Raw genomic sequence first — 70,381 nt, forward strand, 5'->3', positions numbered from 1 at the left:
CGCTGTGATCGGAGGTGTTTCGGAGGTATTTAGAGGAAGCTGGATGCCTTTGCCATCCAGTATGCTCTGTTCTCTGACGCCATCGTCGTTGTTTTGCCTTAAGACTGCGCGGCTCTGACGGCAAACTTTTAAAACGACCCCAGCTATTTGGTTTTTGAGTATCAACTTTCATCCAAATGTTGCTATGAATTTTTTCTTGTCACTTAAAAATGTGATTTTAAATATTTGTTTTTCTAAACGGGATCGATTAGATCTAAGAATGAATGTGCTTTCCACTTATCAGACATAAGCTGTGTGCCAGGCATTGGGTAAGAGCTTCCACAGTCATTGTTTCATTTAATCCCTTACAACCACCTATGAAGGAGTTGCCAACACAGGAGGAAACTGAGGAAGGTTATGCCAGGTGCCCAAGACCACACATTTAGGGTGGGGCTCTTCCCACCCCTCCATCGAAATCCATGTAACTTTTATCAAAGTCTGTGTGTTTGGTCACCCAGAACACATCTTCTGAGAACGCAAGGTAGCGCTGTATTTGCAATCTGCGAAGCCCATATCTGACTACAGGAAGCAGCCCCCAGGTAACAGAGGCCAAACCCACCTGTGACACTGTACCCTAAGGAGCTGTCCTGGACATGGCATAGCCCTGACTTCAAGTCCCTGCTCACCCACTTACTGGACCTGAGACCACAGGAAAGTCATCTACTGGAAGAGGAGACTCCGTTTCTACATCTATCAAATGGAGATAACAGTATAGATTGAGTTCTATAAACTTGCCAACTTGAAACTATTTTTGACCTCCAACAAAGCATTTTCAGATGGCTTCACCTAAAATTTTCATTGGATCATTGTAGGAGTGCGCTTAGGAAACACTCAAAAAATGGCACTTCTTGCCCTAGCCAGCTTGGCTCAGTGGATAAAGCATCAGCCTGTGAACCCAAGGGTCCTGGGTTCGATTCTGGCCAAGGGCACATGCAAGCTTGGGTTGCGGGCTGGATCCCCAATTGGGGGCAAGCAGGATGAAGCCGATCAACGATTCTCTCTCATCATTGATGTTTCTATCTCTCTCTCCTCCCTTTCTCCCTGAAATCAATAAAGAAATACATTTTTTAAAAAATAAATAAATAAATGGCGCTTTTTAGTAGACTGCTCTTCCTGATCTCATTTTGCTCGGTCAGTCAAGTTAGTCTGTACTCTCTGCCTACACTTCATATGCAGTGTTACACAGTTGCTGGAGCTGATAATTCAGGGAGACAATAAGACTGTGTGGATAGTCAACAATTAACAATAATCTCCTGAGGCTCCGTGTGTTTTTTCCCTTAGTTTAGTCTCTTACTTACTGAATAAATACAAATGCCTTTTTTAAGAAAGTGGAAAGAGGGAGTATTGAGGAAGTTTAGCACACACTGTGTTAAAGACAAAGCAAAGGTTTTAAAATCAATTCTTGCCCCTGGAGACTGGCAGGGTGGGTCCTGCCTTTGATGTGACTCAGGGCGCCCCTTCGGCTGGTCCACCCTGCCCGACGCACGCCTGGGGAGTTCGCTTTACCTGCCGGGCGTCGTTTACTTCCCTGGAACCCTCGCTTGCATTTTCCTATTTACTCCCCCAAAACATCCGGACAAAAGGAAACTCTCCTCTTTCCCATTTCCCAAGTGAGGAAAAAGACCTAAGTTGAGTCACTCGCCCAAGGTCTGTAAGCGGCGGAGTCGCATCGAACCGGAGCGCTCCGACTCCCTCTCACTTGGAACTTCACGTTTTCCTATTTGGCACCTTTTCATCTAAGAATCCTCCAAACTTGGCCACACCCAAGAAAAAGGGACCGGCCTCGCCCACCGCGCCACTATACCGCGCTCCCCGAGTCTGGGCGCCGGTAGGAGGAGTGGCACCGCCCCCGGGGTACTTAACCCCCGTCTGGGGCCCGCCAGGCGCCGGCTGCTCCCGCTCCGAACCACTCGCGCCTCCCCTCTCTCCTCCCTTCTCTCTCCAGGCGCGCCCCACCCTCCGCCCCGCGCTCCCCTTGCGCAGGCACCGGCCGGCGGGCGCGGGGAGTGGGGAGCGGGCGGCGCTCGCCGCTGCGGAGCCACCTCCTGGCCGCGGCCGCCGCGCACAGTCCAGACCGCACCTCCCGGGCCGCCGCCTCCTGGCTGACCGCACCGACTGCGCCCCACAGCCCGAGCCGGGACGCAGGCTCCCAGCGCCCCGCAGACGGGCAGGAGGCGGTGGACGCCCAGCCGGCAGCCCGCAGCATGGATTCGGATTCTGGCGAGCAAAGTGAGGGCGAGCCCACGACCGCCGCAGGTACTGAGTGGTCGCGGCAGCCCGGCCGGGAGGGCTGGGACCGGGAGAGGAGAGGCCGGGGCAGGAAATCGCGAGTGTTTCTCGGAGCTGCCAGGCGGGAGGCCAATCCCCAGCAGCTGGGTCCCTTCCAGGCAGGGACTGGCAACTGCTCCGCGCTGGGAGTTTGCTAGGGCTTTTCTTTAGGAGGCAAAGGAGGTGCATGTGCGTGTAGCTCTCGGCGCAGCAGGGCTCCCGCAGCGCACTCGGGTCTCCGGAGCTGATGGGGGTAGGGAAGGGTTTGGGACCTGTAGTTTGCTACGGTGAGGGTTGCAGCACATCTGCCTCTGAAATAACTTTCCGAGCTCTTGGCCCCGTCCTCGAATCCGGGGCAACGCGGCCGCTGCGGAGCAGGTGACCGGGGGCGAGGATATGACTGGGGACTCGGGGAAGAAATACCCCGCGGGTGGACGGGCAGGGGTCAAACCACAGCTAGTGGCTGCGGTTTCGCTAGACCAGCCTGTGCAGAAGCGTTAGCCCAACCTCCTGTCCCGCACGCGCGCAGGAGGTCCCGCGGAGGGTCCCGGAACACAGACGCGGGGGCGCGCCGTGGCCGGGCTTCGCCTGGAAGAGGCGCCGCCTGCTTTTCACAATCGATAGTTATTGAAGCGATGGGTGGATGCTTAGGAAAAAAATGAATGTCCTCCCCCGCCTCTCCCTGATACTGAGCAACAGGAGGAAGCCACCCACAGCCTTGGGTGGACTTACTGCTGGGCTCTGCCCACCTCCACTGGCTGGCTCTGCCCGCCGCCCCGGAGACAACACCCGCGCACGTGCCCTTTCTGCCCGCTCTCTGTGTGACCCTGAAGGCCAGCCCTCCCCAGCAGACCTGTGACCTGAGTACTGGGTCCCACCTGGTATAGCCCGAGGCCCCGGTCTAGTCCCCACTCTTCCCAATGTCAGACCAGTGTCCTAAGGAAGGGGACCAAGTGACAAGAGGGCACCATCAGTCCGAGAGTGGGTGCAGGGAAGGCAGGCTCTGGAACCAGGCAGGACCGCGCCAGGCACTGTGAGAAGGACCCTACATGTATCATTCCCCTTCATCTGCACAGCACCTGGCCAGGTGACTGTCATAGCTTGCCCACATCTCACAGTCTGGGAGTAGCCACGGACAGAGTCCTTTTCCACTGGGTCGCACCCCTCAGCCTCTCACAGGACGGCTGTGGCCAACACCTTCAGGTGGGTGGGAAGAGGCTGCAGGAAGGAAAGGTGGCAGCGCCAAGATGCCTGTGTGTGAGGATTCCTGTGTGTGTGCGCCAGGGCTCCCTGCTTTGTGTATGTATAATTAATAAACATGAGCCCTTTGCCTATCTGTATGTTTCTGTGGCTGTGAAACATTAAGGTTTCATTTCACAGGTGACTTGTGGATCTTCTCATGTCATTTAAAAGATCCAGTGGGTGTTTTGTGTGTATCTAAGTATATTTTCAAAATTGAAAGGTGGGGGGCAGTGACACTGACACTACTTTCTCAAAATCCCAGGAACTAACAGGCTCTCCAGGCCCACCCCGAGATCTCCTTTGGGTTGATGGGGAGAGGAGGAGAAGTGTGAGGGTGGGAGGGCGGGGGGGGGGGGGGGGGGAGGGAGACATGCTAGAAAAGTTAGTACTTAGGTGAAAGGGGCAAGTAAGGTATTCTTAAGCATCTTGCTGCCGCTGCCTCCAGCCTTGCCCAACGCTGAGTGTCTGAATGTGCTCATGTCCGTGTCAGAAGGCCTCTGCACAGCTAACAGCAAACATCACCACTGAAGTCAGGCGGCCAGATGAAGAGCAGGGCAGCCAGCTCTTGTGAGCTGTCACCATTTGCTTGTGCCTCACTGTTTTCTACAGTTACTTCTTTCTCCATGTGCTTGGATCCCACAAGTTGAACATTTATTTGAATGCCATGAGCCACTCTGCTAAATGGTATGCTGTCTCACTCATTATTTTCAGTCTTAAAGTACTCTTTGAGACAAAGCTTCAAAGCTTGATGTTATTCACCACCTTGCTGTGGCTGCATCTTGTCAAATGGAAACTCTGTTGCAGCTTCAGATACAGGTTAAATGACAGGTATGTTAGCCACAGGGGCTGACCTTTGTCCCTCTAAGGCAGTGGTTCTCAACCTTGGCTGCACATTAGAGTCACCTGGGAATCTTTTTAAAATCCTGATTTCTGGGCCTCATCCTCCGGAAATTCTGTTTCTTTGTTATGGGGTGGGGCCACAACATTAGTAACAAAGGAACAGAATTTCCAGAGGATGAGGCCCAGAAATCAGGATTTTAAAAAGATTCCCAGGTGATTCCAATGTGCAGCCAAGGTTGAGAACCACTGGTGTAAGGAGTGTGGACCTGTACCTGCGCAAGCTGGATGGGTTTTAACTCAGATGGACAGGAAAGCAAGTGGACCTCTTGGATATCCACGTGTGCGTGTGTGTGCGCGCGCGCACACACATGCGAGCATACCTATTTCATAGGGAGTTGCCATATAAGGGCTCCTTCCTCCTCAGTGCCCTGCCCTTCCTGAACTTGTGAAAAAGCCCTGCCCTAAAATGGGCCTTATTCAGGTCAAGAGCCTGGATTGTGGAATCAGAAAGACCTAGATTTCAATCTCTACCTGATGGGCAAGTTACTTAGCCTCTCCAAACACCAGTTTCCCCCTCTGTAAAGTGGGGGTTAGCAATAGTACCAAAAGGGGCTGTGAGGATTAAATAACACACGGAAAGTATTCCTGATAGTCATTCAATAAAGTGTAGCTGCTATTTTGATTGCCGCCTGATTGGATTATGTGGCATAAGAACACTGCTAAATAATGTGCCCCAGTGTTTCTGTAAAATGTAAACCCATAGGCATTTGTAAAACAATTAATATTGTTGTCATTATTATCACATTAATGCCACTAAGGAGATTTTTTTTTAATTTTCTCTCCAAGGTGGTGTGTGTGTATGTGTGTGTGTGTGTTTGCTTGTTTGTTTTGGGTAGATTATTTTTCATTTACCTCTTTTCACCCTCATCATCTTCCAGCTCAAGGCATGAAGATGGGGATTTTAAATCTGCTTTCACCACCCTTTCCTCTAACTCTAGAGAAAGTTGTAAAAAACAGAGAACCCCTTGCCCAATCCACCTGGTAACCTGGAGATTAGCCACTTTCATGCCACTTCAAATAGAAGAAGAGGGTGTAACCTCCTCACCCCCCCCCACACACACACACACATTTTTCCCTTCAAGGTAGCAGGAGGCACAAGAAGTACTCACCTGATCTCTCTTCCGTTTTTGCCCATCTCACCAGTCATGAATTGGCAGAGGAGTGAGGACATCTCCAAGGACCACTTACTCTTTACCCCTTTCAAGAGACTTTTCCAGAGATCTCCTCAGCACCAGCAGATCTCTCATCTAGCACCACCATGCATAGGAGGGCCAAGCGGGGGTGAGATCTGTCTCAGTCTGCATTTTCTGTTTTTCAGGAAGCACAGGATGATGCGTCTGTGTCGTTCTGCTGCTTGCAGCGCCTCAGCCTTTCTCTTGTTTTATGGTTCTTTCTATGATTAGGAGAGAAGCAGAGTTTATGGAACACTGGATTCACTCCAGAGACCCAACTTGGCAGTCTGTCCTTTGAAACCCTAGAGCTTGGTCTATTAACTCCGCAGTGATTGAGAGTCTGTCCAAAGATGCAACAAGCGAGTAAACATTAGCAATGTCAGCTTTTTCCCTTTCTGGCTTGTGAGACCAAGGTAGTCTACCCAGCTAAAAGCAGACAGCTAGCTGGTCCAGGGCAGCCAAGCTGACGGGGCATCCTTGCGGCTGGGTAGGTCCTGCAGACAAGCATTTCCATGCTGTGGAGTGCAGATGTGGTAGCAGAACTTGAAGACAATAAAGGAAGTGGAAAACAGCAGGCTCCTAACAGTTCACCCCCTAGGTCCTAAGCTTGGTCCATGTGAACAAGGTAGCAAGGAGTGTGTAGGCCCGATTGGTGGCCGGGAGGAGAAAAGGTGTTTTCAAAGTCAGACACCACTTGAGCAAAGGCACAAATAAACAGGGAGGTGAGTGGAATGGAGACAATACTGGGGAGTACTGGGAAATAAAGTTAGATGAGTGTAGGAAGGGCCACTTATAAAAGGGTCTTAGTAACTTGGTCCTGATGGTGATGAAAGAATCCCCTGGGCTTACTATTGAGCAGAGATGTGACCAACTGGGGGCTGGGTTTGCAGAAGCCACATTTGACTGACATGAAGTACAGGGACCCAGGTTTGAGCCTCAGCTCCCAGGGTGTGGGCACAATATCAGAGGGGGTGGCAGTGCTAAGCGCTAAGGCGAGGCAGAAGAGGAAGGATGCAAATGCCATTTCAGAGGAACAAACTGAAGTTGGTGACAGATTGTACAAAAGCAGTGAAAGGGAGAGTGGAGGAGACTGCCGTGTTAAGAGGGGTGAGGGCAGGGAAATGCAGGAGACGCACTCCCAGCCCCTCCTCCCATCAGGAACTTTGCGATGTCTGCCTTAAAGGGACTTCCCCCCTGTAGACAGTAAATCATGATTGGGATGGTGAGGTTCTGGAGTTTGTTGATTCTCATTGTTAGGTTCCTGGAGGCGGCTGTTCAGTAACCTCTGTCAACCCACAGAAGCACGATTAATGAACGGACCAACTGAGGGCAGGGACCTCCTGGGGATGACGTACCGCTTGGCTGTTAGTCCCAGTCCCATGTTTTATTCCTGTTTGTGGACGTATTCAGGGGCCTCTGCCTTGTCCACACAGTGGGCTGTAGCTGCTCTGAGGGTCAGGACCTTGTTTTGTGCTTTCATGTTCCCGAGATTTTTATGGACATAATAAATAAATGAGATCTTGACGAGCCTCCTGAGAACTCTGCACTATAAGGCCAGATACACAGCCAGAAACCTGTCCAGTGAAGCGGAACTGCCAAAGCTTCCCTTCCATGTTTGGTTTTGCTTCATTGCTTTAAGATTTCTGGCACTGACTAGGACACTGTGTTGTAAAGTATAGGGGAGCGGAGAGAGATAAGGACACAGTCCACCCTGTCCGCCAGGGCTTGAGATCAGGTAGGAGGAGAGGACACATATACCGATTAGCACAATCTAAGCCAGTGCATGAAGACTCCTGATCTCCTTGCCTGGGATTACACTGCAGCCACTTTCCATTGTGTGCTTCATGGTTATTTTTGTATAAGTCTCATCTCTTGTCCTGAACTATTCTAAGGCCAAGGTCTGAGTCTCTTTCACCTCTCACCAACCCTACTCATGTGCCCTGAACACAGTGGTAGGTTGCTAGCTGGATGGATGCTGGATGGGTAGGTAGATGTACAGATGCTGCTGTAGGTTGGTTCCCCAGGAAGCAGGCTCGGAGATGCAAGTAAAGATGTAGTAGGTTTTGATCCCAAAAGCAGTCTCAGAGAAATAGAGAGACGCTGGCTTGTAAAGCAGACCCAACAAAACATTATGCTTTGGAGCTGGAATAGGCCTTCGAACTGTTCTACATTTGCGGTGAGGGGCCAGGCCTTTATATATAACTAGAGGTCCGGTGCATGGATTTGTGCACTGGTGGGGTCCCTCGGGGTGGCCTGCTGGCATTGGGCCCCAGCTCACGCCCCCAAGCTTGCAGCCCCAGCTCGTGCCCCCAGCCTCAAAGCCCCGCAGCCCTGCCTGGCACCCCACTGCCCCCTCACCTGCTCCACCATCCCACCTGCAGGGTGATCAATCAGGGCTGGGCCCCTCCCTCTGACCCCCAGCCCAGCTCCCTCAGTGCCTGAGAGCCGGGCGGTGGCCTCGCCCCCCGCCACCACCACTGGTCGCCATCTGCAGGGCCATCGATCAGCTGGGCAATCGGGCTTCTGCTCACACCCGCCTTGGCCTGGTGCCACCTACTCACCTGCTCCACCATCCCACCGCGGTCCCACTCTCGTCGGGGCCCATTGGGGGCGGCCGTGCCTCCACTGCCACCTGCTGCCAGCGCCGCGCCGCCCCTTGGTGGTCAGCGCACATCATAGCTAGCGGTTGAACTCCTGGTTGGACAATTTGCATATTAGGCTTTTATTATATAGGATGATACAGTGATCATGCAGGCTGTCCCAGGGTGTGACCTGGGATGAAGCTGTTCCCCTCTGCTAAGGGCCATCTGAAGGCAGCGCTCCCAGCAGTTTGTGGGGTGTTGGGGCCTTCATTCCCAAGGCACAACCTGGGCAGTACGCCTCAGCATCCACCCAGGTGGCCTCCAAAATTCTTCAGCAATGTTTCATTGGGGATGCCAGCCTTGTCATCCAGCAGTGTGTAGGGGATAGTTGTTGAGCTATAAACTTTATCTAGACCTCATAGCTTGGCACCCAAATCTTTACACAATCCAACAGATACTGGTTGAACATCTGCTTTGTGATCAGGCTGGTGCAGGGTGCTTTGGTGGCATGCAGACATGGAATTAAATGTGGCTCTGCCCTCAGGAGGCTTGCAGCCATGTTAAGGAAACAAAACACCCCCCTCCCCCGCCCCAAAACAGGATCTGCAAGGCCGGGCAGCATCAGCAATAACTAGTGCGTGATTTGGAGCATGGGGCATGGTGGTCTGGGGTTCTGGTGGAAAGGCTACATGGAAGCTTTTCTATAACTAGAGGCCCTTGAGGGTGGGGTCCCCCTGAGAGGCCACCTGGGAGAAGACGACTGTCTTCCTCAAAACATAAAACTGGGTGCCGTGGTGGTGGTTGTAGCCGACATGTAAGTTCCTAGAGATGGTGAGAGAATGTTTATGAGTATGTCAACATAAAGCTCTATTTCCTATGTTATATATCTCTTTTAAAATATAGCACCTGCTTTTTTATTTGTCAGCAAAAGCAAATTATAGTCACACTTCCCATGAGCGCGTTCTCTAACTGGTTTATTTTCCTCCAGAGTTACCTTTGGCTCCCACTTGAATTCAGATGTAAATCTCTAGAAAAAACAACAACACTATATACATAATTTTGTTGTGTTTTTCAGTCACTTGACTTCCAACCCTTTATGTAAAATGCCTGTGTAGGTGGGTGTTTGGGCTATGTTCTGTACAAGTATAGAAATAAAGAAGAGAGAAGGATTTTTTTTAAGTTTCCCCTAGCAACCTAATCCAAGAAAACATATCAGAAGAGTGACTACCCTTTGCCCCACATCTATTAAGGCATGCCAAAAATACACATTATGTTTTTATACATCAGAAATACTCTCTTTATGACACAAATTCTGAGGCTGCCTTAGAACAATCTTCACGTTCATATTGGGTTTCCTAAACATTACTGCCTGGGAATAAATTTGAGGCTGTTCATGGAAAATCTAGTGTGCAGCCTATAAAAAATGGCAGGCTTGGCGGCACAGAAAGTGCTAGACACACCCTAATAGAAACCAGTATTTTGTAACTCAGTTCTCCAGGAAAAAAAGGACACGCTTTGGCAATGTCCAAGTATTGGCTTCAACCGTTGAAAAGCCACAGGAGCAGCCACCGGCTTCTAGGTTCTCTACTCAGAAGTCAAATATGCTTTCTTCCTGTGAAACGGTTCTTGCCCTGAAAGGAAGCATTCTGGTGGTACATAGCTTTGTGACAACTCCCAGTTTCTTTTTCATAGTTGAGGCATCTGATTTTATGTGCAGGAGGGAACTCGGTGAAGGACTGTTCCGGTGAGCACGCACGGCCCACAGTCCTGATTTGGGGCCTGTGGTTATGCTGAGAAGATAAACTGATCTTTCCGTGTGAAATATGGGGGAGAGGTGATGGGGGCCATCTGCAGGGCAGGCCTCTTTCTGACCACATCGGAGTCTGGTTCCTTCGTTTCCTTGGGATAACAATGAGAAATTTATGAGAGAGACTAGGGTTGAGGTTACAGGGTAAGAGAAACTAGGGTGCAAAAAGTTGTGGTTAATATCAGACAAGATGAAAGGATAGTCTTTGCCAGCCAGAGTTCAGCCCCAGCGGGCTAGCACTGAGTATAAAATAACAGTGATGTTTTTAATTTGTACTTATTCTTTTATATTACTTAAGCATGCACAGTGTATTTGAGACTGGGTTAACTATTTATATATAACCCTTATACCGGCTTTCTGGGCCCCATTTTATAGACCGGAAAAACTAAGGCACAGAGAGGTTAAGTAACTTGCTCAGGGATGTGCAGCTTGTCAGTGGATATGAAACCAGTCTAACTCCAAAAACGGTGTTCTTGTACCAGGTGGACTATGTGGTTAGGTGAATGGATGCCACCAGGCTTCTTTGCATCTCCTACCAGCTCCCGTGAGACCCAGAACCCTGACCATTAGGTCCTTTCATTAGGTTCCTTCTGTTTGGTTAGGGCCCTATTTTAAGCTGCAGACATTACCTGCATTAACCCAGGAACACATGAGTAAGGATGGTTGGCACTGGCTCTGGAACAGGGGCTGGTGAGGGGTAGCTTGGGAGGGAAGATGGGGAGAGCAGCATAAAGCTGCTGCCAGGGAGAGAAAGTCCTGGGAGGACCCTGCAGCCACTCTTATCTCCAGAGTGAGGGGGACCTGGTGGATGGTGATTGTGGCAAACACTGAGGGGCGAGAAGGGTTGAAAAGCAGTCAAGAAAGGTGCCGAAGACAAACCAACATTCTCTTTGCCAGAGTGCACCTTAGCTGGGTCCTAAGCCGCTTTTCCCCACTCCAGCATTTAGAATCTTTTCAGATATAATATCCCCAGGGCATGGTAACCAGTTGGATTCAAGGGGGAGAAAAAAAACTCAAAGATGAGACTGCAGCACAGTGACAGGAACTTGAGATCCAGAGCTATACAACTTGGGTTTGGATTTTCAGTGCTATCTCTTAATTACTGCTTTTTAGTAACATTATTTTCTGACCAAAAGAATGCAAGCTGTTGGTAGAAAATGTGAAAACAATACAAAGAAGACAATCGGCTAGAGCCCTAAGAATAGATGTGCTTTTCCAAAGGAATGAATATAGTTCTAAAGCAGTTTTGAAAAGATGCAAGAGAGCTTTATTTTGGAAAAAAGGGGGCTTTATATGAGAATTAGAGGCCCGGTGCACGAAATTCGTGCACAGATAGGGTCCCTAGGCCTAGCCAGAGATCGGGGCCAATCTGTGGGGCGACCGTCGGGTCAATCAAGGGGTCCCGCTGGCACTTGCCTTGCCAGCCTGGGGCCTGCTGGCTGGGGGCAGCTCCTGTGTTGAGCATCTGCCCCCTGGTGGTCAGTGTGTGTCATAGCGACTGGTCGTTCTGCCCTTTGGTCAATTGCATATTAGGCTTTTATTATATAGGATTGGAGCCCCCCTTTCTGAAATGTTTACTTGGGGACACTAAAAACATCTGGCTATACCGCCAGGCAGTGTCAGAACCAGACCTGGAAGCCAGATCCTCTGGCTCCTCTATTCTTCTTCCAAAACACATGTAATTTTTTAAAAAGGAGCCAAGTTATTCTGGGTGTCAGGATAGCAAAAGGACCCCTACTCTGTTTCCTTCCAACATTTCCCTCCATGTTCTTGCTGTCCTTTCACTCTTTTTCCTCTCCTGAGGCTTCTCCCTCCTGGGCACATCTGCCCAGAGGTCGGACCACCATAGGCCCACACCAGGCCCTTCCCTTTGCCCCGCCCACACCTGTCTCTCAGTCAGAATTGCCCTACATGGAGTACTCGGAAGATTTTTACTCTTTTTTTCTTTAATACCCAAGAGATAGATGCCCAGTGACTATTAATTGCAAAGGTTAGCTTACTTTTAGTTTAATAGCTACCAGGCATCAGGAATAGGTTTATTGGCCTCTGATGCTCCAATCATATTTTATCTTTGTTTAGATTGATTTTTCATTTTTGTAAGGAAATTTGTTCATCTGTCAGCCTGTCTACCCTTAGAATTTAACTGCATAATTTAGCAATTCAGTCTCAGCCAAACAAGGCAGGCAGGACTAAATTAATACAGAGTCCACTTTTAAAGAGCCCACAGTTGTATCCAATGGGGATAAAACCTGAATTTCCTTGAAATTTTTTTCCTGTTGGCCTCTCTGTATATAATCCTGGTTTCCCTGTACCCGTCCTCAGTTGCTCCTGCGGCATCCCTCATTATTTTTCCTAAGAAAATGCTCTTGGCCTTGTTCTTGTCTGACAATACACCTTTATTTGGAAGGGATCACCCAGTCTTACAGCACAAAACTAAAGATTCCCAAAGCTGTGGCCTAGCCCGGTTCTCTCTCCAGAGCAAGAATCCTGCATTTCAGAGGCCTCTGGGCCCTCCTTACTGTCTAGGAAACCCCTCAACTCAGCATCCCCATACCCAGATCATTGTCTTTCCTTCACCTTTTCCCAGCTCTTCAGGTGGCCTCAACAGCCACCAAGTTAAACAGCTGTGAAGTCATAAGAACAATGAAATATCCTATACACATGAACTCGTAGCACACACAGGACATGGATAAAGCAGGTATTCTTATTCTGAGCTTACCGATGAAGAAACAGATTCTGAAATATTAAGTTACCAAATCTATAAGAAATGGATAAATTTCCATAAGTATATAACCTTCCAAGGCTGAGCCAGGAAGAAATACAAAAGCAAAAAGTAAGCAGTGGATTTTTACTATTTAAAACTAGCCCCCCCCCCCCTTAAAGGGGACAGAAACAAACATAAACATCCAGCCTAAACAATCTCAGTGTTCAGTGAGAGGAGGTCTAAGGTGGCCGCGGCATAGGAAACGGGAACTCTCCCCTTCCCAAGCTTCCCCCTCCCCTGAGCAAACCAAATAGAGAGCAGTTACTCCTTTGAGACACCAGGGCTGAATGAACAGCTTCTGACAACAAGCAAGGAAGAGACCCAATGGGGAAAGTGGGAGGCCCGGGGCCCTCAGGGAGCTGCGGAAGCACTGCAGCCCAGGAGCGTGCTTGTGTACTGTTCCCTCCACTTCTGTGCAGCTGCTTTGGCCTACCTGCAAAGCACCACTACCCCCAGCTACGTTGGCTGGAGCCTTTTTCCTCTGGAGCAAGCAGGCACAATGGCACTTCACTGCTAAGCCTGGCCTCAGTGCCCAGAGCTGTCCAGTCTGCAGGCCAGTGCCTCCGGGCCACGTGGGAAGCGCATGTCCTGCTCTAAGCAGCTTCCCAAACCACCTGGCACATACTGCCTACGCTCTGGTTACCTCTACACCCGACCACTTTCTGTCTAACAAACCAGGGATAGACTGTGTAGAAAAGGCTGGGAGCCACAGGAGCTCTTTCCGGACTGCGGGAACTCTTTGGGGTTGGAGGGCCCGGTCAGCGCCATTGTTTATGTCTCCCTCCACCTCATAGAGTGGGCAGGGATTCTAGCCATGTGCTCTGGCCTATCAGCAAGGTCACTGCAATGGGTTTCCAGACTCATTCCAGAGTCCATTTTGGCCCCAAACAAAGAGAGCAAGCAGGATCAATAAGGCATTGCTATATGCACCTGGCCCCTCTACCCAGAGCCACTCTGGCTCAGTAGGCCAGTGCCCCTGAGGCCTGAGGCACCCATTCGGCTCCTACCAGCCTGCCACAACCACCCAGCACACGCAGCTTTCACAGAGGCCCCTTAGACAAAAGGCCACCTTTTCAAAACTGGGAGAAATAGCTATTTTGCCTAATTGATATAAACAAACATAGGAAGTCAAACAAATTGAAGACAGAAGAATATCTCTCAAATGAAGGAACAAGAAAAATCCGGGGGTTGAGGGGGCGGGGTGGGGGGACAAACAAGGTAAATCAGGTTAACTAATTTACCTGATAAAGAATTTAAAGAAATGGTCGTAAGGATGCTGACCAAACTTGAGGGTGGAGCAAAGGAACTTGGGAGACCTTCAACAAAGAGTTGGAAAGTGTAATAAAGAACCAAGCAGATCTGAAGAATGCAATAACTGAAATGAAAAACATTAGAAAGAACCAACAGCAAACTGGAAACTCATTAGAACAGATCAGAGACTTGGAAGACAGACTAGTGGAAATCAATCAATCAGAATAGCACAAAGAAAAAAAGGGTTAAAAAAAAAAAAAAGAAACCAGAATAGTTTAAGGTACTTCTGGGAATAACATCAAGTACTCAAACATTTGCATTGCAGGGATCCCAGACGGAAAAGAAAGAGAAAAAGGAACCGGAACTTTATTTAAAGAAATAATGGCTTTAAAAAATAAATAAATAAATAATGGATGATTTGAATCTCTTGGGTGAATAGTGACTTTGAGCATGTTTTCATATGTCTCTTGGCCTTCTTTATGTCCTCTTTTGTTAAAGGTCTATTTAGGTGTTTTGCCCATTTTTTAAAAAATATATTTGTATTGGTTTCAGAGAGGAAGGGAGAGGGAGAGAGAGATAGAAACATCAATGATGAGAGAGAATCATTGATCAGCTGCCTCCTGCATCCCCCCTACTAGGGATTGAGCCCGAAACCCAGGCATGTGCCCTTGGCTGGAATCAAACCAGGGACCCTTCAGTCTGAAGGCCAATGCTCTATCTACTGAGCCAAACTAGCTAGGGATGCCCATTTTTTTATTGGATTGTTTATCTTCCTTTTGTTAAGTTGTATGACAATGAGGTCACATCTCACACCTGTCACAATGGCTATCATCAACAAATCAACAAACGACAAGCGCTGGAGAGGATGTGGAGAAAAAGGAACCCTCATGCACTGCTGGTGGGAATGCAGGCTAGTGCAGCCACTGTGGAAAACAGTATGGAGTTTCCTAAAAAACTAAAATTGGAACTCCCATTTGACCCAGTAATCCCACTTCTAGGAATTATCCTAAGAAACCAGAAACATCCCAAGAGGTGAAGAGGTGCCGACCTTGTCCCCTCCCCAGTCTGGCAGCTACTTGTTTCCTCTAGGTCGAATATTCCTGGCTCCCTCTCAGCCTCTTTTTTGTACCTGACAACAGCATTTCTTCAGCCCTCGCTCAGCCAGCAGGCCTTCTAGCCCCCTACCCACTAGGTCCAGTCCACTGCCCAGCCTGAAAGCAAGTAAGTGGAAGTAATGGGCTGGGTAAGCAGCCTTTCCAGTTTTCAGTCTTTACCAGCCAGTGTGTTAAGTTCATAAAGACAAACACTAAGAGGATCAATAACTTTTGTTTACACTTTAAATTGCCTTCTCATCTTTCAGGAGGTAAAAGAATTTAAAAAAATCATTAATTAAAAGGGAAAAATAAAGTAGATTATGTCAGTCAATGCAACAATTAAATTTTATTTCTGTTTCAACAATAAAAAAAATAAACCAGAAACATCAATCAGAAAGGATATATGCACCCCTATGTTTATAGCAGCACCATTTATAATAGCTAAGATTTGGAAATAGCCTAAGTGCCCATCAGCAGATGAGTGGATTAAAAAACTGTGGTACATCTACACAATGGAATACTACACTGTTGTAAAAAACCAAGAACCTTACCATTTGCAACAGCATGGAGGGACCTGGAGAGCATTATGCTAAGCGAAATAAGCCAGTTGGAGAAAGATACATATCACATGATCTCACTCATTTGTGGAATATGATGAACAACATAAACTGATGAACAAAAATAGATACAGAGACATAGAAGCATCGAACAGACTATCCAACCTCAAGGGGGAGGAGAAAGGAGAAGGGAGTGAGAGAACAACCAAAGGACTTATATGCATGCATACAAGCATAACCCATGGACACAGTCCAGTAGTGGGGTGAGGACATGTGCTGGGGGGTTGGGAACGAGGGCGGAGAGGTCAATGGGGGAAGAAGGATTCATATGTAATACTTTAAACAATAAAAAATTTTTTAAAAAAAAAGGAAGGAAGGAAGAATGGCTGAAAACTTCCTTAACCTAGGAAAGGAAACAGACATCAAGTCTAGGAAGGGTAGACAAACAAGACAAACCCAAAGAGATCCACACCAAGATTTATTATAATTAAAATGGCAAAATTTAAAGAGAAAGAGACAATTTGAAGGGAGCAAGAATTAAACAAGATAAATAAAAACTGACCAAAAAAGAAATAATATTGACAAGTCTTCAACCAAACTTACCAAGAAACAAGGAGAAAGAATCCAAATAAATAAAATTATAAATGAAAGAAGTTACAACCGACACCACAGAAATGCAAAGAATCATTGCAGCATACTACAATTATATGCCAATAAATTTGACAATCTAGAAGGAATGGATAAATTTCTAGAATTATATAACCTTGCAAGACTGAGCAAGAAGAAATACAAAATCTAACCAGATCTACTACTAGCAATGAAGTAGAATCAGTATTCCAAAACCTTCCAACAAATAAAAGTCCAGGACCAGACGCTTCACAGGTGAATTCTACCATTCAAAGAAGAGTTAATACCTATGCTTCCTATACTGTTACAGAAAATTCAAGAGGAAGGAATGCTCCCAACTCATCCTATGAAGCCAGCATTACTCCGATACCACAAAGACATTACAAAAAAAGAAAATTGCAGGCATATATCCTTAATAGACATAGATGCAGAAATTTGCAACAAAAATATTAGCAAAACATTAGCAACAATACATTAAAAGGATTATACACCATCATCAAGTGGGATCCATCCTTGTATAATCACTAAAGATGTTTCAACATTCATAAGTCAATCCACATGATATATCACATTAACAAAATAAAGGCCAAAAGCCACATGATCATCTCAATAGATGCAGAAAACGCATTTGATAAAATTCAAAATCACTTTATAATAAAAACTCTCAACAAAGTCCGTATAGAAGGAACATAGTATCTCAAGATACCAAAGGCTATGACAAACCCATCATACTCACGGGTGAAAAGCTGAAAGCCTCCCCTGTAAGATCAGGAACAACACAAGGATGCCTACTGTCACCACTTCTATTCGGCATAGTATCAGAAGGCCTAGCCACAGCAAACAAGAAAAGAGAGAAGAGGCATTCAGATTGGAAAGGAAGAAGTACAACTCTCATTATTTGCAGATAAATAGATATATATAGAAACCTCTACATACCACACACACACAACTATTAGAACTACTAACTTAACTCAGGAGGGAGGTCAGAGATGGGCTGAGGCTCATGGGTGGGTGAAGAAGGCAGGTTCCAGCCATCCTTGGGTTTTTGTTTGTTTCATTTTTGTTAAAAAAACACACACAAACTTTTCCACATAAAAATGGTCATAACCCAATGAGAGGAGCTAAAGTCTAAGCAAAGTCTGAAGACGGGTGAAGGTTGCTGGTAATTAGGGGCCAAGACTGTCATACAGGCAAGAGGGAGAGCAGGCAAGGATTAAGCACAGCTGGTCAGGTGACCTGGAGGTCAGGTCAGGTGGCAGAGAAGCCAGAGGGGCAGAGGGCTGGAGGACAGGACCATTCTCTCGAGAGTCACTGGCCTGCAGCGGGTCTGCCACTCATGGCTGTGCTAGCCTTCTTGGGTCTCTCCACCTGGAAGGTAGCTCTTCTTAACCTTAAAGAGGCCAAAACTTAGAAATACTGGCTCCAAAGCAAGGGGCCTACTGACCTCTCATCCCAGAAGCAAGTCCCGACTTCTCCACTTCCGCCCTGTCTCCCTGGCCCCAGATCTCTGCCTCATCCTTGATGCTCCCTTTCCTTGCAGCCCCTTGGACCAGGTGCTCCTCTCCATTTACTCTGCCTCTGGCCTCCCACCCACCCACAAGCCCTCCTAGGCAACAGAGGGACTAAGGTAGTGGAAACTCCGAGGCCTGTGGCCATGACTGGAGACTGGTCATGAAGCAAAGATCTTAAAAGCTTCCAGAGAGAAAACCAGGCCTTTAGGAATGTACTAGTTTTCTAAATAGCAACACCAAGAGCTAAACAACAAGTGGCACGGTGCCTTCGAATTCTCCAGGTGAATGATTTCTGACATAGAGTTCTGAATCCAGTCAAAGCATCAATCAAGTGTGCGGGTGGAATAAAGTCATTGTAAGACATGTTAGGTCTCAACATGTTCCAGTCCTTAGGCAGCTGCGAGATCAGGAGTCAGCCAGCTGAGGCTCCCCCAGGCCAAGTCCAACCTGCTACCTATATTTTATAACCCACAAACTAAGAGCATTTTTACTTTTTTTTAATGGTTGCGTTTTAAATCTTCTATAATAAAAGTGTAATATGCTAATTAGACCGGACAACCTTCTGGACAAAGCCAGGGCTGCGAAGGAAGCCCGGGTCTAGGGTGCCAGAGGGAAGCTGGCGCCAGCAGCCGGGGAAAGGAAGGCCTACTCTTGCATGAATTTCGTGCATCGGGCCTCTAGAAGTTATATAAATACCTTGACCTGTTTTGCTTTTGGCCCTTTATTCTCTAGCCCTTCGAGGTGGTTTGGTGGCACCTGTGCTAGACAAAATGGTCCACTGAAATGGGGAATAAGTGAAGAAAGAGGAAGCCATGAGAGCCAAGACACAGGAAATGGACCCAGGAGCGGAGGGACAAGTTTGCAGGAAGAGCTGGGAGGACAGCCCGGAGCAGGCTTAGAGGGAAGCACACACAGACACCAGCCAGGGCAGAGCGCTCCCAGAGGAGTCTCCAAGAAAGAAAGGTGAAGTGGACCGTTAGTTGATGAGTTTGAAACTATTGAGAAGAACTTTATATATTCTGCTAGGAACTTTGGGAGTGAGTTAGTGACAGATAGAAAACTAACCAAAACAAGGCAGTGTTTAACTCTGGGAAAACAAGATGAATATGAAAGGAAGTGCAGTCATGGAAGTGATGGAACGTCCATGACTCAGCTATGAATGGTATCTAAATCACAGGAAGTTTGATGTAAAATAGAACCAAATGGGAAGGTAGAAATAAATGGAGAAGAGATTTAAATCCTCACCTTTCATAATAGGAAGTTAAAAGCAAATAAAATCAGGAACTAACAGTATCAGTTTGTAATTTAAATATAGAAAGGTAAATGTAGAAAAGCCAGTTCTTATGAAGGAGTAGCACCATCAAAGCCAGCTCTCAGCCCAGCGGAATACAGAATGGAAGCTGGAGTAGAGAGAGGAGTGAGGAAACAGACTATCGTTCGGGTGAGAAATGAGGAGAGTCTGTTCTAAGGTGGTGTCAGTGAGGCAGAGAAAGGCAGATGCATTTGAAGATACCAAAGAAGCTCAGTCGACAATGTGATGGACCATCAGATGTGGGAGGTGAGGCAAAAAAGAAGGCAAGGATGGCCCCCAGGTTCTTGTCTGGACTCTTGGCAGGCAGCCAAGCCCCTTATACTACAAGGAGGAGGGCTGCGAAGGGTTGGAGAAAGGAGATGACTCACGTTTTGAACGTGTGGAGGGGGGTGGGTCTGTCGGACCCTAGTATAGAAGTCTGGTAAGCAGCAATATATGTGGGGCCGGGCCTCAGGAGAGACTCCTGGGCTGGGGATGTGGCAGGAAGGGAGCAGCACCGGGACAAGGGGTGACATCTCACTCGGGGAGAGTCCGTGGCAAGAGAGAAGAGAGCCCTGAGTGAATGCAGGAGAACAGCAGACCTCAGGCATGGACAGAGGCCAAGGAGCCCTGGAGAGGCTGAGAAGGACCGAGGGGTGGGGTGGTCGGGAAAGCAGAGACCGACTGAGGTCCCCTGCCACAGAGGTCAGGCAGGCCTAGGGCTGAGGGGAGTGTCAAGGTGCCACTCGCTACATGGATGGAGAGGAGCCCGAGACAGGAGGGAACACTAATAAGCCGTTGGCTCACATCTCATATATGCCAGGGTTGTTTTCTTTATGGATTTAAAAACTCAATTTCTGACTCTGAAGAAGTTACTATTATACTGAGACAATAAAAGAAATTAGAATCATCTAGTTCAGTTCCCTCGGTAAACACACCGAGAAACCAGGAAGGTGAAAACTTGAGTGCAAAGCACACGCTGAGTGCACTGTGGGGTCAGGCTCTTTCCTCCACGCCCTGCTGCCACCCCAGATGGCTAGAGACAGGACTGGAATCCGCTCTCCAGTTTTCTACTTGGGGTCTGCCCTGTATTTGGGGAGGGACTCTGTGGCCCCAGTGCTGGCATCCTGACTCCACAGGACAGCCACTGTCAACATCTTGGAGTGACCATATCCAGTGACTTGATCTGAAACTTTTTGGTGGCACTATCTCATATTACCACGAAATGTAATTTTATTTGGAGACTAGAGGCCTGGTGCACAAGATTCATGCACTCGGGAGGGTCCCTCAGCCAGCCTGCGCCCTCTTGCAGTCCAGGAGCCCTCGGGGGATGTCCGACTGACATCCTTAGCAGTGCCGCAGAGGTGGGAGAGGCTCTCACCATCGCTGCTGCACTCGCCAGCCATGAGCCATGAGCCGTGAGCCCGGCTTCTGGCTGAGCGGCACTCCCCTTGTGGGAGCACACTGACCACCAGGGGGCAGCTCCTGCATTGAGCATCTGCCCCCTGGTGGTTAGCGCATGTCATAGCAACCAGTCTTTCTGCTGTTCAGTCGATTTTCATACTACCCTTTTATTATATAGGACTAGGGGCTCAGTGCATGAATTCATGTACCTTGAAAGGTACTGTGGGCCGCGAGGCTGTGGTGGGTATAGGGGCGGGTCTCAGCCCATCCTCCGCACCCCCACCCAGCCCTTCTCACCATGGCCCCTGACCCTGTCTACCAGCAGCCTCGCTCCCGCCATGGCCACTCCCACACACTGACAGCGCCAGCCCCGCTCACACCCACTGATGGCGTGGAGCAATTGGGGCCGGCACCAGCAGTGGGTGCAAGTGGGGCCAGCGCCGTCAGTGGGTGCAAGCAGCAGCTGCTGCCCTGATTGCCCCTCAGGAGCAGGGAGAGGTGGAAAAGCCCTCAGGGATGATCAGGGCTGGCAGCTGCCGCTTGCACCTGCTGACGGCGCCAAATGATCGGGGCCAGCAGCAGGTGCGAGCACCGGGCAGGACCGCGGCATGCAGGAGCAAAGAATTTTCAGTAACCACCAGAGGCTTGCCCCGATGACAGCGGCCAGTGCTCCACATTGGTCTGGCGCCCCATTCACCTGCTCCACCATCCCACCACAGCCAATGACCGCCATGTTCCACGTGTGCTCCCTGGTGGTCAGCACATGTCGTAGCAACCAGTTCGGTTGTTTCACTCTTCTGTCTATTTGCATATTAGGGTTTTATATATAGACTAGTGTCCCAGTGCACGACTTTGTGCACGGCTGAGGTCCCTCAGCCTGGCTGGTGATTGGGGCCCATCGGGGTCATTTTCCCCAGTCCTGATCGGGGCCCATCGGGATCAGCCAACCAGGGGGAGGGACCGCAGAGGTTGGCCAGCTGAGGGAGGTTGGCTGTGGGAGCACACTGACCACCAGAGGGCAGCTCCTGTGTTGAGAGTCTACCCCCTGGTGGTCAGTACAAATCATAGCGACCAGTCAACCGGTCATTCAGTCATTCAGTTGTTTAGGCTTTTATATAGATAGATATTTACTGCCTTTGAGACAAGTATGGGGAAAGTATAATTTAGAAAGGAAGCCTCAGAGAAAGATGCATTTCTGAGTAACGTCCAGGAAGACAGGTCCCCACAGCGGGTTTGGCTCTTCTTGAGGGATGTGACTGGGACTTCTGGGCTCAGGGTGGTTCCGTCAGAGTAGGGACCCTGCTGAGTGTAGGAGCCCAACCTCAGACCTTGCAGGTGCCCACCTCCCATCTGCAAGCTGGGCTAGATACCGACCGTGGCATCGTGAATATCCAAAGTGAGACTTGATTCATGTCTCAGATCTCAAACTCATGAGCAAAAAAAAAACAATTGTGACAGAATATACGTAAGGGGTATTATAAGTGATATATTACGTGTTCCTTTCCTGCTGCTCCACTTTCAAGTTGACTGAAATCCAAAAATGTCATTGCACAAAATTGATATTTCACTAAAAGAAGTTGAGTAGAACATTGAGCGAGGCACGGTGCTGTCTGCCAAGTCGTCTCCCATCCTGAAGTACCTTCTGGTTTCTTCTCCCTTGTGTGTTACGACCTCTCTAGGACAGCTAGCCGTTCATCTTTTCCTCTTTCTTTTTAAGCTGAAGGTTAATGCATTACTATCTTTATCTAATTCCAGCACTTTCCAGAAGCCTCTGTTTTTAAGCTGAAATACACGTTGTCTCGGGCCATAGTTTATTTTCCAGTAAAGACTAGAGTTTGTTCCATTTTGTTCCTTGCTTTTTAACATTTTAGGTTTTACACCTGCATTCCAAAAATGAAGATTTCCAAAGACTGACATTTTTATGGCATCGATCTATTTACTGATTCACATACTACCAAGTTGGCGTCCTCCCCCAGTTCTGAAAGCAGCATCCCACGGCTGTCCTTGTTAGCAGCCTGGTGGCCTAAGCCTGGATTTGTGGGCGCCTGCTGTGGTGAACAGTTTGAGCACTAACAGCAGAGAGAGGGGATCACCAGAGAGGCAGACGTGGCCTGTGCTATTCGGATCCCCAACAGCTCCTGAGTATGAAAATAGCTGGTGAGCGTGAATGAGGAGGCTCTGGGGGTGGCAGGAGGGGTGGGGGCTGCCGTCATGGAGGGATGGAGCACGGAGGGTGTGGCGGTGATGCATCCGGTGCCCCAGATGCTGCTGCAGCTGCTTGTAGGAGTGCAGACAGGCAGCCACGGGGCCAGGAAGGAGGCTCCATGTGAAAGACAAGGGCTGGACCTGGTGCGGAGTTCAGACGGTATATGAGTGCCTTCAGGTCGGCCCGCACTCATGAATGCGCACCTCATTCCAGGGAACACCCTGAGCAGATAGGATCTGGGCCTGCAAGGATGAGGAAGGACATGCTACATCATGCATTCAGCCATTCGTTTAACACACGTTTATTGCACAACTTCTCCATGGCAGACACTGCCCAAATTGTGAGCATACGCCAGGCCTCTGAGCATTAGTGAAAGAGTGTTTGTGAATATTAAAGAATAAATGCCTAGGAGAATGTTTGGAAAAATACAGACATGCTAACCATGATGCATGGTGGGATTGGGGGGGGACTCATTTTCTTCCTTTAGCTCATCTGTCTTTTCTGACTTTCTCGGTGCTCATGTGGCATTTTTTGTAAGTAAATGATTGAAGAAAAAATATTTTGAGAAATAGCTCCTTGGTCTCGCCTCTCACAACACAACAAGGTGAACATTATGCCCGTGATGGTGTTTGTCACTTTATTCCTGAGAAGGATCTCCCATCAGACAGACTGCCTACTTTGTGGATGCTCTAGGGAAAGAAAGGAGAAAGCTAGAGAGCTTAAAATAGCTGTTAAATCAAAAATTGAAACTTTTTGTTGTTTTAGGGGGTTATTGCTCTTCCACACATGAGTAAACATTGCCGAAATTGATTCTCCACTCTCAGGTTGCACAGTAATCACAAGTGGCTTTGTGGGCAAGTTTTACTAAGCCTTCAGGAAACAGTTAACCTTCATCTTACGCAGTCTCAGAGAACAGAAAAAGGAGCGACTTGATCCACTGTATGAGGATAGTTTACTCTAACATCAAAATCAGACAAGGACGGTACGAGGAAAAAGTTATAGACCCGTCTCACCTTTTGTCATATTTACAATATGCTAAATACCATATTTGCTAATAGAATCCTTCAGTATATTAAATATTTATGCATCACGACTAAGTACGGCTTATCTTTGGAAAGCAAAGATGACTTTGATCAAAGGGTCTTTTAATAATTGGTTAAATTCACTTATTAAAAGGGATAAACCATATGATCATCTCAGTAGGTACAAAGGAAGTGTTTGATAAAATTAGACATATATTCCTACCTTGAAACAAAGCCTTAGCAAAACAGGAACAGAAGAAAGAGTCCTTAACTGGATAAGTGATAGCCATCAAAAACCCACATCAGACATCATGTGGTGGAAAGATTTTAGAGATAATTCTATTAAAGTCAGGAACAAGACAGGGATGCCCAATAACATACTTGCTATTCAGCATTGTATTGGAGGTTCCTGCCAGTTCAATAAGGCAAGAAAATGAAATAGGAGGTAGAAAAAAACAATCATTTTGTACAGGCAATGTAGTTATTCACATAAAAAAAAATCCAAGATGTGCTACATAAAATCTATTAGAATTAATAACAGAACTCAGCAGAATCTCTCAATTGGAGATAAATATACAGGAATCAGTTGGGTTCCTATATATCCTTAATAATCATTTAGAAACTATAATAGAAAAAATTACACTTACAGTAACAACCAAAACTATATGGTACCTAGAAGTAAATCTAATGAAAGATATGCAATAGCTTTGTGGAAATAACTATAAAACATTATTGAAGGACACAGACGATCCAACTAAATGAAGAGATAAATCATGTTGGATGGGAGGCTTAATATAAAGATTCCAGCTTACCCCATATTAATACAGGGTATTCATGGCATTTGGTCAAATGATCCTAAAATTCATATGAAAAAGGTAAGAATAGTCAAGATCATTTCTAAGAAGAACAAAATGAGGAGAACTTCCCTATGGCTTATCAAGGTTTATTATGAGCATAGTAATTTTATAGCAATCAAGATAGTGTGATATTGGTACTGAAGTAGATATTGCTCAATGGAACAGAGTAAAAAACTCAGACCCATGAATTATTTAAACTTGATAAACAAAAGATGGCCTAAGAGATCATCATCAGAAGGATGAACTATTCAATAAATTGAGTAAATTGTGAGAAGAAAAAGGTACCTCATACAATATGCACAAATAAATTCCAGGTGGATTAAAGACCTAAATGTGAAAAGCAAAACCTTAAGATTTTGGGGAAATATGTTAAGACTCACTTATCACCTAATGGCAGGAATGGATTTTTAAAAACACAATGCAGCCCTAGCTGGTTTGGCTCAGTGGATAAAGTGTCAGCCTGCAGACTAAAGGGTCCCGGGTTCGATTCCGGTCAAGGGCACATGCCCAGGTTGCAGGCTCAATCCCCAGTAGGGGGCATGCAGGAGGCAGCCAATCAATGATTCTCTCTCATCATTGATGTTTCCATCTCTCTCTCTCCCTCTCCCTTCCTCTCTGAAATCAATCCTATATAATAAAAGCCTAATATGCAAATCGACCAAAGGGCAGAACAACCGGTGGAATGACCAGTCACTATGACACACACTGACCACCAGGGGGCAAACGCTCAACGCAGGAGCTGACCCCAGCCTGCAGGCCCCAGGCCAGCCAAGGCAGGTGCCAGCGCCGGCCCCCCCCTCCCCCGCCCCATCACCCTGCTGGACACCCCACAGAAGGAGGCAACCAGCACTGGTGGCAGGGGGCAAGCTAGCGAGTGGGTGGTGCCAGGCCGGCCAAGGTGGGTGCCAGCAGGGCGCCCCTGATTGCCCCGCTGGTCACCCCACAGATCTGCTCTGATCGCCAGCCAGGCCTAGGGATCCTACCCTTGCATGAATTTCATGCACTGGGCCTCTAGTAAAAATATTTTTTTAAAAAACACAATGCAAAATTATCACTAACTATAAAGGAAAATACTAATAAATGTGACTATGTTAAAATTTTTAATTTCTGTAAGTTAAAAGATAATTCTACAGCCTGAGAGGCAATAGTGTGATCAGCAGAGGATTAGCATCCATAAGGTATTAAAAGCTCTGACAAATTAGCCAGGAAAAGACATACAATCAAGTTGGGAGGGAATAAAAATGAGTAAATTATAGGAATGAGCAACTCACAGATAAAAGACCTGAATGTTCATACACAGAAACTATATTGAATCTTACCAGGAATCAAAGAAGTTTATATTAAAACAAGATACTATTTTGTACTTATCAGATTGGCAAAATGTTAAAAGGTGGACTATTTGAGGTGTTGATGAGGAAGTGGAACTGTGGGAAGTCATACATTGCTGCTGGGAGTGAAAATTAGTGCAATCTCGCCGGAAAGCAATTGGCAACCTCTCTGGTACAGGACCTGGCAGTTGCATTCTAGGCACACTGTTGTGTGTGTGCACAAAGAGACACGTCTGTGGGCCTTTTTCTTGCAGAAAGTGGAAGGAGTTTAAATGTCCATCAACAGGAAACATGGTTATATAGCATGTTCATATAAACAACTAAATGACTAAGTTAGATAAGTCTAGAAAGCATGATGTTGACTGAAGAGTTGCAGAAGATTCTGTAGTATGACACCTTATCCAAAATTTAAGAACACTGAGCAATACAATGTGGATGATGCATACTCATGGGCAAAAGTATAAAAACATAGATGAGACAAAGACACATCAACTTCTGAAATTCAATTCAACCTGGGGAGATAGAAGGGAAAGAGAGGGAGTTGAAAACAAAGAGGGCTTTGCCTCACTCTGTCTCTGAGGACAAAATGTTAAGATTTGTTCCAACTGGGCGGTGGCCACCCAAGTACAGTTTGTTACATTATTTTCTGTGTTGCCTATATATTTGAAATGCATCTGAGGAAAAACACCTGCTCCATCTCCATTTTAAAGTGAGCAATAATTCAAAAGCCATTTAAAATGATTGATGTTTATCACCTCATGAATGGCCGTTCAGTGGGGGGGGATTAAAGCACAGGGTTCTGGGGCCGTCTGCCTGGGTCTGATCTAGCTCTGCCACTCTGAAATGGTAGCTTTAAACACACTCCGTAGTCTCTCTTGGCTGCCGTTTCCTTGGATTTAAATGCTGCTGATGGTGATGCTATTTAGTGCCTACTCACAGAGCTGCTGCAAGGATATGATGAGTTACTGTTCATGCATAGGTGGACTCTGTTACTGTTATTCCTGAATGTGACTTACCTCACTCTGTTTCTGAGGACAAAATGTTAAGATTTGTTCCAACTGGGTGGGGAGACACTAGTTATTTGTTTGATACAAAAAGAGTGGGAGAGGAGTGAATAAGTATTGTTTAATATATATATCCTATACTAGGGGCCCGGTGCACGAAATTCGTGCACTGTGTGTGTGGGGGGCGGGGGGGAGTGTCCCTCAGCCCAGCCTGCCCCCTCTCACATACTGGGAGCCCTCAGGCGTTGACCCCCATCACCCTCCAATTGCAGGATCGGCCCCTTGCCCAGGCCTGATGCCTCTGACAGAGGTGTCAGGCTTGGACAGGGGACCCCCATCTCCCCCCGATCACTGGCTCTGGCCCCCGCCCAGGCCTGAGGCCTCTGGCCCAGGAATCATGCCTGGGCAGGGGACCCCCATCTCCCTCTGATTGCTTGCTCCACCCCCCGCCCAAGCCTGACGCCTCTGACCCAGGCTTCAGGCCTGGGCAAGGGGACCATCATATCCCCCCAATCCCCGGCTCCGCCCCCCACTCAGGCCTGATGCCTCGGCCAGAGGAGTTGACCCTCATCACCCTCCGATCACCAATCACCGGATCGGCCCCTTGACCAGGCCTGAGGCCTCTGGCCTAGGCGTCCGGCCCGGGCAGCTGGGAACCGCAGCTGCAGCGGCCCCGCGATCGTGGGCTTCGCTTTAGGCCCAGGCAAGGGACCTCTAGCTCCCGGGACTGCCAGCTTCGACCGTGCCCTGTTCCCATCGCTGGCTCCACCCCTACTTCCTGCTACCACTGGCCAGGGCAGAAAAGGCACCTGATTCTCCGATCATGGCTGGGGGGCAGGGCAAAGGCGGCCCCAGGGCCGCGTTTGCCCTGCCCCCCAGCTCTTAGCTCCCCCCTGGGTTTCGGATCACTGTCAGTGGCAGGGGGCTTCTTCCTGCTTTCCCTTTTGCCTCCCTGCATTGTGCCTACATATGCAAATTAACCGCCATCTTGTTGGCAGTTAACTGCCAATCTTAGTTGGCAGTTAATTTGCATATAGCCCTGATTAGCCAATGAAAAGGGTATCGTCGTACGCCAATTACCATTTTTCTCTTTTATTAGATAGGATAATGAAAGCCTAATATGCTAAGGGTCTGGTCGTCCGTTCAACCAATCAAAGCGTAATATGCTAATGATATGCTTAGGCCGCTCAACGGCTCACTATGATGTGCACTGACCACCAGGGGGCAGATGCTCAGACCGGTAGGTTAGCTTGCGGTTGGGGTCCAGCCAATTGGGACTGAGTGAGATGGACCGGACATGCCCTAGAGCCCTCCCACGGTCCCTCCCCAGCTGGACAACCTCCCATGTTCCTCCCCGGCCCTGATCGTGCACTGGTGGGGTCCCTTGGCCTGGCCTGCACCCTCTCACAATCTGGGACCCCTCAGGGGATGTTGGAGAGCCAGTTTCGGCCCCATCCCATGCCCAGGCTGAGGGACCCCACTGGCGCATGATTTTGTGCACTGGGCCTCTAGTGTGTGTGTGTGTGTGTGTCTGTGTGTGTGTGTGTCTGTGTGTGTGTGTGTGTATATATATATGTTTTTTTTTTTTTTAATTTCAGAGAGGAAGGGAAAGGGAGAGATAGAAGCATCAATGATGAGAGAATCATTCAACAGCTGCCTCCTACATGCCCCACACTGGGGATAGAGTCTGAAACCCGGGCATGTGCCCTGACCGGGAATAGAAACATGACCTCCTATTTCATAGGTCAATGCTCAACCACTGTGCCACACTGGCCGGGCATTAAGTGTTTAAAGAAATCATGTAAGTAGATAGTAGATGTTTTTAGTGATGGTTGCTCTTCTACTGCAGTGAGACAAAAATATCTCTCAGATCTCCAAAATTAACCTGTTGAGTTGGAGATGATTCACCCGCCGGTGAATTCACAGTTAGCTCTCATAAGTAAAATTATCACTCATTCACTTTTCAGAGCCATCTGTATAATCAATATGAAGAACAAAATCAATATGTACCTCTGTTGAAATACATAAAATTCCCTTTAAAAATGAAAGCTTCATGTATCTTGATGAATATGTGGTATTTTTCCATTGTGTAGTAAGACTGGCTTTTTGTATTTAAAAAAAGGATGAAATCTAAATCTCCTCGTTAGATGGGGATTTAATTGAGGCCTATCGAATGTCTCAAATAAGTGAGAAATCACAGTCACTAGGGAGCCAAGGACAATTTTCTGAAAGCAGATGCATGAAAGCAAAGATTACAGGCTTTGTCTGGAGCTGATTGGAACTACAGCTCTGCTACTTACTAGCCTCTTAGCTTTGAGTGAATTACTTAAACCTGCTGTGCCTCAGTTTCCTCATCTATAAAACGGGACTCACAGTCCCTCTCTTGCAGGACTCTTGTGAGGATCCAATACATGGTGTACACTACCTTGGGCACAGAATCTGTGCTCAGAAGTTAACATTATCTCTGATGTGGTTATTATTAATTGAGTTACAGATTCCTCTGTGCTGGTGGATGGGTGGATTGGTGGGAAACTAAGATAAGATGAAATAAGGAGCTAGTAGGGTTTACAGCTGCCCCTGCCAATGTTTCTTTCTTTTTTTTTAATTTTTTATTTTATATTTTTTTAACATATATTTTATTGTTGATAGTATTAGAGATATCTCCCATTTCACCTGAAACAGTAAGTTATTTCAAGGCCCAGGAATTTATTTTTGCAATAAAAAAACAACAACGTGATCTTCATCTTGAAGATGGTGAAATGCTGCTTTTAACATGTAATTATCTAATTCAAGGTATTGCAGTGATCTGAACCTGCTTTCCTATAAGGAGCGCCCGGTTTGACTACCACTGCTTTTGTATATCCTTGCTCAGCAACCTAAAATATCCAATACAGCCAAGAAATTTCATCATGCATGGTCCCCCAAAACACTTAATCCTCTCTCCAGACCACCGGATGAATGAATTTCTGTGCCTGCTCCAAGGCCTGAGCCAAAGGCAAGATTTCAGGGACACCCAAGCCCAAGCTGGAGGAGGGACCACGGGCCATGTGGCAGAGGAAGTGGAGACTGGCTAATGCCACACCCCCCTCTCTGCATTCAGTTGTCTCTGGCAACTCACTCCTTTCTCCCTCCATCCACCAACTGCCAACCCTCTGTACCCAAGCCTGCCTTTCACTTCCAACCCTTATTTTTGAATAATCCATTCTCTTGGTGAGGGAAAAGGGATGGTTTGGCGGTGGACCGCACAGGGGAGAGAGACTGCCTGGGAAAGGTAAAGTGTAGCTCTGACACAGTGATCTGCAGTGATGCCCAGCAAGCTGTGAACAGAGAGTAGCTTACACCATCGAAATAGGTATTTGCATTATCCCTCAGGATCCCTAATTGGCTAATTACTTAGGGAAGAAGGGTCTTTTCACCATGTCTTGCTTTTATGGGAAGGGACAGGGTTTGGATGGGAAAATGGGAAGCTCAGGGTAGGACAAGTTTAGTTGGAGGTGCCCACTACACAGCCTTGTGCAGCCCACATGCCCCCCTCCTCTCCGGGCCCCCCAAACGCAGCATGCTCAAGACTGGAGAAGTCATCTTCCCCCCCCACATTCCCAGATGCCTGTTGCCTTTGGGGGTGCCTTAATGACCCCCACCCCTCCGGTCTCCCAAGCTGGGAGAAGCACCAGCCTCATCCTTGATTCATGGCTCTTCCCCAATAGTCTGCTGAGGCTCATTGCCTGCCCAGCACCCACAGGACAGGCCAGCATCAGAATCCCCATTTGTTTATCTGTCTTGCTTATTGCTGTGGCTGCTTACTGCCTCTGGGAATGTCTCAAGGCAAGTAAAAGTGTTTGAAATCCATATTTCAAATCATCTTATTTGAACTTTTGAAACTTTTATGGCCCATTTCTTGTCAGATCTGATTAGATCATTACTTTTACCTTATAAGCGGGTGCGGAAAGGACTTGCGCTGAGGAGAGGCGTCCGCTCCGCCATGTTCTTGCTGTTCACTTGTGTTGCCACGATCAGCAGAACATCTTCAGTCCTCAGTTGTGTTTCTTGCAGGAATCTTTAAAAATCACTGGTACATTTTGTGAGTTAGTTTGGTTAGAACTAAATAATACAATCAGTGAGTCTGTTTAACCAAGCACACATACACATGTGCCGAAATCATTCAAAATTGCGGAAGGGAACAAACAAGTGAGGGATACACTACCCACTGCCCCAGGTGAGGGTTCCCTTAGGGTACCACATACCAGTGGGAAAGGCACCAGATGTTATATCTCGGTCCTTGAGCTCGGCTAAGAAAGGAATTCAGAGCCAAGGAACTCAAATACTAGCAAAAGTTTATGTAGAAAGTCACCGGGGTAGAAGTGACTCAGGAAGTGAATTACTGAGGCAAAAGAAGGGCCGTTGGAGCTTAAGAGAAAGACAGCAAAGGTACACACCTTGAGGGAAGAAAGGGGGAGGAAAGGCATTGGGTTTGCTGGGGGGGGGGGGGGAGATAGAGAGAGAGAGAGAGACAGAGAGCATGCTGCCTGAGGAAGGAAGGGGTGGGGAAAGGCATGGGCATGCTCACCAGAGAGAGCGTGCAATGCACTTGCTGGTCCTTTGCTAAGGGGTTTTATCTGTGTCCAAAGGCGAGGATTTCAGGGGAGGTCTCGGGAGAATCTCAATAGAATATTCATCAGCTTTTCCAGGTGCGTCCTTTCAGGGGCATGGTCTCTATAGGTTGATCGGCATTCAGGTAGGAGGCCATTAGTCAGTGCAGCTGGTCCTGAGGCAGCCACGGTGTTTTGTCTGGTTTTGTTGCTTTTCTGGGCCTGGAGCTGAAACACAACTGAGGCCTGGATATTATCTCTAGTTTGACCAAAACTCTGTCTCTGTGGTCAACAGACCCGAGGCTTTGTTCCTGAGATTATTTGATGTGGGTCAGAACCTCATTATCTCGAGGGCTTAATGCTTAGGGGAGTGGTCCTGGAAGGGCTTGTATGGGAGTCATCTGAAGCTATTCTCTAGCCCCCTTGTTCCTCCTCTGAGGGGGTCTGCCACATGACTAGGGACATGCCACGGGAGGAAAGGTCACCTTGAGGGTGAGGTCCCACCCAACAATACTTGCCCTCCCAGTTTTACCCATAGGCACCTGGGACTTCCCACCCTGGTGACCTTCCCTACCTGGCTTATTGTTTCTACTCTGCTCATGTGTGTCTAATTGCCTACTCCAAGCCCTAGGGTCAGCCTGTATGTTAAATATTAGAAAAGCTTAATTTATCCCATTAGAGAGCAAGGAAACAGAATAGAGGTTCTAATGTTTTCATTGTGCACACCCACTAATGGTGCCTGGTACAGGCTGCTGCCCTCTGAGTCATGGCAACCCCATCCACAGGCCCAGAGCTGCTTACTTCTTATTGCAAGTGGTGGAAATGTGGGGACCTCGGGAAGGTAGGGTAGGGGCCAAACCTAAGAAGGCCTCAAGAATGTGCTGGGTTAATCCTCCGGTCAGAGAAATCCATCTCCTAGCCCTCCCAGGCCATCTAAATTGTACTGTGATGCCTTTTAAAGTATCCCAAAATACCTTTCTTAATGCCTTAAAAATGCCATCTCATTCAAGTATGAAAGGGCATTTTTCATGAGCTTCTCAGCTTTGATCATTACGGGGGGGAGGGGGGGGCGTCAAAGTTTTGGCATGTCCCTAACTCAAAGGTTCCTTGATGATTTCATCTCATTGCACCACCACCAGTGCTGTGTTTTCTCAATATCCCAGCAGTATACGAACCACACTTTTACACAAGAAAAGGAAAATCTTTTCCAGTTTGACTTCACTGGAGATGCAACAACTCAGTTAGTTTTTCTGGGAACCATAACTGTGTCAGGTTTGTATTTGAAAACACTACTTCATCGTTCCTTAGCAGTTTTGTTCCCGCAGCTGCAAAGGGGCCACCAAGAACTAAAGCAGAGGCGGTGTCTTCTGTGGAAGGTGCTGTATCGTCGCCTTGGATATGCCATCCTGCAGACCTCCTTACCCACCGTCAACCCCGCTTCCTCCTCATTCACCCCAGAAACAACAAAGAGCAGGAAGGCGGGGGGGGGGGGGGGGGTGGTGTCAGTCTCTCCACTGGCTCCTGGCCCCTTGTCATTAGTGAAGGACGGGCCTGGGGGACAGGACTGGTCTAATCAGCTTCTCTGAGAGTATGTGCAGCTAAGCAGAGGGATGGGTGTGCATCGTGGAAGTTCAAATTCGAAGTCGTTTGTGAGGCTGCTCCATCTCAAGAAGGCTTGCTTGGACTTTTCTTCCATCACTTAAGTGTGAATGATTGCCAGCAACTTGGACTACCACAGATCCCTCTCTGCCCGGGTCTTCCCCCTCCCCTCCCCATGCCCCGGGAACTCCCCCCTCCCACCTTCCTTGTACTCTGGGTCTCATGCTTTGATGGATGGTGCTTGTTAAGGACCACAGATTGGTTTCCTCTGGGTACTATCTCCACCCCTAATTTCTACTAAATGCTTTTAGCTAACTCTGCCTCACCATCATCTTAAGCTGTTGATAGAAATGAAGTGATACTATGTGAGTACATACTGGCTAATACACACAATTTCCAGTTTTATAATTTTGACACAGGTAACCATAGTCATATACAAGTTTCCCACACCTTGACCATAGGTAGGAAAGTTACCTAGTCCTGTGAGTATGGAGAGAGGAGTTGAGTCTGTCCCCCAGCCTCTCTCTACCAGGACACATCCTGGGTGATGCTCAGGGCTCTTTTCTGGGCTGTGGCTGACAGCTCAGAAACCGTCCTCTGTCCTCACCACCACTTATTTTCCCCAGAATGTAGTACCTTGTTCTTACCATGCCGAAGCTCATCTGCCTCTTTTCTGCCCACTCACCCAGCTTCCCGCTGTTTATCGCTACCAGCTTGGCATTTCACCATCTGGGAGAGCTCAGTGTTTTCTAGAAACGTAAAAACGTACATCGCTTGTACTATAGCTGAACATCATTTATAGAAACATCAACTCAGACTGGCCCCAGCACTTTTCCATGCAGCGAAGGGTCCACTTAAATGTTTTGCTTTCTTTCGCCAAACTAGTTCATGACCATTATTATGCCGTTTCTGGTGCTTATTCTCAGAGCACTGACTTCATAATTCTTTCGCTTGAGCTCCTCCATCAGTCTTGGTTTAAGGAAGCCCCTGTTTTTTCTTCAAGGATGAATTTTGTAGCTTCATCAATCTTGTCTCAGCGTGCCAGTCAGGTGAGATATACAATAGCTGCATAATCGTGTTTTCAATCTACATTCTCAGAGATTCCGGGGTACTTAAACAATCCATTACTTTTTATGGCTGGGGAATGGGAACTTTTGTTCAAATATGGGTAAGAGAATCATCCCTGGCTAAAAGAGCCTTCTTAAGCCTTACACACAGGGATAAGAGGACAGGTTTATTCTAGATCTCGTGGTCTTTCCACAAACGAGCCTGTGCCCATAGCCAGGCCTGTCTCCCCAGATTATCCCACGTGCACTCCTGACCTCGGCTCCCGAGGCTCACTCTCTTCCTTTCAGCGTTAACCTAAGAAACATTCAAACCTGCAAAGAATTTTTGTAAGTTTATTTGAGCCAAACTCAAATTTGTCGACAATTGCTGGGAAGCAGAATCTCAAAGTATTGAGGTAATGCTCCAGAGAATGGCGGGTTTTCATCTTGTTTTATACATTACAATCAAAAGAGAAAATATAAGTGAGTTACATGAACTCCACTGGTGATAGATTAAGGAGGTGGGAGAAAGCAAAGCGAGGAAACCTCTAGGATTGGATAAAAAGTAAAATGATAGACACATACTTATTTTACTTAGGTGGGTGCAGGATAGTTAACAGTCAACAATTATTAATTCAGTAACAACAAGGGGATTTGTGGTCTCTGCAGAGTGGTGCCTGTGCTTTGAGGGGTCCAGAAAAAAGGAAAATTACTTTGACATTTCAATGATATGTTATCATAGATGCAAAAAGACAGTAGGCTCAGTTAAGGTAAAGATTAACCTTTGTCAGGGAAGATACCAGCCTAGGACATGACTACCCACTATAAACTGCTTTTTAATTAAAACCGTTTTCGTTTCAGACCATCCTTTGTGGTTACTTTAGGTCTCTGAGTTTGCAAGGCTGCCATGCAGGCCTTCCCTGAGCTTGTCAGGTTAGCCTGTGGCCCCTTTTCCTCCACGTCAGCCTGCAGTGTTTCTCCTGAGGGCGGGTCACCAACAAGGGTCCCTCTGCAGAAAGCTGAGGCACAAGGGTGGATGGTAGGAAACAAGCCCAAGATTTCCATGTGCAAAAAGTATTTTGAGTAGGACTGCCCCTCCCAGCTCTCCCTCAGTGCACACACCCTCCTTAAATCATGCAATCAAGCGTGTATGCTGGGAACAGCAGTGCCTCCCCACAGGTCCCTGAGAGTTGTAAACGTTGACTAGAGTGCTGCCTTGAAGTTATTTCTGTCAGTGCTTTCCCCACATTTCCCATTGTGTATGCCACAGGATACTGTTGTAGGGATATATAATTTCCTAAGGTCCAGTAAGTTTGAGAAGTGGTAGGCTAAATAAAACTACGCAGATATCTTTCCTGCAGAACCTCTCAAGGCCTTTAATAAGCTACCTGGTATGACAAATCATCAAAAGCCAGTCACAATATCGAGTCAGCTACAAACTCACTGAAGTGACCACAGAACCTGCCTTCCAGGAACGTCTAGTAAGACGAGTATTCCGAAGGATCCTCGCTGGGGCACGTCATGATCGGCGGGCCCTGCATCCAGCACATCAGAATCACTCAGGGAGCTCGGATTCCTGGCCCTGCTCCTAAAGATGCTAACCCTGGTGGTCTGGGGCAGAGTGTGGGAATCTGCTTATTGCTGTTTGTGGGTTTTTTCTTAACGCTTTCCTTGTGGTTTGGATGATGACTATTGATCTGTAGGGCTTTGGAGACGCTATACCTGTGACCTCCTGGGCCCTCGCCGAGGAACTTGTACCCAAGTCCACTTTGTAGGTAAAAAACACATGTTTGTTATGCAAGAGAGATGCTGCAAACGGATGAGGGCCTTAGTGATTTGGGGGAAATTGCTGGCCTGTTTCTGTGATTTTAGAAACCACCTCCTATGTAGCCATCCTTGTCTACCCACATTGAAGCCCACCTTCATAGCCCTCATGCCAATTTGGGCTATTTCACATGTTTCTCTATTTTGTTTCATTTGTCTGTATCTCACCCCCCTGCGGGATCATATTCAAAGTGGAACCCCATTAAGCATTTGGGGGTTCAACTTCATGCAGAGTTGAACAAACAGCAAATGCTCAATGACTGCAGAGAAACCAAGGGACAAAAAGGATGTTGGCCCCCAAATGGCACCCACCAGCATTTTTAAATGGACAGTCATGGGTGTTTTATCGCTGTGATATGTTTGTTACGATGACACATTTAAAGGAATTATTCCAAAGGTTAATTTTTAGCCCGACCGGTGTGGGTCAGTAGTTGAGCTTCAACCTATAAACCAGGAGGTCAAGGTTTATCCCAGGCCTGCACCTGCCCGGGTTGCAGGCTCCATCCCCAATGAGGGATGTGCAGGAGGCAGTCAATCAATGATTCTCTCTCATCGTTGATGTTTCTTTCTCTCCCTCTCCCTTCCTCTCTGAAATCAATAAAAACGTATTTTTAAAAATAAAAGGATAATTTTTATGTAGCAATATTAACAATATAGAAGTTATACCTATTAGAAATATAACTATTTAACCATGAAGTGAAAAATACTGCTGTCAAGTTAAAATAATAATGCAAGGAGGCTTGTCGTTTTTCAAATTCTTAGGGGGATATCTGAGCCAAAGGTGTGCCAGCAGTGCTCTAGAGAACCATGTTGGGAAGGCTGCTGGTGAACAGAGGGGCTTGGAATCAGGCTGGCAGGGAGGCTCTGGTAGAAATGCCAGCTTCACCCAGCTCACAGGGTTAACACCGTGCAGTGCCTGGCACAGAGCCAGCGCGCCCCTCGTCCAGCCACTGGCTGCCATGTGCCGCCAACACGCTGGGCTCTGTCTGGACGGACGGACAGGAGGGCTTAGACACAAGTCCCTGCTCCCACAGAGCTTACACTCTAGCTCTAGTGAACACACATTCAGTTGATTCGTGCTTCTGTGATATTCCAGAACGGATCTAGCTAGACTTCATTGTTCCCGTCAGAATAATCACCTGAGGGGGCATATGCATATTTCAATAACAAAGTCTTTCACCTTCTCCTGTGGAATTGACTTCTGAGCACACAGCACCGTCTTTTGCACATCCTATGTGCTTGTAAATATTTGTCTTTCGAGGACCCATTTGATATTTTTGGAACAAAGGTTAGTCACACAAAGGTCTGGTGACTGTGGTGGATCATCAGACAGGGCAGGAATATTATTTGTCTCAAAATCAGGAAGTCAGCTTTCTCAGGGGACGGAAGAGTCATCGAGGCTGAAGGAACATCTTGGCCATGTCAGGGCACCTTGGCTGTGAAGTTGCTTGAAATTGCTGTGATCTCAAGGGAGCTTCCTGGGGCTGTGAGAGGCCGGGGCACCCACCACTTTAGTTCTGGGTGGAGTCCCCTGAGACCTGCAGCTGGAAGAGCCTGCAGCTGGATTCACTTTCCTGGAAGGACCCAGGGCTGAGGGAGGAAGGCCCGGCCAGTCCTGAGAGACCTGCGGCTGGAGGAAGCCCCGGGGCCTATGTCTATGTTGTGTTTGAGTGTTTATTGAGTCTGTGTCTGCAAGACCTCAGTGTCCAGGAATTAATCACTGTCCACTGAGGGAATGAATCCAGGCTGGGCAGAGGGGGTGGCAGATGAGATGGGGACGGGCCAGACAAGGACTGCAGAAGCTGGCTGTCCACTTTGCATATCTCAGTTCGGGGTGGCCACAGAGCACTGGGCAAAAGTTCTAGGGACCTAGAGGGCCCTCGGTTCTCAAAGGAAAATTGTTGGGGTTTGTGTTTTCAGTATAAGTTTGCACCGTATGTTACTACTTCCTTATTCTTCTGCAATATTTCTCCGGTACTTAACAGGCACCATCCCATCACTGTGACCAGAACTGAGCTAGGTGCTATGGCAACTTGAAACTCCTGTCTCTGTCTTCAGGCAACTTGAATCTCCTTGGGAAGATAGTAATAATGAGTCAGGCTGGCCAGGGGGGTTCATTTCAAATGTCAGCTCCAGCTAATTGGTGACTTCATGGGGGATTTCATCAGATCTAAGGCACCATGGATTGTAAGATGCTGTTTTATGTGTTCTTAAGAAAGATAAAGGTGCTGCCAATTAAATTGCTTGCTGTATTCTTAGAATTTTTATTTTATGCTTATTGAAGCATCCTTTTTAGACTTACTTAGACTTATTATTTTTAACATGTTTTTCTCTTTCTCATTCTTAAAGTGGAAAATAACAGGGAAATAAATTGGCTTTGTTTTTCTGAGCTTCTTCACAGTCAGAGTGGTGCTGGCTGAAGCACCTTTGACCTGCCGTTGTCGATGTCTTACTTCCCACACAGTGCGGTTCTCTGTGCCGTCGGAGCATTGGCGAGGCAATATTTCTTACAAAAGTACTCTTGACTTTTCTCCCAAATTTCTGGCTCCTATTGTGTAAGTTGATATGCACACAGGTAATGACAACCACAGCACAACCGCCACCTGGCAACAGTGACTGTAAATGCATCTCAATTTCCAAGACATCAAACTGGAAAAATACACCTCTTAGACTCTATGAACTATGAATTCTGAGACTCAGCCAAAAAAAAAAAGACTACATTCTTGCCCTGACCAGATGGCTCAGTTGGAGCATCATCCCATACGCCAAAAGGTTTTGGGTTTGATTCCCGGTCGGGGCATATATCTAGGTTTCAGGTTCAAATCTCAGGTGGGGCACTTATGGGAGGCAGCCGATGGATGTTTTTCTCTCACATCAGTGTTTCTCTCCCTTCCTCTCTCTCTAAAATCAGTAAAAACATATCCTCAGGTGAGGATTTAAAAAAAAAAGACTACATTCTTGTCATTAAGCAATAATTTCCTCCTGTATAATTTGCAAAACTGAATGGCTTCCAGTGCAACAGCCACAATAGGGAGCCCTCTGTGACCTAATAGAGTCTGGAAGGCTGTATGTGAAGTAGGTGTAAAGAGGTGAGATTTGGCCCAGACAAGAGGAGACCGGTTCCAGAGAGGGAAGAGCACAATTTAGAAGGTTCAAAGAGTAAATGAGCATGTCATGTGGACAGGACCATGTGGCAACCAGGCATGGGTGGGGTTCAGTTAGGGAGTGTGGACTCTAAAAGCATGGATCTTTGCTCTAAGAACGTAAGTGCAAATTAGTGTGCTTCACTTGTAGGAAAATAACAAATGGTTCTCGTATGGCCATAACTTTCATTTCTTTTCTTACCATAGGTCCCGATGTGTTTAGTTCAAAGAGTTTTGCCCTTCAAGCCCAGAAGAAGATTCTGAGCAAAATAGCCAGCAAGACCGTGGCCAACATGCTGATTGATGACACCAGCAGTGAGATCTTTGATGAGCTCTACAAAGTCACCAAAGAGCACACCCACAACAAGAAGGAAGCCCACAAGATCATGAAAGACTTAATCAAGGTGGCCATCAAAATCGGGATCCTCTACCGGAACAACCAGTTCAACCAGGAGGAGGCTGCTATCGTGGAGAAGTTCAGGAAGAAGCTGAACCAGACGGCCATGACCATCGTCAGCTTCTATGAGGTGGACTACACCTTCGATAGGAACGTGCTCTCCAAGCTCCTACACGAGTGCAAGGACCTGGTGCATGAACTGGTGCAGCGACACCTGACCCCCAGGACCCACGGGCGCATCAACCACGTCTTCAACCACTTTGCTGATGTGGAGTTCCTCTCCACCCTTTATAGTCTGGATGGAAACTGTAGACCCAGCCTCAAGAGGATGTGTGAAGGAATCAACAAATTGCTAGATGAGAAAGTCCTCTGAATATCTTCCCTCCTCCTGGACTTTGCTGCATTCCAGTCACAGCCCTCCAGTGTGGTCTGGGTGAGAGTCAAGAAAACGGGAAGAAACCCTCGTCAAAGACGCCCATGTTCTGTCCTTTTCATCCCTCTGATGTGGATGCCGAATTGAGCTCAGGTGTGTTTATCCCCTGAGCTTGCTGACGAGGTCTGTACTTTAAATCACCTTTGTTTGTGAGCCCAAAGGACATGTCTTCTATGCTAAGCAGAAAGGCTGCCCTGCTCATCAAGGAGAGCTCAGTTCATCTGTGGAGTAGAAGGAGCCCTGGCCCAAGAGGCAGGGGACATGGGTTTGGTTCCCAGCTCCACCAGTTACGACTCCATCCTCTGGTTCCTGCCCGCCTGCCTGCTCCCTGGGCTGCTGTGAGGATCAAATGAAACAATGTATGTTCACGATTTTGAAAACGCTAATGTAGGGTCTTCTTTTCCCTTCAGAGTGTGAGAGGAATCCACTTGGATCTAGAGACTATTAAGCAGCAGAGAACAGAACAATAGTCTCTGGTGGGCTGGGTTTGCAATCTGTCTCTAGATGTGCTATTTCAAACAAATTTAAAATGAATCTAAAGGTGTGAAAAAGTATAGCTGCACATTGGGAAAATGTTTTTCAAAAGCTCTGTTTTCTGGATCTTAGATGTGCGGTTTTATGATCCTCCAGCGGGCGGGTAGAGTCCCACCCGTCACGCAGAAGCAGAGAACTGTGCTCCCTGCAGGACCACCCTCCCTCCTCTAAGGGGCACAGTCCGTGAGGCACAGGAGGGTTTATTCCAGCTGCACAGGAGAGTCAGGCAAAGTGAACCCCTACCCATATTCTTGGCTTCTCATAGTCATTGTGTGCTGTTTTCTCTAGTTTGTTAATACATTGAAACTACCCTTCCACCAAGAAGTTTTGGAATTGTGATTCAAAAATAAAATTCCTGCCCTGGCTGGGTGCTCAGTTGGTTAGAACATTGTCCCATGCACCAGAAGGTTGCAGGTTGGATTCCCGGTTGGGGTTGTACTGGAGACAACTGATCAGTGTTTCTCATTCACATCAATGTTTCTCTCTCTCTCTTTCCCTTCTTCTCTCTCTAAATTCAATAAACATATCCTCAGGTGAGGATAAAAAATAAAATTCCTTGGAGTTAGATACAGTGTTAAGGATAATGGGATTTAAAGGAAGAAGAAAATGAAGAGTAAGGCCTCTGCACTTAGACCCTATGGGGAAGTAGCCACAGGGGAAACGAGGTGGGGTATGTGTCCCTGGTCCAGGGGGAGCCAACTCACAGACATGGTGACTGCCTCTTTTGAATGTCTCACAGCTTCGCTTTCACACTGTGGCTTCTGACATTTTCATCAAAGTCTTAATAAACATCAGGACAATGTATTGTCTTATAATGTTGTCTAAAGGACACCACATCAAGAGACATGCTCTTGCCCTGGCTCGTGTGGCTCAGTTGGTTGAGTGTCACCCTATGCACCAAAAGGTCACTGGTTCGATTCCCAGTCAGGATACATGCCCAGGGTTTTGGGCATAATCCCCAGTAAGGGGCCTGCAGGAGGCAGCCAATCGATGTTTCTTGCATCAATGTTTCTCTCTCCCTCTCTCTAAAAATCAATAAAAACAGGGTTTTTTTACAAAAAAGATGTGCTCTTCCTACATCACCTCCTGTCCCACTGTGCTTCTCTTATAGAACACCACATTAGCTCAGCCCCATGGTACATCCCACCCCATGGTCTCTCTCTAGCAGGAACATCAAGAGATGGTTTTTGGGAACATGTGAAACAAACCTACAGTGGCCATTTAGCCTCAACTGGCCCCCATGTCAATATCAGTGCAAACCATTCAGTTCAGTTATTCAGCTACCAGCGCTCAAAATTAGTTCATAGGAAGGATGTCCAGGGAGGAATAGGGAATAGTTAAGTCAGCCCCTGTTCTCCATATTTGACAGGCGTGGCCTAGTGCGGTAGTCGGCAAACCACATGCGGCTCTGTGGCCCCTTGAGTGTGGCTCTTCCACAAAATGCCACGTTTTTAGCAAAGGCCGGCTTAGGAGTATCCTAATTAAGTTAATAACAATGTACCTACCTATATAGTTTAAGTTTAAAAAATTTGGCTCTCAAAAGAAATTTCAATCGTTGTACTGTTGATATTTGGCTCTGTTGACTAATGAGTTTGCCAACCACTGGCCTAGTGCCTCCTCCTAGACATAAGGCCTAACAATAATACCTTGTGCACATCTGGGCTGGAGTCGTTGGTCACTGGGGCAAAGCCGGTGGGAATTACAGGCAGATGGATCCCCTTCTCACCCACCCAGTAGGCAGCAAGCAGCCCAGCAGTAGCCAAATGAGTTTTCACGTGCAGAGCCCTCAGTGCCTGCCTTGGTGTACTCACCTGATTGAGGACTGCGTGCTAGGTTGAGGGCTGGTGCTTTTTTCACTAAGCAGGTGGATCTACCCAGAGAACTGAGGCCCAAAAAAGAATGGGTGGCGCTGTCGTCTGTCCATCTGAGACACAGCAGGGCAGAAGACGGGATCCCCGCCAAAGAGGATTGATTGCAGGGTCTCCCTGCTCCACAGGCCATGGCACACAGCAGTGGCGGCAAAGGAGGGACGAGCAGGTTCTGACAGCCCATGAGTCTCTGCAGGAACTGGGTCCTCCTTGCTCTGCTCAGAGAAGGAGCAGCACTTCCAGCAGCAGGTCTCCGCAGGTGCAATAGCTGAGTGTAGACCAGTGATGGCGAACCTATGACACGCGTGTCAGAGGTGACACGCGAACTCATTTTATTGGTTGATTTTTCTTTGTTAAATGGCATTTAAATATATAAAATAAATATCAAAAATATTAGTCTTTATTTTACTATGGTTGCAAATATCAAAAAATTTCTATATGTGACACGGCACCAGAGTTAAGTTAGGGTTTTTCAAAATGCTGACACGCCGAGCTCAAAAGGTTCGCCATCACTGGTGTAGACCAAGACATCTAGGACCTCAGGCCTCCCCACTGCGGCAGCCGGGCAGCTCTCTCTACTGCAGGGTGTATCTCAAGCTCATCAACAGCAGTCAAAGGGAGCTGGGCTACCCAGGCACAGGAGACCCATCGTTCCTCTAACCCAGTGGTCGGCAGACTCATTAGTCAACAGAGCCAAATATCAACAGTACAATGATTGAGATTTCTTTTGAGAGCCAAATTTTTAAACTTAAACTATATAGGTAGGTACAGTCAACTTTAAATTCAACTTTAAATCCACGGTTTTCGTCTTCCGTTTTTCTTTGCTTCTTCTTTGTAGCCATCTCAAACAGGGCACCTAAAAAATGTTTCATTTGGTAATAATAAAGCCACCAACACAAAAGAATTACAATTCTTAAATTGATGACAAAATACCTGTAGGATTTGCAGCTGGTTGGAAAAATACAGGTAACTTTATGCTTCGAGTAGGTACTTTTGTCACCCGCGCGCGACTTGCGGATGCAACTAGCACTAACCACTGCACAATGAGACTGCTGACTGGCTCACTCAACTCCTGCATGAATCGCACGCACCTCCCCTGTGCCGCATCTCCCGTCACCTGACGGACTGACACCCCCCACTTCTACTAATGCCACTTCTTCAAAATAGACTTGCCCAGGCGGAAAACCGACTTCTGCGCATGGGCCACGAAGTTTCAATCGCACTGTACGTGCACGCCTGCACGTGGTATTTTGTAGAAGAGCCACACTCAAGGGGCCAAAGAGCTGCATGTGGCCCGCAAGCCATGGTTTGCTGACCACTGCTCTAACCCAACCCTATATATACATTTCAACATACCATTAGCATATAAATTCAAGTGACTGTCAAGTTTCCTCAGCCAAATGAAATGGTTACAAATTTCAGATACTTTACATAACAATGCAGTCACCAAAGAAAGGATCTAATTATTGGTTTATTCTCAGGATTCTAACTATGTCACTTAGTGGCCCTGAAAAGCTGTTTTGGCTGTGGGGGGGGAAAGTATGACAGGCTAGCAGAGGCTTTCAAAAACAGGACTCTGTGGATGTGCATTTTGCTCAGAATCCTGTACAAAATTTTCAATAATGAGAACCCACAAAAACAAGGTTAGCATGTCTCCATGTAAGTGGCACCTGAAATAAAACTGATTTCAAAACAAGTAACAGTACAAAATCACTCAGTTGATCAAGCCCCACACAAACCAGAGAGCGATGCCTGGCTGAGCAATTCCAAGGCAGGGAAAGGACTCATTCTTTAAGGGGGGTGAAGGGGTGGCAGAACAGCTTGTCTGTCATCTGGAAACATCGCCAACTCTCTGAGCACCCCTGAGCACTCGGCTCTGTCCCCACGGGAGGACACGAGGGATTCGTGCTGAAGTTCCCACCCCACCCTGATTAGGTGTTCTCCGTGAATCTGAACCCTGCAGGAACACATTCCCCACCGGCTGTGCCTGCCATACGTCTGTATCACTCTTCCTCCGTGTTTGCATCTGTGAGCCTTGACACCCTCAGCAACTCCAGGTCTCTGCTCAGTGACAAATGAAAATGAAAAGACTTCTCCATCTGTGCGTCTCTCCAAACTCTCATCTCCCCCATCTGTACATTTCTCAGAAGCAAATCAGTACATTCACTGGCTGCTCCAATGAATTTCTTGTATTCATTTATATAAAAGAAGAAAACTCAAATCAGGCCTTCATGTCCTCCACTTCAATGTCTTTGGGGATTTTTTATTTATTATTATTATTATTATATGGCCCCAGATGTCAAGAGCAAAATCAATCAGTAAAAATTCTAGAGCAGCCAACTGGCTGCCAAGATACTGCATTAACAGGAGCTATTCAGTAATGGGCTGGGACACTGATAAGAGTCATGAGTCAGATGACCTTGAAGGAGAGGGTTGCGAGGTTCTCCCAACTCAGAAATCTGTGGTCAGTGGGTTTCCCTTATTTAGCCCGACCCTGCTCTAGGGGCTACAACCCAGGCCAGGCCCACCTCCTGCTCTTTAGGTTGTCTTGCTTGTTAGAGAAAAGACTTTTCTACAATGCTGTCCTCAAAAATGGCACCTAGGAATCCTGGAAGTTCTGTGGTGGATGAGCTGGAAGGGGCAAGAGTCCATGAATTCTAAAAGGAGTTTTAGATTTTTGTATCATCCTAACTTTAAAAGAAAATCAAGATCAACATCAGTAGCTTCCGAATCATGTGGGGATGACTATCTTATAACGAGCTGGTGCCATCTGGCTTCAGGGTTTGAGTTCCTCTTTGTGTTTACAATGTCATTCATGCTGACTGATCAACTCAAATGAGAGAAAATTATTTAACTTAATCTGTTTCACTACCTAGGCCTGGGCATCCCCTAGGGGTCTGCAGGCCTAGTTGCGCATCTGTGAGTTCTCAATTTTGAGAAATGTTGCTACTACATATGTAAGTATAGGCTTGGACAGAATGAGTGTCACCCTGCCCTTGATGCTGATTCATTTGTGGGCCTCAAAGGTTGAAGGGTAAACCTGTGTCTGAGGGACCAGAGGCCTGCTGCAGAAAGGGGCAGACTCCCACATGAAAACTGGCCAGATAGAGCTACCACACATAAATCAAGGATGGACAAACCTGTCCTGGAAATCCCAATAATAAATCTCAAAGGTACAAGAGAAGCCATCACCAGACCTGCCAGGCACTGCTGCTCCCAGGGAGGGGAATAGTGGAGAAAGCTTGCGAAGGAGAAGTGACCTGGACCTGTCCACACTGTCCCAGTTCCAGCTGCACCTGCAGCATGCAGATTCCCAGGTGTCAAGAATGTGTGTGGTTCCAGGATCCCAACAGCTTAACCTTTGGTTGAATTGAAGAATAAAGCATGTGGCACTCAGAATGCCTCCCAGTCCCAGAAGGACAAGGGGGTTAGCCAGAGCAAGTAGTTCTCACACCCCAACCTCATTAGCACCTCAGTACCACACTAACATGTCCTTTCCATTTTTTGTCCTTTTTTTTTTTGCTGAGTTTGGGCAGGTCTCTACAAAGGAGGTGTGCTGGCCGCCCACCCAGGCAGCCAGAGTTTGGGCTACTGGACCCCCCAGGCTGTGGTATAGGACTCTTCCTTGCTGACTGCTAAGGCCTTTCTGGACCAGTTCCTGGGAAAGGGGAGCCTGGGGATTGGCTCCACCTCAAGGAGGGGCTGGGTGGGAGCCAGAGCTTGGCACAAAGCAAATGCTGAATGCCCAAGCTAGCGGGGAAGCAGCAATTAGGTTATGTTAGGAGGGAAAGAGTGCTCTTCCAGCCTCTGGCTGGTGAAGGAAGAGCTGGTGGGCTAGGTCCCGAGGGTGACTGGGTTCCCTCCGTCCACCTCTCAGAGCAACGTCTTCCCTGCCAAGAGGGTCATGTTTCCTTTGTGATGGGAATGGGCTGCCCTGGTCTGTATCAGAAGCAGCTACAAACTGATACAGTTTGACTTTAGAAACTGATAGTTGGGTTTGGGAGACAGAGAGTTGCATAAGGTCCCTAAGAACCCTTCCAGTTCCATAGCTCCGTATTCTGAGCATCACAGGAGAGAAGCTTCGGTCATTTCTTCATTGCAGGTTTCTTAGAGGGAAGCTATTCATTATTTAAATGAAGAAATGCCTTCCAAATAGACTGAGGAATGACTCCTCGATGATCCCCATCAGGACTTCTAACCATAGGTCTAAGTTCATGATTTCAAAAGGGAAAAGCTTTAAGCCAGAAAATGCAGGGTAAAAATCAATCCATGAAGACCAGTGAGCTTCAATGTGGGCTCAGGTAGTCAGCCAGTCACCAGCTTAGCAGGTGCTCGCTGGGATCCAACATTAGGACTGACCCTCTACCAAGATACACATTTCAAATCAAAATGTGTCAGACTCCAGCAACACATCTTTGTAGAGATAACAGGGTGATAAGCAAAGTCATGAATAAGTCATTACTGATTTGAGTCAAATATCATAGTAAATTATCAGAATTAGGTTTAAATCCTATATAATAAAAGGCTAATATGCAAATTGATCAAACGGTGGAACAACCGGTCGCTATGACATGCACTGACCACCAGGGGGAAGACACTCAATGCAGGAGCTGCCCCCTGGTGGTCAGCATGCTCCCACAGGAGGAGCGCCACTCAGCCAGAAGCCCTGAGCCAAGCTCACAGCTGGCAAGTGCAGCAGTGGTGGTGAGAGCCTCTCCCACCTCCACAGCAGCACTAAGGATGTCCAACTGCCGGCTTAGGCCCGTCCCCATGGGGAGTGGGCCTAAGCTGGCAGTCAGACATCCCCCAAGGGCTCCCAGACTGCGAAAGGGCACAGGCCAGGCTGAGGCCCCCCACCCCACCCCCCAGAGTGCACAAATTTCGTGCACTGGGCCTCTAGTATATTAATAAAGCCATTCTCCCAATAAATGGAACATTTATGAAGTTCTCAGAACTTCTCCCCCCACTGTTTGAAACATTTTTAATACATGTCATTACAGCCCAAAAGTTCTTTCTTCACAAGCCAGGGGATGGAAGAGTGCTCTTTCCCTCCTAACATAACCCTAATACATTCAGCATTCGCTCTGTGCCAATGACATACACCCCAGTTTATTCCATGTACCCCAGTGTGTAGAACTCATTCTATCACTGAAATAACACTATCCTTATTCATATATACAACTAGCGTTCTTTGAAATATTTCTAAAGTATGTCTTTATGTTGCATACTATGCACTCCAGTGTTGTGAACTCACCTTTTTTAATGAACATCTTTATTGAAATATAATTCACATAGCATACAATCCACCCACTTAAAGCATGCAATTCAGCGGATTTTGGTATATTCACAGATACGTGCAACCATAACCACAATTTTAGGATATTTTCATCACCTCAAAAAGAAACCTCGTACCCTTTAGCTATCATCTCCCTCTGCCCATTGACGCCTTACTAGCAATATAAAAGTTGCTCTTTTATATTGCTATACATCACACATAATAATTTTTCAATATTGGAATTGCACTATGGGTGTAGATTCAGAACAAACAAATCCCAATGACGTGCGTAACTAAGACTCGTGCGGATCCAGGTTGAGCCTCAAGCATCCTCTGCACCATTCCTGGGAGGACAAGGCTCATCACCTTCTTAAAGGGTGGCCTCTGTGAGGAGGTGGATTCATCTAAGTCTAAGGATGACAGGATATTAAAGTATCCAATTATTATTATAGAATCATCTACTTCTCTCTTCAATTCTATCAGTTTTTGCTTCCTATCATTAAGTTCATCAATGTTTATAATTGTCATGTCTTCTTACTGTGTTGAACCTTTTATTAATATGTAATATTCTTCTTTGTCTCTTGTAACCTTTTTGGATTTAAAGTCTATTTTGTCTGATATTAGTACAGCCATTCCTGCTCTCTTTTGGTTACTATTTGCATGAAATATTTTTTTCTATCCTTTCACTTTCAACCTGTGTCTTTGGGTCTAATGTGAGTCTCCTATCAACAGCATATAGTTGGATCATGAGTGATTTTTCCATTCTGCCAATCTCTGTCTTTTGATTGGAGAGTTTAATCCATTTACATTTGAAGTAATTACTGATAAGAAAGGACTTCTGTCATTTTACTATTTGTTCTCTACATGCCTATAGCTTTTTTGTCCCTGCATTTCTTCCTTATTTTGTGTGTAGTTATTTTGTAGTGAAATGCTAAAATCCTTTCTCATTTCCTTTTGTGTATGTTCTACAGCTATTTCCTTTGTGGTTACCATGGGGAGTACATTTAATGTCCCAAAGTTAAACACTCTCATTTGAATTTATATCCGCTTAACTTCAATAGCATTCAAAAACTGCTCCTTTACAGCTCTGTCCCCACCTCTTTCAGTTGTTGTCACTCAATTATATCCCTCTACGTCGTGTGACCAAAAACATAAATTAATAATTATTTTAAATGTATTAGTCCTGTAAATCATGTACAAAACAAAAAGTAGAGTTATTAAAATAATGCTAGCCTTTAAAACTGCCTGTGTATTTACCTTCATTGTGATCTTTATTTCTTCATCCTCTCATTTCATCTTGCAGGACTCCCTTGAGTCCTGGTGATACCAAACTCCCTCAACTTTTGTTTTCTGAGAATGTCTTAATTTCTCTGTCACTTTTGAAGGTCAGTTTTGCCAGACATAGGATTCTTGGTTGATAATTTTTTTGTTGTTAAAAACTGGACATTCATTTGGATCTAAAAATGTGGTAACTCTGGATATCTGCTTCTCCCCCTTTCCCAGGGTTTTCTAGGTTTTTTTGTTTGGTTGGTTTTTGTTTTTTTGTGGGTTTTCTTTTTGTTTGTTTTTTGGGGGGGTTGTTGTTCTTGCTTTATTGTTGTAAGCTGTCTCTGTGATAAGGATCAGCCTGAGGTATAAATGTAAGGTCTTTTCTGAGCCTGAGCCTTTCCCTGGGCATGCACAGTCACTTTCTAATTATCCCCATACATGTAGGTTTTTGTTTTTTTTTCGGATGTCCTGGTCTTTAATATCTGGCTCCCAGAAAGGAAAAATGAAGAGGAGAAGGTGCCGGTGAGGAGATAAAAGGTAGCTAGGCAGTTAGGGACGGGTCCTGGAGAAGGGAAACTAAATAGAGAAATCCAAGAATATCAGGACATTGCAGATATGACGGGATAGAGTTTGCTGGCTGTGCCCTGTTTTGAGAAAAACCGCAGAAATAAACAAGATGACCCAGGGCTGACCCTATTGAGCGAGGAAAAGACAGTGACGTCACCTCAGACCTGACATGTCAGTCCTCAATCAGGTCCGTCCCACTGGTAGGAACTTGAGCTTTAAAATGCATGGATGTTGCTAAGGCAGAATTATTTGAAATGATCAATCAGGAGCTAGCAAAGCATATATTTACCCCTGGACAAAGAAGCTTCACTGGCAACCAACTTGGGCCCCCTCCCCACTGTGGGGAGTCCAACTCTCTCAATAAAATTTTGTTTTCACTTACCTCTTTGTCCATGAATTCACTGTTCAACTTCACGAGACAACAAACTCAGACCCAAACAGAAAAATTGGTATCACCAGCTCTTTAAATCCCCTGGAAGTCACACCAGCTAGAAGGTAAAACACAATTATGGGAGGTGCAGCAACAATGACCACCTGCCTCTTTGCATATCTGTGATCAGAAGTCACAATCAGTGATCAGAACCCATATTTGGAAGACAGGATCCTTTCTGACCAACCTGATTTCTGCAATTTTGTGCAAGCTGCTCAAAACTGAATATGTGCAAAGCTGCCTGCCACATGGCTGGGAATAGGGAGTAAGTAGCTGCTACTGTGCTAACAGCTGAAATTGACCAAAAGTAACCATCCAAGCCTTCTCATAGAAGTTGTAAGCCTTATTGATAGACTCCAGAGTTCCAAAATAGTTTACATCAGACAACTTCTGCCAATGCAATTGTTGTCTTTGTGGGGAGACATTTCCTGTTGCCTCTTACTCTACCATTTTCCCAGAATCATCCTTGGCACATTTACTCTAGAGTCTCCTGCCTACTCTCCCGTGCCCTATCACATGTACATATCCGTGACCTCCATCCTTCATGGAGATCATGGATATGTATTTCCTGCCACTTAGGTGTCCAAACCATTGAAGAGGTCGTGAATTCTGCTCAGCAATGGTCACTGGCCAAATGCAGGATTTATCAGTCTAGGACAGCCGTGGGCAAACTACGGCCCGCGGGCCAGATCCGGCCCGTTTGAAATGAATAAAACTAAAAAGAAAAAAGACCGTACCCTTTTATGTAATGATGTTTACTTTGAATTTATATTAGTTCACACAAACACTCCATCCATGCTTTTGTTCCGGCCCTCCGGTCCAGTTTAAGAACCCATTGTGGACCTCGAGTCAAAAAGTTTGCCCACCGCTGGTCTAGGAGGACTAAGGACCCACCTCTTTAAATCTCTCAGCTCCTCAATCATGCATCCTTTCACATTTTCTACCAATGTGATCAAAATCCCAAGAAAGAGGATCTTCATGCTGTGTTTGTGTATGTGTACACATATGTGTGGATGTACAAAAACTTCTTTTCTAACTCCCAAAACCACGAAAAATATATATTTTTAGTGTAAAATCCTATTGAGACATTTCCCCAACCTCTTCGAGTTAACTACAAACAACAGGATTGCTTGAAAGATTCTTGGCAAAACTTAACATCTCCAAGAACTCGAACAAGGAAAGCCAGCCCACGAGCACACGTGCTTGATGCCTCTGAACTTGGAGCAGGTTCTCTGACCATCAGTAGTGGAGACAAGTGGTGACATTTCACCTCCCACCTCTCCCCTCTCTGCCTCTCACCCTCTGTATGATGTTGGTCTCACTGTGGACCAATTAACACTGGGTTGATGTGAGGGGAGATTGCAGACCCCTTCACTCATCAGGGAACTTACTGGGCTGCTGAACTAGGCCTTTGTAAGGGACTTGTTTCCCCTGACTCTCCTCCCCCACTTTGTAACTGCCCTGGGAGAAAAGGCTTACAGGGGAGTGGGTGTCCCTCACAGTCGAGGCTGGCCAATTCCTCACTTGCCTGTGAGTTCCCAGAGGAAATGCAAACAAACCAGACTACACTTGGCTGCTGGCCAGTGAATCTTTGAACTTCTTCAATAAGTCTTTAAAACTTTGGTTCTGACCCAAATCTTTTGCTCCAACATAAAAACTGCTGGGCCTCAAGTCTCTCTGTGTAGGGAAACAGTGTGTCTGTGGCATTTGAATAAGGGTGTTTATCTAAAAATGGTTCCTTGAGTTCTACCAGATTGTACAATGAGCTCACTGTGCCTCACCTTCCGCCTTCAACCCTTCCTGAATATCTAGTGTGTTCACCTACAGCCCTCCCCTTGGCTGTTGGGTGTATTCACTTGTGAATGTTCCTAACTCTGTCTTCTTTCTTTGTAAGCCCCCAATTGTGCTTTGTAAAAGGGCCCAGAGGTTGCTGAGTTTCCACTGAAACCAGGATGAGAGAGAACAAATGCTCCAGCGGGAGGCGTTGGAAGGTATTGGCCGAGGGTATTCACTATGCAAAGTGGCTGTGGAGCTACCCCTGTTACAAAAAACTTTTTTAATTTGAGAAATTGGGAAGATATAAAGTACAGTTTTTTCTTTTAGACTAAATGGTACATTAGTTGTCGTCGTCGTCGTTGTTTTCATTCTGTCTTTGTTGCTTAGTTTCAAAGCAGATTATATGGCAGATACCTGCTCTCCAAAGCCACATCTCCTGCCCTGATAAACAAGTCTCAAGGGAGAACCAAGCGTTCTAGACCAGGCTTTCCTCTGCGTCCCAAACCAATACCCTCCCCACCTTCACTCCCACACCCTCCTGGAAATACTATTATTGGGTTCACTGTAAGACCAAAAGGAAGCCAGTTGCCAGCGAACCACTAAGCAGAGTTTTTTTTAATCTACCCTCCCACAGCATGGACATTCCTACAGCAACCAAATCCTCCTTAGGTACTAGACTTGAGACCTCCTCAACCTGAAACCTGACTGCTCCGGACCTACAGCAGATCTGGGGATGAGAGGCATCAAGCCAGTTCTCCCAAAGAGTCCTAAATAGCTTGAAATGTAAGTGGGAGCAAAGGAGGATTCCAGACTCAAGGAAGGAAGAGAAAATCACAGATAACACCCTAGGCGTCTTTTTAAAGAAAATTAGAGTGATCAATAATTGCATCAGCTCTCAGACTGAAGAGTCCCAGGTTCGATTCTGATCAAGGGCACATACCTCAGTTGCAGGCTCCATCACCCACAGGGGTCAGGGAACATGCGGGAGGCAGCCAATTGATGTCTCTTTCTCACATCAATGTTTCTCTCTGTGTGTCTCTCCCTTCCTTCCACTCTCCCTACAAAACAATGGAAAAATGTCCTCAGGTGAGGATTAACCAAAAAAAAATTGTTAACCCATTTCCATAACTGCTCTCTTAATCAACACCTCCATAGAGTCAGGCCTGCTGTTCATTTTCATCTGAGTGACTTTTAGTGACCATAGCTGGAAACAGACTCCATTTCAGAATTAGTTTTCTTTATGGCACACTTCCAGCATGTCATAGGGCATTGAGTGTTGTGAAGTAACATTTTGTGTTACTCTTAAAGTGTCAGCTTAAACTTATCCTATATAATAAAAGCCCAGCTACCAAATGGGGGAACGACCAGAATGACTGGTCGACCAGTCACTATGACGTGCACTGACCACCAGGGGGCAGATGCTCAAAGCAGGAGCTTCCCCCTGGTGGTCAGTGCGCTCCCACAGTGGGCTGATCCCCACAGGCCATGCCCCCCACCAGTGCACAAATCCCGTGCACCAGGCCTCTAGTATAATTGTTCTATTTTATTAGTAGTTATTGTTATTCTCTTACTGTGACTAATTTACAAATTAAACTTTATCATAGCTTTGTAAGCATAGAAATAATATCATATATGAGGTTTGGTGCTATCCAAGGTTTCAGGCATCCACTAGGGGCCTTGGATGTTTCCCCCATGGATAAGAGGTACTACTGTACAATATTTATTTTATACACTGGTGGCCTGGTGCACAGATTCGTGCACATTGAAAGGAATTAATTAGAGGAAATAGTTGGTTTTCAGATATATTCTGTCGCTGATGCCGGCCTGGGGGAGGAACCGCAAGGAATCGAGCTCCCTCCTCCCTCCTGTCAGGGTCCGGGGTGCAGGTGAACAGTATTCAGGGCTATCAGGGTGCCGGCAGAAAGCTAACCAATGACTGACTCTGTGAGGAATCGGGCTCCCTCCTCCCTCCTGTCAGAGTCAGAAGTGGGGAGGGCCGACTGGGGGCGAGGCTGGCTGGGGGGAGAGGCTGTGGGAGGTTGGGGGAGCCAAGCCTGGATCCAGCTGGTTGGACTCCACAGTGCATGGGTAGGATCACTAGGCCTGACCGGCAATCAGGGCTTATCAGGGCTTTCCTTCCCCTAGCTGCCAGCAGCTGGCCCCACCCCCACTGCTGCCACTGCTTGCCATCTATACAGCACCGTCCCCCCTTCCACCCCCCCCCACCAACGGTCACCTCCCTCTGTGGGCAACAGGTGTGGGGTGCAATTGCTTGGCTGGCCTGGGCCTCCCTCTGTGGGGCAATCAATTGCAGAGCCCCCCAATTGATTGCCCCACAGAGGGTGGCCTGGGCCTCCCTCTTTGGGGCGATCACAGAGCCCCCCCTCCCCCGATTGATTGCCCTGCCAGCCGGTGGCCTGGGCTCCCTGACCAATCACATCGCACCTGCCTTGGCTGGCCTGGTGCCAATGCATGTCATAGCGTGGTCGTCCAAATGGTCATTCTGCTGTTTGGCCGTTCAGTATATTTGTAAATTAGGCTTTTATTATTATAGATATTTTTTACTTAACTGAAAGCAAGTTGCATACATGATGTCCCTTTATCCCACTCCAGTGGATATTTCCTAAAAACCAAGACATTTTCTAACTTAATCTCAGTACAGTTATGAAAATTAGGAAATTATCATTGATATGGTATTCTATCATCTGATCTCAGACATTATTCAGATTTCCTTCATTGTCCCAATAATGATCTTTTTAGCAAAAGCAAATTTAAAGTACAGCATAAGAAACATAGTTAATAATCCTACATAATAAAAGGCTAATATGCAAATTGCCCCCTTGACTGGGAGTTCGACCAGGAGTTCAATCGTGAGTGTGACCAGAGGGCGGGGCCAGTCAGCCAACCACCTATGGCCCCTCCCCCTGGCCGTCCTGTCCCGATCGGCTCCCCCCACCCTGATCAGGGGCAGGGCCGGCCAGACAACTGCCTGCAGCCCCTCCCCCTGGCTGGCCCCGCCCCCAATCGGCCACCCCACCTTGATCGGGGTGGGGCAAGCCTGCCAAACGCCCATGGCCCCTCCCCCCAGCTGGCCCTGATCGGGACAGGCCGGCCGGACCCCACCCGTGCACGAATTTGTGCACCGGGCCTCTAGTATGTACATAAATGTGCTGGGCCTAGTATTTCAGGAGACCACCAAATCATTTACAAAGATGGACACCATCACCAGAGAAAAGAGGAGCTTCCAAAGATGCCTGCTCCTCACATTCCCAATTTAGGCATCCTTTTTCTTTTTAGACGTGGCGATAATCACATCATCTTCCCGCCACCCCCAAAAAGGGTTTACTTTAACCACCCATAAAACAACTTCATATTCTATCATAATATTTGTGGATTAAATGTGATACTTGACCTCATTTTGTTCTGTTTTCATTTTTTCTGTACCCATTATATTCAGATATTTACATAGAAATTTCTAAACTTGGCCAGAACGCTGACAGAGCAGACAAGTTATGTGAGCAGATGAAATAACATATTCATGGATATTTATGATGTTGTAACTTTCTAAAATGCTGTGAAGTCAACTCCTCATACAAAGATAATATTGCTAGTGCTGGTATTTATGGCAAGTCATAAATGAAAAGGTGGGGTGCCTATTTTGGGTAATGGCTGCTTTTAGGGCTTTGGAGGAATCAATCCCTCACTGTAGGTCACTTTGACATTACTCCCTCCTATCGAGAATTTCGGGATGGCAGTTTGAGAGCAGGCTGATCTTGGACGGAGGCAGCCCAGGCTACATGTAAAGGGGTGCGGTCATTGTCACCTGCCCAGGTAAAGAGTGGTTTCTGCTGTCCTACCTCAGCTGCATTGAGGTAGGTGGGGAGTCACACTGTGCACTCGCTTCTGCTTCTATCCTTGTGCTAGTTATCCGCACAAGAGCTAGGACCTCATTGCTCTGGAGCTCAAACACAATTACAGAAATACAGAAAATCCAGTGAGGGATGGCTCAATGTCCCTAAGGAGATTACTACCATGGGGTGAAGGTGAAGTGGGCAACATTAAGCACAAAAGAATTATGACCAAAAGAAAACAGGGGAGCTGTCTAAACCAACTAACGTTCAATCAGGAAAACAAAAAGCACTCCAGACATTTCAAACAGAGAGGGTTTAGTACAGGGAATTGATTACCAAGTTGATGAAAGAGCTAAGAAGCCTAACAGGATACAGTAATGCACCCCAGAGATTGGCAATAACCATGAACCCAAATTCCACCAATCTTTAGAGCTGGAGAGACCAAGCAAAGGAGGCAATGTTACTTGCTCTCAGGAGCAAGGGCATCCAGTTTGGATAAAAATGTGAAGTAGATTTTGGGTACATTCCAACCTCCATTTCCATGTAACCCCCTTTTTCAGGACTCCCAGCTGGGGGGGGGGGGGGGCAAAGCTTTCTTTATAGATTACTTAAAAGGTCAAAGAAAGCCATTGTACCTCATCAGTCTAGAGTCCATTAGGTAACAAAGAAATGCCGGATCCTCTTAGGTCTTTGAATAAATATAAAGGAGAGTAACAAATACAAGTGTGGCAAAAGTAGGCTTACAGTTGCATGTGAAACAGTTTATTCTTTTTTTAAAATATATTTTTATTGATTTCAAAGAGGAAGGGAGAGGAAGAGGGAGGGAGAAACATCAATGATGAGAGCGAATCATTGACCAGCTGCCTCCTGCATGCGCCACACTAAGGATCGAGCCCTCAACCTGGGCATATGTCCTAACTGGGAATTGAACCATGACCTCCTGATTCATAGGTCGACACTCAACCACTGAGCCATGCGGGCTGGGCTGAAACAATTTATTCTTGCATTATTTTGCATATAAACTGTAAATCTACTTTTGCCTCATCCTGTATATATTGTTATTAACATAATAATCATTTATCCTATATAATAAAAGGCTAATATGCAAATCAATCAAAAGATGGAACGACCAGTTGCTATAACATGCACTGACCACCAGGGGGCAGACGCTCAATGCAGGAGCTGCTCCCTGATGGTCAGTGCGCTCCCACAGGGGGAGCATCGTTCAGCCAGAAGCTGGGCTCATGGCTGGCGAGCGCAGTGGCAGTGGCGGGAGTCTCTACCACCTCCGTGGCAGCACTAAGGAGCAGCGAGCCCAGCAGTAAGGAGCAGCGAGCAGGCGGGTGATAAGGAGCGAGGGATCCCAGACATCCCCCGAGGGCTCCCAGACTGTGAGAGGGCACAGGCTGGGCTGAGGGACCACCCTCCCCCCCTCCGCCAGGAGTGCACAAATTTCGTGCACTGCGCCTCTAATATTAATATAAGAAAAAAAGATTTTTTTCAATCTTTGCCCCTGCCCTCACTTACCCGAAGCTGGCTCTCTCCCATAGTCCATCAGAAGTACGGAGACCAGATGTCATGGTTTGCCAGGGACAACTGTAATACACTTATTGTCCTGGTATCCCATCTTTTTAGTATGTGTCCTGGAATTTTCATCTCTTTGAAGAGCTAAAACTTGAAAATGCTAAGGAAATATAGGTGAAAAATCTGTGTGACCGTGGATTAAGCAACATTTTCTTGGATATGACACCAAATGCACAAGCAACTGAACAAAAAATTAAAAACCTTTGTGCGTTCAAAGGACACTATTAAGAAAGTTGGAAAACAACCCACAGAATGGGGAAAATATTTGCAAATCATACATCTAGTACAGGGGTGGGCAAACTTTTTGACTCGAGGGTCACAATGGGTTCTTAAACTGGACAGGAGGGTCGGAACAAAAGCATAGATGGAGTGTTTGTGTGAACTAATATAAATTCAAAGTAAACATCATTATATAAAAGGGTACGGTCTTTTTTTTTTTTTTAGTTTTATTCATTTCAAACGGGCCATAGTTTGCCCACGGCTGGTCTAGTATCTAGAATATCTAAAGAACTTATAGCTAAACCATAAAACAAGTAACCCAATTTAAAACTGGGGAAAGGATTACTGATATTTCTCCATGGTGTTAAGCACATGAAAGGATGCTCAACATCATAAAATTAGGGAAATGCAATCAAAACCAATGAGATGCCACTTCACCCCTAGGATGGATATAATATAAATAACAGACAATAACAAGTGTTGCTGAGGATGTGGAAATATTTGAATACATTGCTCTACAGGCCATGCCCACCTTGTTCTCCAATGGGGGGTCTGGGGACAACATGGAACCTGGTGTGACCACTGGCACTTGCTCCCTCTCCTCTCTAGGCTTCTGGGAATGGCAACCACACCTCCCTTGGACCAGGCAGTAAACCTCAAAATGTGGCCTCAGACAGCCAGCCCCACCCCTGGCCAAGACACGCATCCTGAACGCCAGTCCTGCAGCACTGGGCTTGTTCCCAGCACTCTGGACAGGAGTGGTGGTCTGATGATTCTATATTGTGCCCTGTTGGGAGCAGGCAGGGCACATTAGCTGAGAGACTTTATATTCAAAGGGTTTCAAATTGATGTAACTGAAATAATTCATTTATTTTAAAAAGGTACTTCATGCATATAAATAAGGGTTAATAATTTCAAACACATTTATTTCATTAAATAATTATACATATACCTGTGGGTGTATCTGTGTATGTATTCTAGATTAATCTGATTATCACTTACTTTAAGGTGAGGGTTGTTCTAATACGAAATACACACAAAATATCAGTGAATAATCAATTATCAATGAATGACTCATTGAAAATAGTATTCCTCTGGATTCACAATTACCTGCTTCAATTAAATAAAGTAATTGTAGCATAACTTAATTTCCTGACAACTGCCAAATTAATCTAAAATAAAAAAAAATGACTGTAATTTCTCAATTTTCTTTAGACTACCTAGATTCTCAGCATTCAGAATAGCTTTAAATCTGGAAGTAACCAAGAAAAGAAAACGTAAAACGTGTCTGTCTCGAGCAAAAAAGGAAGAACCCATCCAGCGACAGGCATGTGAATCTGCTCACATGAGTTATGGCACCTTCTAGTTGGCAGAACTCCCAGCTGCTTCTCACCAAAGCCAAGAGGTATGGAAGGAAAAAAAAATGAAATAAAATAGGCAGAGGATATTTAAGGACAATCATAATATCCCAGTCTAAGTACTATCTCTACTGCTATATATCTGTATGACCTTAGGAAAGTCACTTAAGTTCTCTGAGCCTCAGTTTTCTCATTAATAAGATAGGAAAACAGCCCGGCTGGTGTGGCTCAGTTGGTTGAGCATGGTCCCATACACCAAAAGGTTGCCAGTTGATTCCTGGTTAGTGCACATCCCCAGGTTGCAGGCTCAATCCCTAATAGGGGATGTACAGGAGGCAGCTGATAGATGCAGCTCTTACATGGATGTTTCTCTCTCTCTTCCCCTCTCTCTAAAAATAAATAAAAAAATCTTTTTGTAAAAATAAGAAAATAATATCTGTGTTCAGGGATTTAGGGGAATCAAGCACATGACTGTGTTTGGATTAGCTTTTCATCCAGTGGCACTCAATAAATGTTTCCTTGTTTATGTAATGACAAATTAATTTCTTTGGAGACCTTTAGGATTTAATTAGGGATTATTATTCTAGACTAGAAGCCTGGTGCACAAAATTCGTGCACTTGGGGGGGGGGGCGCCTCAGCCCAGCCTGCATTCTTTTGCAGTCCAGGAACGCTCAGGGGATGTCCAACTGCTACAGAGGCAGGAGAGGCTCCCACCACCGCTGCTGCGCTCACCAGCCGTGAACCCAGCTCAAGGCTTCTGGCTAAGCAGGGCTCCCTCTGTGAAAGTGCACTGACCACCAGGGAGCAGCTCCTGCGTTGAGCATCTGCCCCCTGGTGGTCAGTGCATGTCATAGCAACCAGTCATTCTGCCATTCAGTCAATTTGCATATTAGCCTTTTATTATATAAGCTAGCAGATAAATTATAGAGAGAGGTAAGACTGAGGGGTACTTGCAGTCTTCAAGCTGGGAACCCTCTAATGTGAGGGAGTTTGACACTTTAAACCAACTTTGTACTCCTTAAGATAGAGGGCAAATAGGCTCATTTCAAATAGCTAACTCAGACTAACCAGTGATGGATGCCTGAAGAGATGTGGTAGGAAGGAAACTGAGTCTTGAGTCCAGTGGTAGGAGGAATGTGGTAGGTTGCAGTGTCTGCCTTGAGCTCAGAAGAGGAAGTGAGGGCACCCTCCATTCCTGATCTTCTATGAACAAAGGACACACCTGCCATTGGCTGTGGTAGCCAACTTCACAAGAGAAACTCAGACAAGTAATACTACTTCTTAAACCAAGAAATAATTTAGTAGAGAACCACTTCATTTAAAGAAAAATCTAACAGAAATGCCAAGACTGGTCAGATCCACAGCGTGACAAGGACACCGTGAATACAGAGGAAGAGGTTGGGAAGGGAAACTCTGTTGTGCAGCCCAGGAGCTAACAACATTTTCAACATGTGTAACTTTCATGTCCGTTCGGGAACTTTAAAAATAAGAACGCTCTCCAAAAAAACAAAAAAACAAAACAAAAAGCCCCTATTATTATGCACAGACAAATCAGTAGTTCAAAGTCCACAGTATTCTCCCAGAAAGAACATTCCCAAATACCACTCCCGATGCCAGGGAGAGTTCAGCTCGGACCAGCCCACCATAGAATTCTTAGCCTGAGGCTGCTCTGCTCGTGCCCTCCTGGCTTGTCAGGCAGTGCTTGTGGATGCAAAACGTCAAAGGCTTCATTCTGATGAGATTTCAGAAGTCGTCTTCTACTCCACTCTGCTTTCTTAATCAACACCTTACTGCCATGCCAGACACATAAGGGGCTCTTACTTTTTATCCTAATTGAACTTTCTAAAGGTAGGCTTATATCTTTAACTAGGAGCCCAGTGCACAAATTTGTGCACCTTGAAAGGAACTATGGGCTGCGAGGCTGCGGTGGGCACAGAGGCGGGTCTCGGCCCATCCTCCATGCCCCCTCCCGCCACGGCCCCGGTCCCCTGTCTGCCGGCAGCCCCACTCCCGCTGCCACCATTCCCATGCACTGATGGCGCCGGCCCTGCCCGCCCCCACTGACAGCGCGAAGCAACTGGGGCCAGCGCCAGCAGCGGGTGCAAGTGGGGCCGGCGCCGTCAGTGGGTGCAAGCGGCAGTCGCTGCCCTGATCACCCCTCAGGAGCAGGGGGAGGTGGAGAAACCCTCAGGGGCAATCAGGGCTGGCAGCTGCCACTCGCACCTGCTGACAGCGCCCAGCGATTGGGACCAACGCTGGGCACTGGCAGCAGGTGCAAGCGGGGGCTCCGGCACCGGCTGCAGGTGCGAGCATGGCCAGCGCCAGCAGTGAGTGCAATCAGCGGCTCCGGCACCAGCTGTGGATGTGAGCGAGGCCTAAACAGGCAGTCAGACATCCCTCTCACAATCTGGGACCGCTGGCCCCTAACTGCCCCCCTGCCAGCCTGATCACCCCTAACCACCTCTGCCTGCCAGCCTGGTCGCCCCCAACTGCCCCCCCGCCAGCCTGGTTGCCTGCAATTGCCACTCCCCCAGCCGGCCTGGTCACCCCTAACTGGCCCCCTCCTGCCAGCCTGGTCGCCCCCAACTGCCCCCCACCCTGCTGGCCTGGTCACCCCACACAGCCTGCTGTTTGGTCATCTGTCCAGTTGTTTTTGTCGTGATGGCCCCTGGCTTTTTATATATTAGGATAACCTGACCAAACCTAAAATATACAGAGAAGGGTTCTGTGTCTACACACAGTAATACATATCTCTTTCTCCCAAATTCTATATGGAATTTGATCAAGGGCCTCAGGAATTCCCAGAACAGGATAGGGATGTGTCCCTCACAAAAGTATAACCTGGCTGGGGCACTAACCCTTCTGGCCAAGAGTAACAAAGACTGGATTTACCCTCCTGACTTAAACAACTAAGAAACGAGAGAAATTATATGAAATCATGAATTTTTTAGGAATTGAAAACTAATCAACACAGGACTGATTTCCCTGAGAGACAGAAACAAGAACCATGCAAGGCCTGTGACTGCCCCAGCTTACTGCCTACATGCAGTTTCCAGGGCACAAGATAAAGAGGAAAAATTCTAAGAGTTCAGGGAGGCAAGGATGGCTAGAATTTGGGGTGGAAATAGTTTATGTTTCCACCAGCCACAGTGCTGTCATGATACAGAGGTAGAATCCTCAGAAGGGTATTGTCTTAGTGAGAATATAGTATCACTAGACTAAAGACTGCTCTATACTCAACATAATAAAGTTTATAGGCAGCTCTTGAAATGAGCCAACTCCAAGTGATCGAACTGTGCACCAAAACAAACTCTAACACTACATAAAAGAATACAGTAAAATCCAGCACCCGACAGGGTAAAACTCACAATGTCTGACATCTAGTAAAAATCACTAGGCGTGCAAAAAGGCAGAAAAATATGACCAATAACTAGGAGAAAATGCAATCAGCAGAAACAGACCCGGGCCCCATTATGCAGTGGTTAGCATTCTGGACTCTGAAACAGACAGAAAGCACAGAGATGCCAGAATTATCCAACAAAAACATTATAACAGCTATTACAAATATACTCCATAAGTTTAAGAAAGTAGTAGGAAACATAAGCATGTTGAAGAGAGAAATTGAAGATACAAGAAAGACCCAAATAGGAACCTCTAGAGATGAAAATTATTATATCTGAACTGAAAAACATATTAATAGCAGTTTAGACAAAGGTAAGTTAGATATAGAAAAGAGACAAATACAGGAACAAATAAAAATTCTTCCAGAAGTAGAGGGAAATTCTTTCTTTTAAGAAGGCATTGGAGAAACTAAGATGGCGGCATAGATAAACACCGGGAAATTGCCGCCTCCCACAACAATTGAAAAATACCGCAAAGGACAGAGCGAACATCATCCAGAACAACAGGAAGGCTGGCTGAGTGTAAATTCTACAACTATAAGGAAAGAAAAGCACACTGAGAGCCAGAGGAGCTGCGGAGGTGAAGTGCAGAGGTACGGCGGCTCGTGCGCACACGCGGAGAGGGGGTGGCACCTGAGGACGCGGCTGTCTTTTTGAATCACAAGCTCCCAACTCCTCTGAACTCCGGTTCCGGGAAGTCTCTGGGGACCCAGGACTCATACGGAGAGAAGCTGCACTGTCGGGCAGCGGGCGAACTTGAGGGCGGCTTTCCCTCAGAGGTGCTTGCAGCAAGTATCGGGTCACCGAGATGCTCGACTCCTTAGGGCTAGGCGGAGAATCAGCCATAGCTGCTTCCTCCGCCCTTTGATTCCCTGAGACCCCGCCCCACCCAGGCTGCGGCAGAGGCTTTTGCATGTGAATGTACCTAACTGCAGCCCAGCCAGGCAGACCCAGGACTTCCAAGAGAAGGCCCAAGGCCCCGCAGCGGCTTGCTTTGCTTCACAGCTGAGCCTCTTCGTGGCTCCCGCTGTGTGGCCTCAGGCAGAGGCTGAATTAGCACCTCCTTAGATCCAGGAGCCACTGTACCCAGTGGTCAGAGGGGGACCATCCAGATTGCAACTCCTCAGATCCATAAGGGACACACTCAGGGAGCAGACTCAGTGAGCACCAAAGCCCCACTGAAGCAAGTCTTGCCCCAGAAGGGTGTCTTCAGCACAGAAGTTCTCCCACTTCAGACACAGCTGATTCTCACAGCCAATTGGCCTGGAGGTCAATTCCTCCCAGTGATCCTACAACAACCAAGGCACCAAGAGTGCACCAAGAGTGTCCACCTCAGGTAACTGGGGAGGCTGAGCCACTGGGCCCTACAGGACACCTGGCGTGCAGGGCCACTCTATTAACACAGGGAAGCAGCCAAAATGCGGAGACAAAGAAACAGGTCACAAATGGCAGAAATGGAGGAAAGCAAACGACTGGATATAGAGTTCAAGGCCACGTTTATAAGGTTTTTCAAGAATTTTATGGAAACCGCTGATAAATTTAATGAATCCCTCAATAAGTATAGTGAGACCATGGAGGACATGAAAAAGGACCAACTAGAAATTAAGCATACACTGACTGAAATAAAGAATAATTTACAGAAATCCAACAGCAGACAAGAGGATCCCAAGAATCAAGTCAAAGATTTGAAATACAAAGAAACAAAAAATACCCAACCAAAAAAGAAAAAAGAAAAGAGATTCCAAAAATATGAAGATAGTGTAAGGAACCTCTGGGACAACTTCAAACGTACCAACATCAGAATTATAGGGGTACCAGAAGGAGAGAGAGGGCAAGATATTGAAAACCTTTTTGAAGAAATAATGACAGAAAACTTCCCCTACCTGGTGAAAGAAATGGACTTACAAGTCCAGGAAGCGCAGAGAACTCCAAACAAAAGGAATCCAAAGAGGACCACACCAAGACACATCATAATTAAAATGCCAAGAGCAAAAGATAAAGAGAGAATCTTAAAAGCAGCAAGAGAAAGACAGTCAGTTACCTACAAGGGAGTACCCATACGACTATCAGCTGATTTCTCAACAGAAACCATGCAGGCCAGAAGAGAGTGGCAAGAAATATTCAAAGTGATGAATAGCAAGAACCTGCAACCAAGATTACTTTATCCAGCAAAGCTATCATTCAGAATAGAAGGTCAGATAAAGAGCTTCACAGATAAGAAAAAGCTAAAGGAGTTCATCACCACCAAACCAGCATTATATGAAATGCTGAAAGGTATTCTTTAAGAAGAGGAAGAAGAAAAAGGAACTCTTACCATTTGCCACAGCATGGATGGAACTGGAGAGTGGATAAATACCACATGATCTCACTCATTTGTGGAATATAATGAACAACATAAACTGATGAACAAGGACTGATCCAGAGACGGAGAGGCATTGATTGGACTGTCGGGCCTTGGAGGGAAGGTAGGGGAGGGTAGGGGTAAGGGGGAAAGATCAACCAAAGGACTTATATGCAAGCATATAGGCCTAACCAATGGACGGGGGGGGGGGGGCGGGGGGGGGGGGGTGAGGGCATGAATGGGGGGGTGGGGGGGGTAGAGGGTAACGTGGGACAAGGACACATGTAATATCTTAATCAATAAAAAATATATTTTTTAAAAAAAAGAAGACATAATTCTCTCTGAGTTGCCATTAAAGTTTAAGAATAATGGATTTAATGTTAGGATTAGCAGTAAGGGATAGAATAATCACTGATTGCTTTTTCTAGATTTAATCTTTACAGGACTATACATTGAGATTTTTTAAGTAAAAAATGTTATTATTGATTTCAGAGAGAGGGAGAGAGAGAAACATCAATGATGAATCATTGACCAGCTGCCTCCCACACACCCCCTACTGGGGATTGAGCCCACAACCCGGGCATGTGCCCTGACCAGGAATAGAACAGATGACCTCCTGGTTCACTGGTTGACACTCAACCACTGAGCCACACCGGTCGGGATAAATTGAGATCTTGGTTAAACATTAGATCCAAGAGAGGACCATCCAATAGAAATATAATGAAATGCAGTCACATATGTAAGTTTAAATTTTTCTAGTAGCCACAGTAAAAAAATAATAAGAAACATGTAAAATTAATATTTATGTGTTTACTATTTTACATTTTTGTACTAAATATTTGAAATCCAATGTTTATTTTATACTTAGAACACCTCTCAATTCTGACTAGCCACATTTCAAGAGTTCAGTTACCACACACGGCCAGCGGCTAACGTATTGGACAGCATGGGTCAGCAGTTGCATCAATCAGGGTAAAGCTGGGTGCTGAAACAAACCCCAAAATCCCAGTGGCTCAACACAACCCAATAGTTATTCTTAATTCAGGTTACAGTCCAAGGAGGTTGACAGGGAAAGAACTCTGCTTCAGCCCCAAACCCGAGCTTCTTCCAGCCAGTGGCTCCACTGCCTCCTTTCTGGAGACTGTCACTGGACTTGCTTCATCCACCACCTGATGAGCAAAGGTAAGGGATGCCACTGAAGGAGCAGCAGCTACCAGCTCACAATCTCCACGTGGCTAATCACAACTATACAAGAGCCCAGCCAAACCACATACACATTTAAGATCTCCGCTCTCTCCTATTACATCACCAAAGAATGGAAGGGAAAGGAGAAGAAGAGTGAAATGTCACATCTTGTGGATGGTTCACTGTGAAAAGTCTTTGGAAAGGAGAGAAACTAAAACTGAGCAAATGATGTGTTTCCTTCTCCACAGGCAGTTGTAGTCTTGCTGTCCCATCTTCTCCAAAGAAGATACAACAGAGATTAACATATTATAATTATTATAGATAATCCTATGTAATAAAAGGCTAATATGAGTAACTTAATAAACTATCAATAAGGGGAAAAGATTGTTATACCACTTAGATCAAAAAATAACACTTTGCCAGTCACACAAAAAGCCCCATTCCAATCATCATTTCCTGCCCCCAAAATAATACTACCCAGGCTGTTAATTCAATCACTTTCTTGTATTTCTTTTAGTTTTAATACCCAGCTGTGCATCCCTGGACACTATAGTCTTGCCCATTTTTAAGAAACTTGATATGTCCCTTTTAATCTGAAGATTCCTCTTCATGCCTTTCTTTTCCTCATCTGTTGAAGAACCCAGGCCATTTGACCTCTAGGATTTTCTAGTCTGAATTTTGCTGACTGCAAACTTGTGGTGCAGTTAAACTTATTCCTCTGCCCTCTGTATTTTGAGTTGCAAGTTGGCAATTCAATCTAAAGATTTAAACAAACTCACATTATTCTATCATTTTGGATAAGTCCATAGGTGATTTGTATTCTTTCATCAGGAGACACAAAACATCTGGTTGCCTTTCTTTTCAATATTAGCAGTCATTAATTGGTGTCCACTGCCTAGATCTATTAATACACTGACCATTGCAAAGTATAAGTATTCCATCATTGTTTTCATTTATTAGGAGGAATACTTAAAAGGTGCTTCTCTTCATCTATTTTGCTACCCAGTGGTTTAATTTCTGTATTTGGTAGTTTTCAAGACAATGAATTTATTCCCTAGTAAGCATTATGAATTCAAGGATTTAAGCATATTTGGATTTCAATGCATACCTGTACTGAAGCTCAAATTGTGTAATTTTTGGCCAGTGGGAGTCTCTTCAAGTTAGCTTCTGTGTTTTTTGTTATGACTTAGTAGTTTTTGATAGATTATTTACTATCTGGTATAAAAGGCATTCTAGGCTCATTTTGTACAATTTCTGCCCCAGACCTGGAATGAACCATTTCTACAAGAAGCCTTAGCTTCTTTCAGTGGGACATGGTGTTATAGTATTTCAGGACCATATGTGGGTACTAGGGGTGTGTATGTGTATCCTCAACACAAAATGAAAACTACAGAGTTTACTCACCCTCTTCTATAACTGTTTACTTTCTTCCACTGAGAATCCAAAGATACAGATTATGACAAAATTAATATAGCCCATAATCAATCGTTTTATCCCACATTAGAATCTTAGATAATACTACCACTAACAATTACTAAAGGTGCTTTTTAAATTTTGCATATGCTTTTCCTACTTCCCTCTTTTTTTCAGTTGTACTGTATCTACATTGTCAGTGCACATAGCCATTACATACTGTATTCTTCCTTTTAATTCTCTCTATTCCTAGTTCTGCATGTATTTTATGCTTACAACCAGCTCTTCTGAATCTCATTCTCTAGTAAGTTCCTCAGGAAGGGTTCATAGGAACGGTATTCTGTGACTCCTTATATGTTGACAACAGTTTGTGCTCTTTATACTAGTACTTGAAAATCAATTTTACTGAGCATAAAATTCTTGGTTTACATCTTTCCTGGAATATTTAAAATGTATAATTCTATTTTCTTCTGGTATAAAGCACATGTCAAAAAGTCTGATAATAATCTAACTTCTTTTCCTTATAAGTCACTGGCTCTTTTTTCTTAGATGGCCAACAAATTTTTTCTATTTTTAAAATGGTTTAGTAATCTTACTAGAATGGCGTCTTGGTGTTTGCCAGTTGAGATCCTCGGGTATGCACTGTCTTTTTAGTTTCAAATCTTTTTTTTTTTTTTTAATTGCACTTTCAGGAATGTTTCCTGAAATTATTGCTTCATATTAGTTTTAGTTCTGTGCTTTGAACGTCTTCTATAGGAGCTCTTACAATCCATATGTTGGACCTTCTTTGCCTAGCTTCAATATTTAACACTTTCTTTGAATATTTACCAGCATTTCACTTCATTTGAGTTTAAATAGCTCTAACTTATGTTGCTCTTCCTCTTTCTCTCTCTCTCTCTCCCTCCCACCCCCACCCCTACAGAGTTTATATGGGATTTGACCATAGTATCTTTTTCTGTTGTTTATATCTCTACAAAATTAGTTTTCCTAAATATTTAGGAGGCATGTTTCAGAGTAACTTTTCTGACTTTACAAAGTTTTTTTCTGTGTGTTTTTTATAATGTTAAAATACTAGTAAAATGGCAACTTGCTTTCTGATGTTTTCTGACTGTTTTTTCCCACTTTTATCTGGACCTTCTTTTTCCTGTATCTTTATTGCCTTCTCTTTGTTTTTTGTTTTTTCTCATAATGATGCTAAGAAACTGATATAGAAACTGACAGATCAAGATCACACGAACCACCATGTGCATTAACTCATTTCACAGTCCTATAAGGTAGGTATTATTATCCCCATTATACAGATGGGAAACTGGAGCACAGAGTATTTAAGTAATTTCCACAAAGGTAAAAATTAGTAGTAAGTGGAGCCAGGAATCAAATTTGACAATATGATCCCAGCACCTATGTATCTTGCTCAATTTTGATACCTCTCCAAGCAGTTTTTACTCAGTATGTTGTCCTTTTCTGGAAGAGAACCATAACTAGTCAGTTTCAAGGGTTCATACAATCTAGAATGCTTCAGACCTTACTGTGACTTGCACTCATTCCCTGTGAATTGTGCAAGACCCTGTCCCGTTTCAGATGCTAACCTCAATTTGACTCACTGTGCCTTCCAGAGACCTGTTGGCTATTGTGGAGTAGTCCTGCTCTCGGGTCTATTAGATAACCATTGCTTCCCTTTGCTTCCTCCTGCAAAGATGCAAATAAGATGCACATATTTTGGCTTTGATGACTTGTTACCACCTTCTTGCATTTTGAGACCCTGTCACTTAGTTTTGTTGAAAAATTGTATGTGGGTTTGTGGTTTTGCTATCTAGTTTCTCTGACCATTTTTGTGTGGAGATTCAGGGAAATTCAAACTCTAACTGCTACTGCCACTATCTCTCCAGGACCTACAGCATTTTATATACTCACATACGATTCCTCGCCGACACCTGCCCAATCTTTCCAAATAATTCCCTTACTTGCCTCCCAAACACTCAATAGCGAATTACTTGTAATCGATCTCAATTGCAGAAATGGGGATGGGGAAAACACAATCACAAACAATCCCATTGAGGAAGAGGAGGGTGAGACTGCATCTAAAACAGTAGTAGTGGCTGTGCATTGTAGTTACCTGTGGAGTTTAAAAATTACTGAAGCCTGAGTCCCACACCTCAGAGACTCTGATTTAATGGCTTAGGGTATGGAATTTTTAAAAGGTCCCCAGTCTAATGGACAGCATGGTAATTATAGTTAATAATACTGTATTATATACTTAATTTTCTAAGATCTTGTGTTTTTACCACACACACAAGTAACTATGAGGTGATGGATGTGATAATTAACTTGATTGTGGTAATAATTTCACAATGTATGTGCATTAATTAAATCATGTTATACACCTTTAAAAAAACCACATTGTACAACCTAAATGTAAATCATTTTTGTTAAATGCTTTTTTTTCCCACACCATCAAGCAATTCTCTAGTTCTTAGCAGACATACACTAGGTGTCCTACAAATACACTCAATTCTGACACTATCTACTTGGAGACAGCATCACAAGTTAAAGGCTCAGTCCCACAAGACTGCCCCCACTCCAGATGCCAATCGCAAGCCCAGGTTGTCACCTGTGCTTCTGACCAACTGGCTATAAATTGGAGGCTCTCACAACCCCCTTCTCACTTAATTTGCTAGAGTGGCCCAGAGAATTCAGAGAAATATTTACCAGGTACTTCGGTTTACCAGTTTATTACAAAGAATATTATTAAGGTTACAGATGAACAGTCAGATGAAGAGGTACATACGGTGAGAAACAGAAGGGTCCTGAGTGCAGGAACTTCTGTCCCCATGGAGCTGGGGTGTATCACCCTCCCAGGATGTGGATACTTTCACCAACATGGAAACTCATCAAATCCCATTGTTTTTATAGAGCGTAACCTCCAGCTCCAAACCTCCCCTCGCCTGAGGTCAGTGGATGGGGCTGAAAGTTCCAAGTCTAATCATTATGTCTTTCTGGTGACCAACCTCATTCTGAGGCTAAATACAGGCCCCACTCTGTCAGCTTATTAGCATAAACCCAGGCTCAAAAAGGCTCCTTAGGAGTAACAAACAATACTCATCACTTCTGTAGGTGAAGACTGGTCCAATGTTTGGGTTCAAATCATTTCATTTTTCCCATGGCTCACAATAACCCTTCTATTTGACCCCATCAACCATTAGTCAACTAGATGAAAAAAATAAATTCTTTTTTTTTAAATCATGTTGTTGTTGTTTTTTTAATATATTTTATTGGTTTTTTACAGAGAGGAAGGGAGAGGGATAGAGAGTTAGAAACACCGATCAGCTGCCTCCTGCACACTCCCTACTGG

The 70,381-nt window shown here is 46.0% G+C and overlaps 1 protein-coding gene across 3 annotated transcripts; it reads left to right on the plus strand.

The window, feature by feature from the left end:
• Nucleotides 1–1,931: 1,931 nt before the first annotated feature.
• Nucleotides 1,932–43,892, plus strand: TNFAIP8L3 (TNF alpha induced protein 8 like 3). 3 transcript variants are annotated; one of them, XM_059701399.1, is made up of 3 exons: nt 1,932–2,295; nt 5,593–5,730; nt 39,335–43,892. In XM_059701399.1, exons 1-3 carry the CDS (start codon nt 2,244–2,246, stop codon nt 39,895–39,897), a joined length of 753 nt encoding a protein of 250 aa, XP_059557382.1. In that variant the 5' UTR covers nt 1,932–2,243; the 3' UTR covers nt 39,898–43,892. The 3 variants fall into 3 exon arrangements, with proteins under 3 accessions (XP_059557382.1, XP_059557370.1, XP_059557378.1); XM_059701387.1 differs by lacking the exons at nt 1,932–2,295; nt 5,593–5,730 and adding an exon at nt 22,394–22,666; XM_059701395.1 differs by lacking the exons at nt 1,932–2,295; nt 5,593–5,730 and adding an exon at nt 38,535–38,559.
• Nucleotides 43,893–70,381: the final 26,489 nt, after the last annotated feature.

The sequence above is a fragment of the Myotis daubentonii genome, chromosome 1, assembly GCF_963259705.1.
Source record: "Myotis daubentonii chromosome 1, mMyoDau2.1, whole genome shotgun sequence".
NCBI classification, from domain to species: Eukaryota; Metazoa; Chordata; class Mammalia; order Chiroptera; family Vespertilionidae; genus Myotis; species Myotis daubentonii.

What these genes read in the sequence shown, in the direction of transcription:
- TNFAIP8L3 (XM_059701399.1), top strand. Translation starts at nt 2,244, where the DNA reads ATGGATTCGGATTCTGGCGAGCAAAGTGAGGGCGAGCCCACGACCGCC. An exon ending in CGAGCCCACGACCGCCGCAG is followed by an intron (nt 2,296 to 5,592) that starts GTACTGAGTGGT and finishes CCATCTCACCAG; the next exon opens with TCATGAATTGGCAGAGGAGT. An exon ending in CATAGGAGGGCCAAGCGGGG is followed by an intron (nt 5,731 to 39,334) that starts GTGAGATCTGTC and finishes TTCTTACCATAG; the next exon opens with GTCCCGATGTGTTTAGTTCA.